The sequence below is a fragment of the Microtus ochrogaster genome, chromosome 4 (assembly GCF_000317375.1).
Source record: "Microtus ochrogaster isolate Prairie Vole_2 chromosome 4, MicOch1.0, whole genome shotgun sequence".
Taxonomy (NCBI): domain Eukaryota; kingdom Metazoa; phylum Chordata; class Mammalia; order Rodentia; family Cricetidae; genus Microtus; species Microtus ochrogaster.
In genome coordinates this window covers 51,877,264-51,942,651 of record NC_022011.1, presented here as the reverse complement: position 1 = coordinate 51,942,651, position 65,388 = coordinate 51,877,264, and the positions used below count along the sequence as shown (strand labels likewise).

At 54.3% G+C, this 65,388-nt stretch overlaps 7 protein-coding genes across 13 annotated transcripts in view; 3 read left to right on the top strand and 4 right to left on the bottom strand.

Annotated features, from left to right (window-relative positions):
• Abca2 (ATP binding cassette subfamily A member 2) overlaps positions 1-6,018 on the top strand; it is a 19,836-nt gene extending 13,818 nt beyond the window's left edge. For all 4 annotated transcript variants that reach the window (XM_005346303.2, XM_005346304.2, XM_005346302.2 and 1 more), the window contains 21 exons: positions 1-6; positions 89-408; positions 483-696; positions 784-889; positions 982-1,093; positions 1,186-1,246; positions 1,330-1,504; positions 1,585-1,700; positions 1,775-1,922; positions 1,993-2,116; positions 2,256-2,388; positions 2,473-2,590; positions 2,688-2,866; positions 3,208-3,349; positions 3,548-3,682; positions 3,844-3,947; positions 4,021-4,113; positions 4,332-4,434; positions 4,517-4,654; positions 4,732-4,932; positions 5,291-6,018. The exon at positions 1-6 is cut by the window's left edge and continues 97 nt beyond it. In XM_005346303.2, the coding sequence (XP_005346360.1) occupies positions 1-6; positions 89-408; positions 483-696; positions 784-889; positions 982-1,093; positions 1,186-1,246; positions 1,330-1,504; positions 1,585-1,700; positions 1,775-1,922; positions 1,993-2,116; positions 2,256-2,388; positions 2,473-2,590; positions 2,688-2,866; positions 3,208-3,349; positions 3,548-3,682; positions 3,844-3,947; positions 4,021-4,113; positions 4,332-4,434; positions 4,517-4,654; positions 4,732-4,932; positions 5,291-5,326 (2,764 nt within the window). In that variant the 3' untranslated portion in view covers positions 5,327-6,018. The remainder of the gene's footprint in view (positions 7-88; positions 409-482; positions 697-783; positions 890-981; positions 1,094-1,185; positions 1,247-1,329; positions 1,505-1,584; positions 1,701-1,774; positions 1,923-1,992; positions 2,117-2,255; positions 2,389-2,472; positions 2,591-2,687; positions 2,867-3,207; positions 3,350-3,547; positions 3,683-3,843; positions 3,948-4,020; positions 4,114-4,331; positions 4,435-4,516; positions 4,655-4,731; positions 4,933-5,290) is intronic.
• A 6,799-nt stretch (positions 6,019-12,817) lies between these two features.
• Positions 12,818-15,589, top strand: Clic3 (chloride intracellular channel 3). The gene is made up of 6 exons (XM_005346300.2): positions 12,818-13,753; positions 14,496-14,605; positions 14,684-14,809; positions 14,921-15,027; positions 15,108-15,283; positions 15,367-15,589. The coding sequence occupies exons 1-6, from the start codon at positions 13,718-13,720 to the stop codon at positions 15,523-15,525; spliced, it is 714 nt and encodes a 237-aa protein (XP_005346357.1). The 5' UTR covers positions 12,818-13,717; the 3' UTR covers positions 15,526-15,589.
• A 734-nt stretch (positions 15,590-16,323) lies between these two features.
• Positions 16,324-17,897, bottom strand: Paxx (PAXX, non-homologous end joining factor). Its single transcript, XM_005346299.2, has 7 exons — positions 17,636-17,897; positions 17,504-17,564; positions 17,292-17,341; positions 17,005-17,195; positions 16,850-16,912; positions 16,611-16,695; positions 16,324-16,538 (listed from the first exon to the last, which is right to left on the bottom strand). The coding sequence occupies exons 1-7, from the start codon at positions 17,770-17,772 to the stop codon at positions 16,499-16,501; spliced, it is 627 nt and encodes a 208-aa protein (XP_005346356.1). The 5' UTR covers positions 17,773-17,897; the 3' UTR covers positions 16,324-16,498.
• Positions 17,898-25,035: 7,138 nt separating this feature from the next.
• Ptgds (prostaglandin D2 synthase) lies at positions 25,036-28,528 on the bottom strand. The gene is made up of 7 exons (XM_005346297.2): positions 28,312-28,528; positions 27,423-27,562; positions 27,239-27,315; positions 26,442-26,558; positions 26,154-26,255; positions 25,610-25,670; positions 25,036-25,158 (listed from the first exon to the last, which is right to left on the bottom strand). The coding sequence occupies exons 1-6, from the start codon at positions 28,429-28,431 to the stop codon at positions 25,651-25,653; spliced, it is 576 nt and encodes a 191-aa protein (XP_005346354.1). The 5' UTR covers positions 28,432-28,528; the 3' UTR covers positions 25,036-25,158; positions 25,610-25,650.
• A 19,902-nt stretch (positions 28,529-48,430) lies between these two features.
• On the bottom strand, positions 48,431-50,390 carry Lcn12 (lipocalin 12). The gene is made up of 5 exons (XM_026778634.1): positions 50,261-50,390; positions 49,733-49,869; positions 48,971-49,045; positions 48,785-48,909; positions 48,431-48,663 (listed from the first exon to the last, which is right to left on the bottom strand). The coding sequence occupies exons 1-5, from the start codon at positions 50,372-50,374 to the stop codon at positions 48,431-48,433; spliced, it is 684 nt and encodes a 227-aa protein (XP_026634435.1). The 5' UTR covers positions 50,375-50,390.
• Positions 50,391-55,539: 5,149 nt separating this feature from the next.
• C8g (complement C8 gamma chain) lies at positions 55,540-57,508 on the bottom strand. Its single transcript, XM_005346296.2, has 7 exons — positions 57,072-57,508; positions 56,830-56,966; positions 56,570-56,640; positions 56,388-56,489; positions 56,041-56,142; positions 55,789-55,827; positions 55,540-55,707 (listed from the first exon to the last, which is right to left on the bottom strand). Exons 1-7 carry the CDS (start codon positions 57,207-57,209, stop codon positions 55,694-55,696), a joined length of 603 nt encoding a protein of 200 aa, XP_005346353.1. The 5' UTR covers positions 57,210-57,508; the 3' UTR covers positions 55,540-55,693.
• Positions 57,509-57,753: 245 nt separating this feature from the next.
• Fbxw5 (F-box and WD repeat domain containing 5) lies at positions 57,754-62,229 on the top strand. 4 transcript variants are annotated; one of them, XM_005346295.3, is made up of 9 exons: positions 57,754-57,822; positions 58,813-59,028; positions 59,185-59,342; positions 59,649-59,823; positions 59,907-60,055; positions 60,237-60,666; positions 60,980-61,127; positions 61,211-61,423; positions 61,504-62,229. In XM_005346295.3, the coding sequence occupies exons 2-9, from the start codon at positions 58,836-58,838 to the stop codon at positions 61,745-61,747; spliced, it is 1,710 nt and encodes a 569-aa protein (XP_005346352.1). In that variant the 5' UTR covers positions 57,754-57,822; positions 58,813-58,835; the 3' UTR covers positions 61,748-62,229. The 4 variants fall into 4 exon arrangements, with proteins under 4 accessions (XP_005346352.1, XP_026634575.1, XP_026634574.1 ...); XM_026778774.1 differs by lacking the exon at positions 57,754-57,822 and adding an exon at positions 57,836-57,963; XM_026778773.1 differs by lacking the exon at positions 57,754-57,822 and adding an exon at positions 57,973-58,523.
• Positions 62,230-65,388: the final 3,159 nt, after the last annotated feature.

The window sequence follows — 65,388 nt, the reverse complement described above, 5'->3', positions numbered from 1 at the left end:
GTACCGGTGAGGCCATGGGCTGGGGCTGTAGCACAGGGGAAAACAAGAGTTGAGACACAGAGCCTCTAACACACCTCTGTGCCCTTAGATTACGGCTGTCACCTGATGCTAGCCCCCAGCAGTTGGTGAGCACGTTTCGGCTACCCTCTGGTGTGGGTGCCACTTGTGTACTCAAGTCTCCTGCCAATGGCTCCCTGGGGCCCATGCTGAACCTTAGCAGTGGAGAGTCCCGCCTGCTGGCCGCACGGTTCTTCGACAGCATGTGCCTGGAGTCCTTCACACAGGGACTGCCGCTCTCCAACTTTGTGCCACCCCCACCCTCACCCGCCCCTTCCGACTCACCCGTGTCCCTGGATGAGGACTCACTCCAGGCCTGGAACACCTCCCTGCCGCCTACCAGCGGACCAGGTAGTATCTTGTGGAAGGCTGCTGGGGTCATGGCCATGAGGAACCCATCTCACTGTGCTGTGCTGTGCCCACAGAGACATGGACATCGGCCCCTTCTCTGCCACGCCTCGTGCGTGAGCCTGTCCGCTGTACCTGCTCTACACAGGGCACAGGCTTCTCTTGCCCCAGCAGTGTGGGTGGGCATCCGCCCCAGATGAGAGTAGTCACAGGCGACATCCTGACCGACATCACCGGCCACAATGTCTCTGAGTACCTGCTCTTCACATCTGACCGTTTCCGGCTACACCGGTGAGTTGGCCTGGTGTGGCTATGATCGAGGGGGTGGCTGGCTGATGGCTGCCTAGTCTCCTTGTCCCTCCATCTTGTCTCGTGCAGATATGGAGCCATTACCTTTGGCAATGTCCAGAAGTCCATCCCAGCCTCCTTTGGTGCCCGGGCCCCCCCTATGGTGCGGAAGATTGCAGTGCGAAGGGTGGCCCAGGTAAATTGCTGCCCTGGGTTCCATGGCACCTGGCCCTATGCACAGGGACTCTCAGGCTTGTGAGCTTCTCTGAGTTCCTTGCCATTCTCCAGGTGCTCTACAATAACAAGGGCTACCACAGCATGCCCACCTACCTCAACAGCCTCAACAATGCCATCTTGCGTGCAAACTTGCCCAAGAACAAGGGTAACCCAGCAGCCTATGGTGAGGAGAGTCAGGGTTGAGGGGATGGGGATGGGGTGCGGCTGAGCCAGAACGGTGCCTAGGCTAATGCTGCCCTCCCTTCCTGTGTGCAGGCATCACCGTCACCAACCACCCCATGAACAAGACCAGTGCTAGCCTCTCCCTGGATTACCTGTAAGCGAGGCAGACAGAGCTGGGGGAGGGGCAGGGCCCACTGAGGTCCTGACAACCCCCAAGAATTGCCGTTCCTCTTCTAGGCTGCAGGGCACAGATGTGGTCATTGCCATCTTTATCATCGTGGCCATGTCCTTCGTGCCAGCCAGTTTCGTGGTCTTCCTGGTGGCGGAAAAATCCACTAAGGCCAAGCACTTGCAGTTCGTCAGCGGGTGCAACCCTGTCATCTACTGGCTAGCCAACTACGTGTGGGACATGGTGTGCCCCCGCATGGTCCCTTCCCGCCCCTGTCTCCTGTCCCCTTACCCAGGTCTCACCATCTGCCTTTGCCGTTGTAGCTCAATTACCTGGTCCCGGCCACCTGCTGTGTCATCATCCTCTTTGTGTTTGACCTCCCGGCTTACACATCGCCCACCAACTTCCCAGCGGTGCTCTCCCTGTTCCTGCTCTATGGGTAAGCTGGGGAAGGGTGTGGAGCAGGCATGGGTGTGGTGGGGGCACCCTGTGACTACTGCTGTTTGCCCACAGGTGGTCCATCACACCCATCATGTACCCAGCCTCCTTCTGGTTTGAGGTCCCCAGCTCAGCCTACGTGTTCCTCATCGTCATCAACCTTTTCATCGGCATCACAGCCACTGTGGCCACCTTCCTTCTGCAGCTCTTTGAGCATGACAAGGTAAATGTGGGGTGGCTGATCCGCAGGGCATGGCCTGGGGTGGCAATACTGAGCTGTGTCTGGCCCCCAGGATCTGAAGGTTGTCAACAGCTACCTGAAAAGTTGCTTCCTCATCTTCCCCAACTACAACCTGGGCCATGGACTCATGGAGATGGCCTACAATGAGTACATCAACGAATACTATGCCAAGATTGGTGAGTCCTGCACTGGGAACAGTGGAGGCCTTCAGGGGGCCACAGGGTGGCATGCCTAGTCCTAGACCCAGCGAGTTCCAATGCTGGGGATGACTGGGCTCTTCTGAGGCTCTCAGGCCCTGAACCAGCTGTTCCACAGGCCAGTTTGACAAGATGAAGTCCCCATTTGAGTGGGACATTGTCACACGTGGACTGGTGGCCATGACAGTTGAGGGCTTCGTGGGATTCTTCCTCACAATCATGTGCCAGTATAACTTCCTGCGGCAGCCACAGTGAGTGGGGAGCATTGGGCAATGGCGGGATCCTTGGTAGGGGTGGGCGGATTGGCCAGGCCTTGCCCACTGTACTGCCCCTAGACGCCTGCCTGTGTCTACTAAACCTGTGGAGGATGACGTGGATGTGGCCAGTGAGCGGCAGAGAGTGCTCCGTGGGGATGCTGACAACGACATGGTCAAGATTGAGAACCTGACCAAGGTAAGCTCCGGGCTGGGGGAAAGTAGATGGGGAATGGGGCGGGGCCATGCCAGGCCAGAGCACCGTCCTTTGCTGAGGGGTAAGGCTCTTTGGGCAGGTGTACAAGTCTCGGAAGATTGGCCGTATCCTGGCAGTGGACCGCCTGTGCCTGGGTGTGCGCCCCGGAGAATGCTTTGGGCTCCTCGGTGTCAATGGAGCAGGGAAGACCAGCACCTTCAAGATGCTGACCGGTGACGAGAGCACGACAGGGGGCGAGGCCTTTGTCAATGGACACAGGTGGGGTCACTGTGCCCCTCAGACACACTGTAGGGAGGCATGGATGTGTGTGTGTGTGTGTGTCTGTGTGTGTGTGTGTCTGTGTGTGTCTGTGTGTCTGTGTGTCTGTGTGTCTGTGTCTGTGTCTGTGTAACTACTTCCAGGTACACAGCTGCAAGGTTAGGGGTTGAGTGGCCACCCATAGGCGCACAGCCAGGGGGTTGCATGGGTAACCCTGCCCCTCGGGTGCAAAGGCATGCGTGTGTGGGGGGGGGTGGGATGACCCTGTCTCCAGGGGAGGGGAAGGCAGGTGTAGGGTGGATACCTATACCTCCTGGGTATTGATCGCCCTCTGTCCCTAGTGTGCTCAAGGACCTGCTTCAGGTGCAGCAGAGCCTTGGCTACTGCCCACAGTTCGATGCCCTGTTTGACGAGCTCACAGCTCGGGAACACCTACAGCTGTACACACGGCTGCGTGGCATCCCCTGGAAGGATGAAGCAAAGGTAGGATGGGAGGAAAGTCGCTGGCGAGTGCAGTGGCGTGTCCGTGGTGGGTATGTGTGGGTGGTGAGTGCCGTGGCATGTCCGTGGTGGGTATGTGTGGGTGGTGGGTGCCGTGGCATGTCCGTGGTGGGTATGTGTAGCTGGTGGACCTATGCTGGTGGGTAAGGTGAAGCCCATATCTCATATTGGTCCCGCTAGGTGGTGAAGTGGGCCCTGGAGAAGCTGGAACTGACAAAGTATGCAGACAAGCCAGCTGGCACCTACAGTGGTGGCAACAAGCGGAAGCTATCCACAGCCATTGCTCTCATCGGGTACCCTGCCTTCATCTTCCTGGTAAGTCTGGGGGCGTTTGGGAGACAGCTACTCCATTTGGTCTTTCCGTGAGTTTGAGGGGAAGGTGCACCACCTTCCTCCGCTTCCTGGTGAGCCAAGCAGAGATGGGTAGAACCAGTCTAGGTGGGCTGCATCTCTGGATGAACTGACCCCTGCCCTAGGATGAGCCCACTACTGGCATGGACCCTAAGGCCAGGCGCTTCCTGTGGAACCTCATTCTGGACCTCATCAAGACAGGACGCTCAGTGGTGCTGACGTCACACAGGTGTGCCTCTCCCCGACCCCTCCGCGGTCCTTTGGCAGTCCCTCTGGTGCCAGCCTGTGCTGTCTGCCCACAGCATGGAGGAGTGTGAGGCTCTGTGCACGCGGCTGGCCATCATGGTGAACGGACGACTGCGCTGCCTGGGCAGCATCCAGCACCTCAAGAATAGGTGAGTCAGCCTGGGCTGCAGGAGACAGGGCGAGCTCTGCTGGGTGCACAGGGCTCCAGGGCTGCAGGAGACAGGGCAAGCTGTGCCGGGTGCACAGGGCTCCAGGGCTGCAGGAGACAGGACAAGTTCTGCTGGATGCACAGGGCTCCAGGGCTGCAGGAGACAGGGCGAGCTCTGCTGGGTGCACAGGGCCCCTGGTCACCCCTGTGTCCCACCAGGTTTGGGGATGGCTACATGATCACTGTGAGGACCAAAAGCAGCCAGAATGTGAAGGACGTGGTACGGTTCTTCAACCGGAACTTCCCAGAGGCCATGCTCAAGGTGGGTGTGGTCGGGTGAGGGGAGGGTGAGGGCAAGCCCCATTCCAGCAGCCGCTGACCTCCTTGGTCCCCTGATCTCCCAGGAACGGCATCACACTAAGGTGCAGTACCAGCTCAAGTCAGAGCACATCTCCCTGGCTCAGGTGTTCAGCAAGATGGAGCAGGTAGTGGGTGTGCTCGGCATTGAGGACTACTCTGTCAGCCAGACCACCCTGGACAATGTGAGTGCGCCGCGTGGGGTGGGGTGTGTCTTCCTGGATTGGCCTGTACCACATAGCCCACCACCACCTGTCCACAGGTGTTTGTGAACTTTGCCAAGAAGCAGAGTGACAACGTGGAGCAACAAGAGGCTGAACCCTCGACCTTGCCGTCCCCCCTTGGACTCCTCAGCCTGCTGAGGCCCCGCTCTACACCCACGGAGCTCCGGGCACTGGTGGCTGATGAGCCTGAGGACCTGGACACAGAGGATGAGGGCCTCATCAGCTTTGAGGAAGAGCGGGTGAGTGGTCAGCATCCTCCCAGCTGCACGCCTGCTCACACTGCCCAGAGACTGAGGCTAAGCGAGGGAACTGGCTGCAGTTTAGAGTCAGAACAGAGGGGGACTCGTATGCCGAGGGCTTGAGTGGACCCAGGGAAACCAGGGTGGGTAGAACCCAGAGCACACTGGCAGCTTTGAAGACCCCAGATCAGAGGTGGGGATTAAAGAAACCAGAGACTAGGGAGCAATCTAGACTGTGGCAAGAGGGCTAGACGCTGAAGCGTGCTTAGTGGGGAGAGAGTACTCGGAAGTGCCTATACCAGCCAGTGGTAAGGTCCAGTGTGAACATCCTCAGCCCCCACTGTCTGCTCTTCACCAGGCCCAGCTCTCCTTCAACACGGACACGCTCTGCTGACCATCAAGAACCAAGTCAGGGATGCACCTGTGGGGGGCAGAAGTCAGGCGGTGGCTGTCGTCACACACGCCAGGCCCTGGAAAGGCAGGTTCAGGACCAAAGGGCTCCCGCCCTCCTCCCAGCTACCACCATCCTTGCCTCGTCCTGCGGTCACTCTGGCCGCCCTCCCCGAATTGTGCCAAAGGCTGGCCTGGCCCTGGGCTGCACATACCCTCACCCTGCTTTGCCTTAAAGCCTTGGGTCTTGGCCCAGCCCCTTACCCCACCCGGCACCATCCACCTTCCCGGGGTGACATGGGCTGCCCCAGGCATCCTGTGACCCTTCTCTGCAGCGGCCCCGAGTCTACCCAGGCCAGCATCTTGCACAGATGTCTTTTCATGGACATCCCTGACTGCAGGAGGGGGCTGGGCAGCTTGCCTACTTACTTTGCTTTAAGAGCCTCCCTCGCTCTGCTGTTGTGAAGAAGGTAGGCCACCCACGGGAAGCCATGCGTGTGGTTGTCTCAGGCCTGGTGGAAGAGCAGGAATGGAGAAGCTGGGCTTGCTGGCCAGGCGAGGGGCCACTGCTCCCTCCCTGTCCCCCCAAGCTGCCTTTGCTCTCTCATCCAGCTTGGCCCTTCCCGCCACCCACCTGGGAGCGGGACCTTGTATATAGCGCACAGATGTTTGTTTTCAATAAATAAGCGAAAAAAGCCTGTGGCTGCCTGTGCATGTGGGAGCTGGGGGGAAGGCAGGCCCCTGGGGCCAGGGTATAGCCACCTAGTCTGACTGTACTAGGTGTGAAGGGAGGGGCTGCTACAAACAGGGAGATCCATCTTTATTCCCCAGCTCTCTGCACAGCCTAGCCGCCTGCTGGGTGGGTGGGTCCTCAGTGGGCTTATGGAGGCAGGCCTGTTCACCCAGCACTAGCGCTGTCCCATACCACCTTAGCTTCCCCCACAAGGTCTTGTGCCCACAGTGAGCCTGCTCTGGGCTAGCTCCACTTCTGAAAAGTGGAGAGGGTTTCCAGGAGATCTCCAGGAGTCTGGGTACATAAGAATTTCCCCAAGGTGGTGGACCTGTGCTAGTGGTTGTCTGGTAAGGTGGTCCATACCTCACATTGGCCCTGCCACGTGGTGAAGTTGGTCAGTGTACAGAAAGGCCCTAGGACACAGAGCTTAGGAAAACAAGATCTGGGGGAACAGAATACAGGAGAAACGGGGCTCGGGAACTCTGAGGCTAACTGGTGACGAGGCTCTGTGTATGCCAGGCGGGAGTGAGGGCACCAGGGTGAAGGGTTCTCAGACTCGCACTTCTGTCTTGTTCAGGGTCCCACCTTAGACTCTTCAGGTGCCCATGGGTTAGGGATAGAGGGCTGACTGGCACCGTGAGGGGGTGGAAAGGAGTGAAGGAGGAAGGGTGGGACAAGGTGCTGTGTCCCGTGGGCTACAAAAACTGCAAGCCCACTGCAGTCCCCAGAGACTGGGCCCAGAGCTGCTACCTAGTGGGTGGAGGTTTCCCTGGCCACAGAGGCCAGGCAGGAGCAGGAGGGTGAGCATGTTAAGGGCCAGAAGCGAGTGCTTGATAGTCTTACGGGGAAGCAGAATTCAGTGTCCAGCACCCATGTGGGTCGTTCATAACCATCTGTCATTACAGTTCCAGGGATCTGACTCCTTCTTCTGACTTCCAGATACCCACACACGTCGTATGTACACACAGACATATGTACATACACATAATTAAAAATTGATTCCAGGACTTTGGAGAGATGACTCAGCGGTTAGCACTTCCTGATCTTCCTTCCATAAGACCAGAGTTTAGTGCCCATCCCTCATGTCAGGTGGGCCACAACCAACTATAGCTCTAGAGGATCCTGTGTTCTCTTCTGGCCTCCTCAGACACATGTACATATCACACACACACACACACACACACAAACACACAGATCCTGAGGTTCAATCTGCAATATCATCAACACAACAGGAAGTGTGGCAGGCACCTGAGGATGATTACACACACACGCGCGCACACACACACACACACACACACACACACACACACACACAGATCCTGAATTCCAAAAGAAAATCCAGAGCCTGGTTCCCAGGAGCCAGTGAAGTGCACTAATTCCTGTCCTGAAGACAGGGCACGAATTTGGATGGACTGCTTTAAGCTTCTGAATTTGTGACAACCCTAAGGTGTACCCTACCATCTTATTTTTGAAGCTTCCAGAACAGTTGCTAGAAAAGAACAGTGTGCACCCTGGGTCCTCTGCACAAGCTCGTGATTTGGAACACTCTTTTGTTGTTGTTTTTTCAAGACAGGGTTTCCCTATGTAGCTTGGCTTTCCTGGGACTTGATCTGTAGGCCTGGCTGGCCTTGAACTCACAGAGCTCCACCTGCCTCTGCTTCCTGAGTGCTGGGATTAAAGGCATGCGTGTGCCACCATGCCTAACCTATGGTTGTTGGCACAATCTGTAAACACCATTCTTGTGCTAACCCATCAGAAAGTAAGTAGCAGCCCAGAAACTCGCAGCTGCCCCTCTCCCCCGAGTGCGAGGACTTCTCTCTGGGGACAAGGACAGTGCTGACACCCCAGTCTGAGGCATGCCCTATATAGCTATAACACTCCAGGACACAGGAAGCTGTGAGGCTACCACCTTCCCCACCTCAAGCCCAGTAGGCTGAGGAGCTGAGCAGGTCTAGAAGGAACAGAAGTATCAGGGTGGCCAGTGACTGGAAGCTTCTTCTGTAAGAGCAGCCGCAGCCACAGGCTGGAGGCCAGTCTGGGCAGCCATGTGTGTAGCCTGCAGGGCTGCAGGGCCATCACTATTACCCTGACCCTTACTTTGTCCCAGATCACCCATCAACCAGCCGAACAGTGACCCAGCGCCCGCCAACTCCGTGGTCACTGGAGGTGGCCTGGCCTGCAGTCAGGATACTGAGGGACTCGCTTTCTGCCATTTTCCATCTGATATTAGCGAAATACCAAGGTGAAGAAATGAGCTTCGTAGGACACAGTGTCAAACAGGAAAGAGCAGCGAGGTGGCCCAGCTTGCTCCCTGTGGCTGTCTGTGGTAAGCACCGCAACCAAAGAAAACTTAGGGACAAAAAGGTTTATTTCATCTGTTTGTCATTTTGGGAATCCAAGGTAGAAACCTGCAGGCAGGAACTGAAGTGGAGGCCATCGAGAAACACGGCTTCCTGGCTTGCTTTCCATGGTTTGCTCAGCCTGCTCTTTTATATGATCTAGGACCTGCCCAGGGATAGCACCACCCACAGTGGGCTGGGCACCCCCTCTTATATCAACCAGGAATCAAGAAAATGTCCCACAAATTTGCCTACAGGCCAGTCTAATGGAGGTGTTTTTTGAATTGAGGCTCCCTCTTCCTAGATGACCCTGGCTTTTGTTACTAACCAGCATATTAGGTTCGGTGGTGATACCTGTAGCCCCAGCACTCGGAGGAGGATGGGGGTTCAAGGAGGCTGTGGGCTGCAGAAGACCCTGTCCAAAATCCAAAACAGGAAAGAAAGAAAAGAAAATCTCCTGCCTCTAGGACCAGTTAGAGTTGTCTTTTCTGTCCTTTTCCTTTTTCTTGGTTTTCCTTGGTTTTCGAGACAGGGTTTCTCTGTAGCTTTGGAGCCTGTCCTGGAGCTTGCTCTGTAGACCAGGCTGGCCTTGAACTCACAGAGATCCTCCTGGGATTAAAGGTGCACCACCACTGCTCAGCTAGAGCTGTAGTTTCTTATGCTACAGGCATCTCTGACACAGTCTCTCACCTTTTTCTTCCTGCCCCTCAGCCAGGACAGGTTTGGTCAGTGCTGAGATCTGGGTGGATCTGATCATTTCCTGGGTCAGCTGCAGCTGGACGTCTCTGGGAGGAATAGTGTGGGCTGTGACACGCCCACAGCCAGGAGTCCTGGTGATGGTGGCAGATGATGACCTATTCTGGAGCATCCCACTGGGGGAGGGACCTCTCTCTCTCTCTCTCTCTCCCTCTCCCTCCCTCCTTCCCTCCCTCCCTCTCTCTCTGTTCTTAATTTTTATTTTTTATTTTCATGTGTATAGGTGTTTTGCCATGGGTATTGGGTCCCCTGGAACTGTAATCATCGACAGTTGTGAGCTGCCATGGGGGTCCTAGGAATTGAACCTCGGGGTCCTTTGGAAGAGCAGTCAGTGCTCTTAACAATTGAGCCATCTCTCCAGCCCCAAAAGTTCTATCTTTTTTTTTTTTTGAGACAGGGTTTCTCTGTATAGTCCTGTCTGTCCCAAAACTCTCTTTGTAGACCAGGCTGGCCTCAAACTCACAGAGATCCACCTGCCTCTGCCTCCCAAGTGCTGGGATTAAAGGTGTGCTTCACCACTGCCTGGCCAAAGAACCTTTCTCTTTCAGCAGAGACAATGAGGTTGCCCAGGGCTGGTGACCATTTCATTTTCTGTGTGTTAATTGGCATTCTCAGAGTCCCCTGTGCTTTAAAAATTGTGTCACTGTGGACCTATGCACTAACAATTGTGTGTGTGTGTGTGTGTGTGTGTGTGTGTGTGTGTGTGAGAGAGAGAGAGAGAGAGAGAGAGAGAGAGAGAGAGAGAGAGAGAGATGAATGTGTGTATGTTTAGGCCTATATGTGGCATGATTTTGGAGTTGAGAGAGAGGGAGAATATGAGTGTGTGTGTGTGTGTGTGTGTGTGTGTGTGTGTGTGTGTGTGTGTCTGGGCCTGCACATGCCATGATTTCGCAGTTGGTTCTCCTTCAACCAGCAGCTCCAGGGGTCAAAGGAGGGTTGTTAGGGTTGTGTTTGAATGCAAGTGCTTTTGACCACTAGTTCATCTCTTGGTGGCCATTACCTTTTGTTGTTGTTTGTTTTTGAGACAGGATCTTTGTGGGTAGCCCAGGCTGCCTGTTTCCTAAATTCTGGGATTATAGGCAGATACCACTGTGCCTGGCTTGGCCTAGCCTGTGCCCCTTTGTTCTGGTCTGACCTGCCTCTGCTTTCTGGACCATATACATACAGATCAGCCCTTCCTCTCTTCCCCTCTGGGCTTCTCTAGCAGCTCAGAGGGCTGGGGGCCCATGGAATTCTTCATAATTCTGGAGACCAGGAGTCTAAGACCAGAATTCTCTATGTGGGATCCTGGCCGGTCTCCCTGGTAAGATTACAGATCCTCCTCGTGAAGGCTTCACCCTTATACTCAGATCGGCTCTGATAAGCCCCACCTCCTAACCCTTTACCATGGCGATGAGGGTTTCAGCACATGAATTCTGGGGAGATGGTAGAGCCCTTTGGGGAGATCAAGGATCTTGGTACCACACCTAGGTATTTTCTACAGGAAGAACTCAAAAGTATCTGAGCACATCCCTACCGATACTCAAATGTACCCTAGCCCCTGCACCCTAACCCCTAGCAAGTTTGTGTCCTCTTCAATATAGAGCTGTTGGGGGCCAGGTATGGTGACACCTATAATCTCTGCACTTGAAAAGTGAAGATAGGAGGATCAGGAGTTCAAGGCCAGCCTGGGTTATATGAGACCCTATCTTTAAAAAAAAAAAGGTTAAAACTTTGTACAGCAACAGGATTTGTATAAGAGACAACCTTGATTGCATCAGGGAGTCAGGTACAGCAGAGAGACATGAGCCATGAACCAGTCTTGGGTCTAGCAGCACCTAGAAGGTGTTCTGTATGTAGTAGAGATTTCTGGGCAAGGTCCTATGGTCTGGTTAAGTCATGGGGTCAGTTAAGGTGGGTAGCATTACATCTTTTGGAAGGTAGGTACTGGTGGAGTTGGGATTGAAGGGCCCCACACATTGAGGAATTGCTCTACCTCTGAGCTAGCTGTACCCAACCCTTTTACTGTGTTTCTCTGTTTGAGGCAAAGCCTCACGCAGTCCCTCTGGCAGGATTTATCATCCTCCTGCCTCAGCATCACCAGGCCTGGCTGCTCTTCTCATTCCTTTAAAATGTTTACAATTGTTGGGCGCGGTGGCTCACGCCTTTATTCCCATCACTCAGGAGGCAGAAGCAGGTGGATTGGATCTACCTGGGTTCAAGACCAGCCTGGTCTACAAAGAGAGTTCCAGGACAGCCAGAGGTACACAGAGAAACCCTATCTCAAAAAAAAAAACAAATAAACATATATCTTAAAACAAAATAAATCAATAAACTATTTACAAGCCGCACAAGTGCACATGGTGTCTGGACAGAGCAAAAGTTGGCGTGTTCCTGTCGGAAGTTGCCGACAGATGTTTCCAGCTCAGCGTGGGCCAGCAGCGGCTCCTAAGCTCACGTGCTAACAATGCTCTTTGTCGGTTCTCTGTGTTTTCCTGTTGGTTTGCTGTGGTTGCCGTACAACGAGAAGAGAGACTGGGGTTAGGGCAGGCTGGCTCCACTAAAAGCCGGAGGAAAGATGTGTTTCAGGCCTTCCATGACTCCTGAACTTTGCTGGGCGGTCTTCTGTCATCCTCGGAGCACAGGTGTGTCATCCTGCCCTCCTCTGCCATTGTGTTCACAGGATGTTCTGTGAGCCTGCCTTTCTCTGTGTGTTCAAATCTCCCCTGTCCCCTTTACGATGCTGAAAAATCAAACCCCAGGCAGGCTCTCTACCACTGGGAAATACCTGAGCTACAACATTTCTCCTTTGAAAGGACATAGTAACATTGGATTAGAGCCTACTGGACGGTCTCATTTTCAATTTGTTTGTCTCATTAAGGACATTATAGGTCCTGGGGATTAAGATTCCAACACATGAAGCTTTGGGGGGGGGGAACACGACAACCCTGTAATACCAGGCTCTGTTGGCATGCATATGTGGGCCATCTCCTATCCCATTCCTTGTGAGGGACACAAGTGGTGTAGCGACGACCCCCGTGTCTGTGAGCATGAGAGCAGAGCAGTGATGACTCCTCCCACCCACGGCTGACACAGGACATGTCCACAGCTCTGCTCGTCACGGTAGAGCCTGCATCACTCTGCCCTGTTTCTTGAGATATGTTTGCTTCTTTTTCTCCACATCACCGCCCATGTTGTCTGTCCACTTCACTTTTTCTTGTGCATTTATAAAGGGCAGCTTTGCAGAAATAGGTAAACTCAGGGCACGTCCGGTGACCACTGGCAGTTGGGAAAGGTTTCAGGGGCTACTGTACTGTCTACAAAGGAGAGAAAACTACAAAGCAAAAAGCCGGCCATGTCAGTGAGAAGTCAAAATATGGCTCTAGGAGTTAAGGCGAGAGTCGGAGGAGAAATTGGCACAGAGTCAAGCCCCACGGATGTCAGAGCTACATTCTACCTGTCTGGGAGCTCCACTGAGGCCTGGGAAGTGACCAGACAGGGCTAAGGAAGGGGGGCACCTGGGACAGCTGAGGCACTGGCCAGAGGCAGGCATGAGAGCAGGTGAGGGAGCAGGAGCCACCTTGGCTACACTACCCAGCCTGGATGGCACCAACCTACCAGAGAGGGGGAAGCAATCACCAGGTCCTGGTCTTAGCCATGGGCAGAGGCAGTCCTCTGAGAACACGTTCTGAAGACCAAGTCTGGAGGGCTGGCTGCCTGATAGCAAACGCAGGCAGAGACACAAGGAGTGCAAGGCAAAGCGCCCTGTGGACCCCAGTGGGCTCGGAAAGCCTGAGGGAGCAGCAGGTGTGTGCCCGGTGGGGTTCAGATCACCCTGGCCTTTTCCTTCCCACGGAGGATCCCCAGCTCCTCTGCCAGCAGGTAGCTAACCCTTGCTGGTGCCATCTGAAGGTTAAGAGCAGGAAACCCACTCTGAGCCTGTGTGGACGGGATGGTGGCATGGAGTCCTCTGCCCAGCTGGGTTAAACACCAAAACCAGGTTTATCAGCCGGCCAGCCAGGAACATGCCAGGAATGTGGGCCCGCCCTGAGGGCAGAGGACCCTACCTAACTGGGCTTTGTTGGAGGGAGGAGGCATCTCTTCCTGAACGGCTTATCACACAGATGGGGAAACTGAGGCATTTCCCACTCATCCCTGCTCCCTGGCTTCCTGGGATAAGGACTGGACAATGGAGATGTACTTCAGAGGACAGATCAGTGTAGGGCAGCTCCAGTTCAGAGCTGTCCTTCCCAGGCTAGTAGTCCCCAGTGCTCCTGTCTCTCCTCTCCCGTCTGTATTCACCTCGCTGGCCCCATCACAATCACACTGAGGCTTCTGCTGTGAGTCAGCTTCCTATACTCACTGCCAGTCCTGAGACTCAGGCTCCCTGTGGTCACTGTTAAGCACGGACACCCTGCTCTTATACAGACAAACTGGCTCTGCCCTGACAACCTATCTGCTGCCTAGGTGGCTCTGTGGGGCGGGCCCACTGACTGTGGAGGGTGGAGCATCCAGGGAGACTTAAAGAGCTCCCAAGGCACACCCCTGTGTGTGCCCTGAGCTGCTGCCGGATGCCTCAACTCCTACCATGGCCGAAACCACCAAGCTCCAGCTGTTTGTGAAGGTTCTGGGCAGGCCGGGCTGGAGGGGGTGTTCTGTGTTCTTGTGTAGGCTAAGGGGTGGGTCTTCCTAGGGGTGTTGGGCTGAAGCTGCCCCACACAGAGCTGAACAGAGTCAGGCAGCCTGGGGGAGGAGTTTCCATATGGGAGGGGGATCAGATAGCCTGGGTCTCTAAACCTTGGCTCCTAGACCTGGCCCAGCCCTGGGAGAAAGCCCCATGGTGGGGAGCTGTCAATCCGGTAGCTTGCACCAGACATTTATCTAGAGATTCAAGTTCACGTGCCAGGAGGGGGTATTGCCGGATAGCTCCACTGGCTCTCAGGCCAGAGCTCAGATCTGAGTGCGGGCAGGTCCTGAGCTCCTCTTTGGCCACTTCCCTGAGCTGAGTTGTTAGCCTCAATACCTAGTTGTGTGGGTTAATCACCTAGAAGGCTCTCTGGCTCACCCCACCCTGTAGCCAGTCTCTGTGTCTGGAACTCTCTGGTGCTGGAAGAAAAGGTTGTGGCAGGACCCTAAGTTCAGGCCCTGTCCCTACCTGCCTCCAAGTTCCTGGCTTCCCCTGCTTTCCCCATACCAGGGCTCAGGTCAAGGGCCCTCTCTACACTCTTGTAGATGCCAGGCCCAACCAGGCCAGAGTCCTAGCGTGCCTCCAGAGCCAATGGCAGTGGGAGGCAGGTTCCCACCCAGTCAGGTGTCAGGATTCCTGGGTCTGCTCCCAGCCCAACACCCCTGCTCCACCCACCCAGGCCAGCGAAGACGGCGAGAGTGTGGGACACTGCCCTTCTTGTCAACGGCTCTTCATGGTCCTACTCCTCAAGGGTGTGCCCTTCACCCTCACCACAGTGGACACACGAAGGTGAGACACAGCCCTGGACCCCTCCCTGCCTTCTGCCCACCTCGGGCCAGGCACCTCCCTTCTGCCTGGTGTCCACAGGGCACTGGATGTGCTGAAGGACTTTGCGCCAGGCTCGCAGCTGCCCATCTTGCTCTATGATGGGGATGTCAAGACGGACACGCTGCAGATTGAGGAGTTTCTGGAGGCGACGCTGAGGCCACCTGAGTGAGCACCTGACGGGGCGGCAAAGCAAGGATGGGACTCCCTGGGGGACGCTTGGGAGAATGCTTAGGAAGGGTGGATCTGACTGGAGTTCTCAAACCACTGCCATTACAGCTTCCCTAGCCTGGCACCTAGGTACCGGGGGTCCAACACGGCAGGAAATGACATCTTCCACAAGTTTTCTGCCTTCATCAAGAACCCAGTGCCTACACAGGACAATGGTGAGACCCAGCCCAGCCCTGACAGGCAGGAGGGTTACCCAAGGCCAAGCTTAAGTCCTTACTGTGCCATTGCTCCCAAGCCCTGTGTCAGCAGCTGCTCCGGGCCCTGACCAAGCTGGACGCCTACCTGCGCACCCCACTAGACCATGAACTGGCACAGGAGCCACAGCTTCGTGAGTCCCGGCGCCGATTCCTGGATGGTGACCAATTCACACTGGCTGACTGCAGCCTGCTGCCCAAGCTGCACATTGTGGATGTGAGTGGGGCGCCAGCTGGTAGGTGTGGGGAGAAGGGCCGTCGCGTGAGGCCCTCCCTCATCACACTTTGTTGTACCCACAGACCGTGTGTGCACACTTCCGCCAGATGCCCATCCCCGAGGACCTGGGTGCTGTCCGCCGCTACCTGGACAGCGCGCTGCAGGAGAAGGAGTTCAAGTACACGTGTCCCCACAGTGCAGAGATCTTGGCAGCTTACCGGCCCGCTGTGCATCCCCGTTAGCCCCCCAACTCCATACACTCCTCTGCGGCCTATAAAGGCATCTGTGCCCCCAAGTAAGCGTGTCCTGAACATCCAAGTGGCCAGAGGCCCACAATTACACCTGCCCAACCCCACGGTGAGAAACACAGTTCAAGATGACAGCCTAAAATGACGGGGCAGGAGAGTCCGGCAGGCAAGGCGCAGCTCCTCCTCCTCCTCCGTGGTGCTGGCTCAAAGGCCTGGGGCCGGCAGAGATCTAGGGGACTGGATTAGTCTCCCAAACCAGTCAGGCCAGAGCTGGGCGGGGTGCCCTGGATGGCCAAGAAGGGTGGGGAGAAGAGCTAGCTCCATGGAGCTCAACCTCCGGGATCCCGGCCAGGTGGGTGGGGGCAGGCCTATATTCCTTAGCCCCACCACAGACTGCGGGTCAGGCCCATCTCTTCCTATGAGGGGCTTCTGCCATCTGATGCTCTGTGGGTGCCTTCCAAACATGCATCTTCCCCAAGACAAGCCCTCTGTGCATCTCTGTACACGACAGGTGTGACCTGCCCTGCGTGGGTGGAGCTTAGAAGCGTGGGGCGGCACTCCAAGCCGTAGGGAGTCCTAGCCCTACCAGGCAGGAACCTTTTCAGCTTCTGGGCTGGCCATGCAGAAACAACATAGACAGTCTAAGAAAGCTCTACCCTAGACCCAACCAGCAGAGCTTCCTGGGTGCACACAGCCTGATGCACCTGTTTGCACCCTGGGGCCCCACATCAAAAGGCCCTTCTCTGGCTTCCTTCCCAAGGCGGTTCCTCACCAGTAGAGTATGGCCTAGCATTTCTCCCCAAGAGAGCAGTTTATTTAACCAGGAAGGGATGAGAGGCGCTCCTGCCCAACAGTAAGACCAGTCGGTGGAAGTTAAGCAGTGGCTTTCTCTGGTTGGAGGGGGTCTTGGATCTACCCCTTTCCTTGTAGACAGGCTTCTGGCAAGGACACAGGTTCTGCTGTATCTTCAGGTCTCATCGAAGTCTACCCCACCAGCTGGCTTCTTACTAGAAGACAATGTAGGTAACGCACAGAGGAAAGGGAGGGGACCAGGGTAGGAAAGACACGAGGGCAGGTACCTTTTGAAGCCAGGGTTGATGAGAGACTCCCCTGGACACCGTCTCCTGACCCCAAGTCCAGAGCTGCCTCTCTGGTGATCAGGTTCTGCCAGAAAATCAGATCAGGGAAATCTTGAACCCCAAAGAACCCTGAGCAGAACTCTGTCCACTCTGAAAGATTCTCTCTAGAACATGAGGGGTCAGGGGAGGCAGTTCCAGAGAAAGCCCAGTCAACCTACCTGGCCAGGCCCGCCTCTTACCTGGTAAGAAGAACTGAAGGCCTGCTGGATGGGTGTTCTTCCTGGGACTAGTTTCTTCTGCAGCTGGGAGAAAGCATGGGCACCCGACTCAGTGCCACGAGGGTATGCGAAAGCAGGTCCCCGAGTAAGGGTTCAGGTGCCCACATACATCTTACCTGCCAGCCGCTTCTCTAGGTTGTACACACGCTCTGCCAGGCTGAGAGTCAAAGCCTGGAGCTTAGGCGCTGCCTCTGGGCTGGGCACCTTGGAGAGGTCAAAGGCTAGTGTGGAGGTGTCCCCAGAAAGGGTCATCGAGGCCCTATCCTCTTGCAGGCTTACAGTCACTGCTTGTTGCTGGCAAGCTGCCCTAAGTAGAGAGACGATGCGAGTGTGTTATGGACAGGACGTGTGTTAACCCTACCCCAAGTTCCTTACCCACATGGCCTCTCTAACTGGGACTCACCTGAACCGGGAAGGGATGTCCTCGGTCCCACTTAGGCCAAATCGGGTTTTCTACTGGGAACACGGAACTGTCACTACCTGCCCAGGACCCTGGACCCACAAGATGCTTCAAACTGCCCAACCCTGGAATACTATTAGGACCACAGGCAAAGGGGCAGGGCGTAAGGGGTGCTAGGCTCCCAGATGTCTCCCATCCCCAGCGCGGGTACGCACGAGCGTCGCCAGGCTGTCAGGCGAGAAGCAGGTGCTCCAGAGCTCCGCGGCGTCCGTCACACTGGGCGGGAGGGGCTGTCAGGCACGGCGCCCGCTGCGCTCCCGCACCCCACAGCCCTAGACCCCACTCACTAGAGGTTGAAGTCGCCGCTGTCCCCGTCTCCGCTGTCCTCCGACTCACAGTAGCACACGAAGCGGGGAGGGCCAGAGCCTGGCGGCAGAACGCACAGCGGCGGCGACAGCGGCGGCGACAGCGGCGGAGGGGCCATGGCCGCAAAGCGGTTTCGCTGCAGGAACCTAGCCAGCTGTGGACTGAGGGCGCCTGCGCAGAAGTACGGACTCGGCGATTCGCAAGCTCCGGAGTCCGCTCGGGGCGGAACTTCTGGTGTCGGGGGAGACGGAAGGACGAGGCAGCGGGGCGGGGCGGTACCTAAGGCTGCCAGTGTTGCTGGAGATCAGGCCCCGCGCGCAGGCCCGAGCTAAAGGGCGGGTCTTAGAGCGTGGGGCGGGGCTGGAGGCACCTGGAGGGCGGGTCTTAGAGCGGGGCCGGACTAGAGGGCGGGACTTAGAACTTTAGTAGGCTCCTTTTTTTTTTTTTTTTGGCTTTGGTTTGGTTTGTTTGTTTTTCGAGACAGAATTTTTCTGTGTAGCTTTGGAGCCTGTCCTGGAACTTGTTCTGAAGACCAGGCTGGTCTCGAACTTACAGAGATCTGTCTGCCTCTGCCTCCCGAATGCCTGTATTAAAGATGTGGGCCACCACCGACCGGCAGGGCCTCACTTCTTGTGCCTCCTTGCGACCCTGCTCACATCTGCCACTCTTCAATCCTGGTCCTCTTTCCTAAACATTCCCCGTGGACTGATCCCGGAGGCCTCCGGTCTGGTAGCCGCTTGTCCCTTCATGTCACTTTAGATACAAACACACCTTTTTTTTTTTTAATATTTATTTATTATGTATACAATATTCTGTCTGTGTGTATGCCTGCAGGCCAGAAGAGGGCACCAGACCCCATTACAGATGGTTGTGAGTCACCATGTGGTTACTGGGAATTGAACTCAGGACCTTTGGAAGAGCAGGCAATGCTCTTAACCTCTGAACCATCTCTCCAGCCCCAAACACACCTCTTTCCATGCTGAATTGTAACAAACCAAAATGCAAGAGTGAATGCAGTACGTTTGGTAGACAGTGCAAACAGTGAAGCCTCCCTACTCCATGCAATACCCTCCCATCATCTGAACTGCCCACCCCATCCCCCCCTCCCGTGCTACCTGCTGCCTTAGCTTTGAAGATGCTTTGATCAACACAAGATCTGTTGGAAGAAATGGATAATCAACAGGGCAACACTCGGGTTGCCTCAGAGTGCTGGTCAGAATCCACAACAGGGGCTGTAGGATATGAGCTGATGTTGTTTGAGCTGCTATGGGCAGAGGATGGAGGCCTGAATGGCGGAATGGGAACAGAAGCCTTCCCAAGGCTTTGTAAGAGGGCTGTCATGACCGTACAAGAGCCCCATGAGAGAGGCTAGTGACTTTGCGAACTGTGCTAGCATATTTGAAGAGTTCAGTCAGCCAAACACACTCCAGTTCCCACTGTTTTCTAGTCTGCTCAGTCTGCTGAAACTCCTGTCTCAGAGCCTTTGTGTGGGCTGTTTATGTCCCCAGAACTGTATACTAACTACCCTTAGCTCTTTGCTGAAACAGCATCTTTTGAAAGAGTGCTCCTGAGGCTCTTCTTAGAACATTTCAGCTCTGCCCAAGTCTCTATCCGTCTCTCCCATGTCATTACTTATCTTCCCTGCTTGTCCCTATGGTTTTAGGATTCTCTAGGACAGCCCTGATGTCTGCTTGCATTTCCTCCCTCAACTGACCCCTCCCAGAAGCTGCACCTAAAGTCTTGCTTCTGCTCACAGGAATATGGCAGAAGTGATGGCTGTCATTTCTCCCAACTGTATTGTATTGCTCACCACAACACAAGGCAGCTGGGGACGCCTTTGACTAGCAAAGGATGAGGCCGGCCAGTGCTAACGAGGGAGCTAGAAGGCAGAGCCATGCAGAGCCCTGTTCAGCCACAGGTCTGGGAGACAGCGCACTGCATCCCCTTCCACTAGAGGGCCTACATCAGACCCAGAGATAAGACAGCTTATTGTCCTAAACTGCTAAATTCGGCAGTGTTTTGATCTTCAGTCTCCTCTGAAGCCGCTGGCGTTTTGTGGTGGTGGTTGTGGGTTTTGTTTGTTTGTTTGTTTACCAATTTTGTGTCTTCAGTGCTTAGGCAGTGAACTAGGCCAACAGTGCATGGCAGTGGCCCTGACCACGCTAGGGGTGGAGGCAGGGTCACTTTTTGAACCAAGTAATATTTGTACTTTAATTTTTAAATTATATGTGTGTGTGTGTGTGCCTGTGTACATGTGAATGCAGGTACTCGTAGAATCCAAAAGAGGATGTCAGATTCAATGAAGCTGAAATTACAGGCAGTTGTGAGTTACCATATGGGTGCTGGGAACTGAATCCCGGTCCTTTGGAAGAGCAACGACCACTCGTAAGTATTGAACTATCTCTCTATCCCACTGAACCAAGGAATTTTGTTTTGTTTTGTTTTGATTTTGTTTGTTTTTCGAGACAGGGTTTCTCTGTAGCTTTGGAGCCTTTCCTGGAACTAGCTCTGTAGACCAGCCTGACTTTGAACTCCCAGAGATCCGCCTGCCTCTGCCTCCCAAGTGCTGGGATTAAAGGTGAGCGCCACAACCACCCGGCTACGAACCAAGAAATTTGAGACCAACTCCAGCAGCAGCATATCAAGACCCAACATGTCAAGAACACTCTGGGGCTGGAGAGGTGGCTCAGTGTTTAAGAGCATTGCCTGCTCTTCCAAAGGTCCTGAGTTCAATTCCCAGCAACCACATGGTGGCTCATAACCATCTGTAGTGAGATCTTGTTGCCTCTTCTGGCCTTCAGGCATACACACAGACAGAATATTGTATACATAATAAATAAATAAATATTTTTTTTAAAAAAGAACACTCTGGTTAGGTTGGGACCCATTGGCATCCAGGGATTTTAAACATTAAGGGCAAGATTTTACATAACTTATAATACTGTTATATGTAATTTGACATACTTTGTTTCTGGTTGAAGAACCGGCTGAGGGTTGCCCCTTGTGGCCATACTAGGGTGGTGCGGTATACGACAAGTGAACTAACTGCTAACAGCAGGGAACGATCTACTGGACTCCCAGGACCCAGGGCTCCTAACCCCAGAGGAAGGGTATGGTGTCCTTGAGGCTACAGAGGGCACCTTGCTTTTCCCTACTGTAGACCCTTTTTGGAGTCCATGGAGGTGAAGCCAAACTGGCTGGAGGAAGACATGACTTGTCCCTGTTGCTACATGGCCTATGAGATCTTCTGTCTCTCCTCTTGGCCTATGGCGAGGCTGAATGACCACAGACAGGACATTAATCAAGTGACATCTCTAGCTCAGGCAACATTTCTCAGTAAACACCACTGAGGTTGGGAACTCGGGGTTTTGGTGGGCTGACTGTACCTTGCCCAAGCCTTGCAGGCGCTGTGGGCATGGGTGCAGATGGGAGCAGGCTTTCCAATTTAGTAGGCCCTTCCCCACTGTCCAGACCCCAAGCCTTCATATTAGTGACAGGGCTCACCACTGAACAAGACCTGGAGACCAGAAGGTACTGGGGCGTTAAAGGGGTTGACTGACCACTGGAGTGCACACACAAAAGTGTGTGAATGTGTGTGTATGGGTATGTGTGTGTATGCATGTGTGTGCAGGCATGTGTGAGAGTGTGTGCGTGCGTGCATGTGTGTGCATGTGTGTGTGCACGCTTATTTTCTCTGTGACCTCTCATCGCAGTCAGCCCCAGCCCCAGTAAAGAAAAATAGTCTGGAAAGACAGGAATTTCTTTTTTGGACTGAAAAATTTCAAACCAACTAAAAAGCAGAAATAATAGCATAATGATCCCCGGATGGGAGAATTATCAACATTTTGACAAATTTACAATCATCGTTTTTAAAAATTTAATTTTATTAAATGTTGAAGAACATGTACATTACAGACAGCCCTCAAATTTTCCAGGACAATTTTGTCTTTTCAGAACAGCGGCGCTGTAGGGCACAGTGGTGCACACTAGTAAACCTAGTGAGAAAGACTGAAGCCAGAGGACCTCAGGCACCTGCTCAGCTCAGATAGACAACAGGGCCCTAGCACGTGCATGAAAGTTAAATAAACAGGACTACATTGTCCTGTATAAGCACAGCAGTACGGGGCTGGAGAGATGGCTCAGAGGTTAAGAGCATTGCCTGCTCTTCCAAAGGTCCTGAGTTCAATTCCCAGCAACCACATGGTGGCTCACAACCATCTGTAATGAGGTCTGGTGCCCTCTTCTGGCCTGCAGGCATACAGACAGACACAATATTGTATACATAATAAATAAATAAATAAATTTTTTTAAAAAAAAAAAGCACAGCAGTAGTACTCTTGCCTTTGTGTGTGTGTTGTATGTATCCAAGTGAACACACATGGAATATCATGTATGTGTGAATGAACATGTGTACACATGTAAACAGAGACCAGAGGTCAATACTGGGTGCCTTCCTCAATCATCGTCCTTGTTATTATTGTTTTACATGTTTATCTATTTTATCGTGTGTGGATGCATGTGTGCCATGGTGTGCATGTGGAGGGCAGAGGCAACTTGCGGGAGTTGGTTCTCTTCTTCCATCCTTGGGTCTCAGGAATCAAAGTCAGGTCGTGAGACAAGTCAGAAAATACTGTTACCATCTGAGACATCTCAACAGCCTTGTATTTGAGATACTTGAAGGTTGAATCTGTCTGCAGTGGCTCCCAAGGCACATATGCGGCAGGGTGGGTATGGCTTGTCACATGTAATTGCAATCCCAGGCCAGGAGCTTCTGGGCAGCTAAGCCAACAGTACTGCCCTTAGGTTGCGTGCTGGAGACTACAGGATCCAAGAAGGACCCTCAGGCCTGCTTGGGTCTTCCTCCTGCAGAACCAGGTTTCCCTGCACCCAACCCTGCAGGTACTGCCCTGAGGAAGTCAGCTCATGTGGTTGAGAGCCTCAGGTCAGTCCTTGCCTCTCATCACCCACTCTCTGCCTTCCCCTGTGAAACGCCGCTTCCGCCAGCTTCATCAGACATTTGCTGTGCTTGGGGACTATAGAGAGAGACCAGGAGCTCTTTGGGGAAAGACCCAGCTCATAGGCAGCACAGCAATGGGCCTCCCGGGTGTCTGAATCTCTGGCTGCAGAAGCAGCAGCAGGTGTAGCCATTCCCCAAGGATGACTGACGGTGAGGGTGAGGGTGTCGTGGGCTGGATGAACTGACTGGAGCTACGGTGACTGGGCCTTCCTGTCTGCTCCATACCAGAGACCACCCCCAATGCAGTCCTAGGTTGGGGTGGGGTTTGGGAGGGAACTCCAGAGGCACTCACCTATGTCAGTGTACCGGCACACTGATCTGTTGAGAAGGTCCCCTTCTCCATCTCAGCTACTAATAGTCTCCTGTGTGTCTCCCCTCCCCTGGCCTGGACAGACAAAGGGTGGCCTCTGGCACATCTGTCCTGCTTTGTCATCTGTAGGGTAACTCTGGCTTATGTCACCAGTCTGGGTCTTCAGTGTCCTGGCTCCTGCAGCCCTGAGCGGGTGTTCACCTGACACGGATGCAGGCCTCCTTGGGCTACCAGCTGATGAATCTTTTGTACCCTTCAGGAAACATCTGTAGGGTACGGACTGAGGGTAGGCAAGGAAGGTCTTGAGAGTAGATGGGCAGGAACAAAGATGGGTAGGGTTGTTGTCTAGGTAGCGAGGTGCCCTAAGTTGCGTACTCTAGGTCATGTACGCTGAAGACCGCCCTTCCCTAGGTAACTGCATTGTTACAAAGAAAGAACAAAAGCACATCTGCATATCCTGACCATCACATCTGTATATCCCGACCATCACATCCACACATCCTGACTACCACATCTGCACATCCCGACCACCACATCTGCACATCCTTACCACCACATCTGCACATCCCGACCACCACATCTGCACATCCTGATCATCACATCTGCACATCTCGACCACCACATCTGCACATCCTGATCATCACATCTGCATATCCCGACCACAACATCTGCACATCCTGATCATCACATCTGCATATCCCGACCATCACATCCACACATCCCGACCACCACATCTGCACATCCTGACTACCACATCTGCACATCTCGACCACCACATCTGCACATCCTGATCATCACATCTGCACATCTCGACCACCACATCTGCACATCCTGATCATCACATCTGCATATCCCGACCATCACATCTGCACATCCCGACCACCACATCTGCACATCCTGACTACCACATCTGCACATCCCGACCACCACATCTGCATATCCTGACCATCACATCTGCACATCCTGACCATCACATCTGCACATCCTGACCATCACATCTGCATATCCCGACCACCACATCTGCATATCCCAACCATCACATCCACACATCCTGACTACCACATCCGCACATCCTGACTACCACATCTGCACATCCCGACCACCACATCTGCACATCCTGACCACCACATCTGCACATTCCAACTACCACATCTGCACTTCCTGACCACCTGTTAGGATGGCATTGAGCTATCTTAACTTCAAAAGAACCAAACAATCACCTCTTGAGCTAGGACGTGCAACTATGCTTGTCAAATCTCCAAACTCTTCGATTGTCAGACAAGGTGGAAACAGGCCTGCATTTTTCGGTCTCCACAATTCCTTTTTATTAATTTTCACCTCCACAGGTGACCTAGCCCAGCCTAGGGACACTCCAAGGAGGTCAAGGAACAAGCTAACCAGCAGAGCCTACAGCACTGTGGAGGATCCTCAGGGCAGAAGAGCTGGGGTGGCTTCCTCTGAGTGGCTTTTGTGTCCCCAAGATGCCCTGAGGTGGCTGTCCTGTCCTAGGACACTGGGATAGACAACTGATTGACTTGCTCCTGACTCTACACTCCCTACCCCAGGGGGTCAGAATAGGCAGAGAGTCAGGCAGCCTCTCCTCAGCCAGCTCTATCCATGGGAAGCCCGGATACTCATCTAGTCCCTAGCAAACAAATGACTCCCTTTTGTCCCTCCAGCTTTATTGTCCAATCCAAAGGGTCTAAGCTTACACCTTGAAAGTTCATGGGATCTGAGGCTCCCTGGAGGCTTTTCTTGTTTGAATGGCTACTGTCAGGGCAGGGGTGAACACATGTCTAAGGGATTAGCTACTAAATGACTGACCTCCCCCAGCCCAGGCCTGCCTGTGGCTGGCAGCTCAAAGGGGCTGTGGCCAGAAGAGTTGGGGTATGTGGTGAGGTGGTGAGGTTGAGCAGGGCAGGGGCTGAGTCCAGCATATCCCTAATCAGAGCTGCAACAGGAACAGACACCCCGCTGGTTATCATATTGAGATATTTATAGGAGGGGCCAGGAGCAGCCCAGGGACCTGGAGGACACACAGACGAGAGACAAGATCTGATTTGCTTTGGACTTTATTCCTCAGTCAAGACAAGGCTGGAGGGTGTAGAGGCACTTTGGGGAGCCAGGGCTGGGATCTCAAGGGTGACAGAGCAAAGGAGTCCTGAGAGCCAGATCACCTGGACAGAAGAACAGAATCCATCAGGGACACAGGCATGTCCTTGTCCTCATGGGGCCCAAACTGTACTTCTGGCAAGGGCCTCCTTCTGGAGGATTCCTCCAGAGTCGATGGTCCCAAAACCTCAGTTTTGGCACAAGTGAAGAACCCTCTGACTTGGCATTTTCAACCCTGGCCATTCTCTTTCCTGATCTTGCCCATTCCGGTTCCTTGTAGCCTCCTTCTGTAGGATGAGCATCAGAGAGGAAGCTCCTCCTCATTCTGTTTGGAACTAGGCTCCCACACCCTTACCCTTTCTCCATGAGCCCTTGGCCATCAACCCTACCCTAGCCATTGGTATTGGAACTGTCATTTCTTCTGTCTCACCTGGACCTTGTTCTGCTTGGAGAGCTGCGTCCCCACTGCTCTGCGGTTATGTGTTGTGACGGTAAATGAACAAGAACAGCACTTACCGAGTGGAGCCTGCACAGTGACTGGCTTCTCTCATCTGTTTTTACTCTTGAATGCATTTATCTGCCAAGAAAGAAGCCCAGGGAAGCAGTCAGGGTCAGGCTTAGACCCATCGTCACCAGGGCTTTGTGTTTCTCCCGTGACTAGAAGAAGCCTCCCCCAAGGTTATGGAGAGTTCGTTTTTGCTGAGGCCCCAAACTTCAGACTCTATCCCATACCGGCTCCACAGTCTGTTCTTCAAAACATGAGGGATGGTCTCTTGCCATCGGCTCTTTCCAGTGACACCCCTAAACCTCTATCTGGGGGATTGGCAGACAGAGGTGCTAGGTACCCACCAGGAAAGGGGTTCCCAGTAAAGGGGGCTGCAGGCAGAGGTGATGATGTTGGGACAGACTGACACCTGTTTATTTCCTTACAGTCCCCTGGGCTAGTAGGTGGTAGGGCAAGGCCAAGCTCTGCCCAGTCTCCCCTCACCCTGTGGCAATCAAAGGATCTCCAGCACTAATCCGACTATAATTCCCTCCCCCGCATCTTGGCCTCACTCACCCGGTGGGGGTAGGAAAACAATGTCCTCCTCTGTGAGGCCCAGGGCCTTGCTAAAGGTGGTGAATTTCTCCTTCACCTTGTCCTTTACAGTCTGGGTTCGGCCTGGTAGATAAAGAAGGGGCCAGCCTCAGGAGACAGAAAAGCCTCCATTCTGCCCCTTCAGCTGTGTTGTGGGGACCACCCGTTTGGTATGCTCCCCGAGGATCAGTTCTTGGTCTTCCTCCGGCCTCATGCCAAGCCTCTAAGGGGCCTCCCCTGTGTGGGGGCCTGGTGGGGTATGATACCTACTGTAGAGGGTGGCCATGCGGAAGTCCTGGCCTGGGCCCTTGGTGCCCCTGCTGAACAGCAGCGCGTACTCATCATAGTTGGTTTCCACCACGGAGACGGAGTGGATGCTGCCCCAGTCTGGGAACCCAAGAGAAGACTCCGGTTGGGATACATGTCTCCCACAACTCTGTCCTCCTCTATGGAAGGGGTGACCTCTGAAGGCTTCACTGTAGGAAGGGTCTCAGGCCTGTGGCTCCCAGGACATGTCCTCCCACCATCTCTTTGACTGCCTCCCTTGTCCCTCCCTAGGTGGCCACCTGCCAGTTTCTGGCTTTGTGCCTGCACAGTCCAGGAACACTGTCCCCAAACTACAAGCCTTGGGGACAAGGCAGAAAACACTTAGGCTCAGAAAATCTGGGTTTCAATACAGCCAGAAGGAGAAGGAAATAGGGTTCTTGCTGGGAGCCATAGCTCAGGTGAGGGCTGGAGAGAGGTCCATGGGTAGGGACTGTTGAAGCGTGGGTAGGATTTGCTGCCATTTGGGCAGCAGAGAACTGGAAAATTCCATTTGGGCAGGAAAGGGGCCTGGGAGGACCATGGGTAGGCTTCAGGGAGGACATGGTCCCCAGAGAGAGGTCTGTGTGTCCCCAACACCTACGCCTGCCCTGTGTGCCTAAGGCAGATTCACAGCCAGGTCTGTCCTTGGATGACTGACCCTGGTGGTGTGACCATTATCCCCACAGTTTTCAGATAGGGGGTTGTCCAACCTGCCGGCAAGGACCTCAGAATTGACTGAGATCAGGAAGCGGCTCACTCACGGGGGCTGTTGTAGTTGTATTGCCCGGGAACTGCTGAAGCCTGCAGCACCATGATCTTGGTTTCACACTGGTTCTTCCTGTGGGCAGATCACCATTGAAGGAAGGAAACAAGCCCCAGGATGTCCCTAGACAATGATGTGGGGGCTTTGGGGTCCCAGAAACTTGCCACACCCCATTCTCTCACCTGAGGAAGGTAGAGGTGAGGTTGAGGCCTCCGTCTGTGGAGGGAGCTACCACCGTCTTGCACATAAACAGTACCGGTTTCTTCTCCCGGAACCAGCTTGAATTGGAGGCCAGCCCTGCACTGTACCAGCGCCCCAGGAACTGCAACCAGTGGATGCCTAGGTTGGCAACGCTCCATGCCCTTCATGAGCAGACCCTGTGGGCTTCTGGTTCTTCCTCCTCCGACTTGCCCCCTGCACTGGTCCTGGTAGCATACCTACCCTGGACTATGCTCATCCACACTGCTCCCTCTCTAACAGGCCTGGTCCATTGTCCCATCGAGGAGGTGGGTAGCAAAGACCCTCCCCTCTTCCCCAGAAGGTTGATATCCTCATCCCAGCCCCCTAGGGGGTGGAGTGGGAATCAGAGCAGGCCACATTCCTGGAGGAGTCAGATGGACTAACCAGACAGAGTACCAGCAGGGTCCCAGCCAGCGCCAGTGCATGAGCATACATAGCTAGCAGTGCCCAGCACATCCAGGGGCTCACTGGACAGTCAGTGCTAGCCAGTGCGCAGTCGTTCTGGGACTCGGATGTGGTGACCTGTGCTTGGGCATGTCCCAGGTGTCTTGGGCTTATAGGGGGATTGTGTTTGAAAACTACGAACACCGTGTGGCTCACGTGTGCCAGTGTCCTCGGAGGAGAGATTGGATTGGATGATGTGGCTTAGGAGGGTTTCTTTTCAGGCCTAGGTAACCGGCCAGCCTCCCCTCTCCCTCAGCTGGCTCAGGCCTCAGCGCATCTGAGAGCATGGAGGAACAATCACGTTCTTTTGTGGGACAAAGCCTGTCACGGAAAGTGCTCATTGACCTGAGGGTTCTGCTGTCTTGGGATGGGGTAGGGGAACCTCACCTTGTCTTCTTGAAAGTTGGGCTGCACCGAACCATGGCTCTCACCCTCAGCTCGAGTCTGTGGGAATCCCAAGAGCCCCAGCAGGACCAGCCCCATCCACAGCATGTGAAGAGCAGCCATTTGCCTGGAGTGGAGCAGGTGTCTGGGCCCGAGGCCAGCAATGTGGGCAGAGCAAGGAAGACCGTGGGCAGAAGGAGCAGAGGGCACTGTGGAGACCCCTATTTATGAGCCAGGCTTGGCCTCCACCCAAGGCCCAAGGCCAGCCCACTGGAGGCTCGTGATGCTGGCGTGAGGGAGGGAGGCTGCCCCGGCTGCAGCCTCATCAGCAACAGGGCTGGTTATGTAAGAGGTTCCAGCTGAGCCCCGCACCTCAGTGGAGAAAGGGTAGGTCATGACCGGGAGAGGACTCTGCATGCTCCCACTCCCCACCCTAGTCCCAGAGACAGAACTGGCCCAGACCTGGCTCCACTCCTGTCAAGGCCCACATACCTCAGCAGCGGATGGCCCTGGAGGTTACCTTGGTGCTGCCCTGCTGCTGGGAAACTAGTCACTTCCCACCTGGGGCTGGGACCTGCCCCTCACAAGCCCTACCTGTCATCTCCTCCAAGTCCCATGATCCCATCGGGGAACACAAAGCACCGTTTGTGCCTTGAACTTTTGGTCCTGAAAGGCCAGGAGCCCAGGTGGCCATGAGAAACCCTCACCAAGTAAAGAAACTCAATCTACCCTGCAGCAAATTTAAGAAGCAGCCACAAGGACAGCCTCCACCATGGCCATCCTGTTGGGGTTCTCCTGATGGTCCTTTCCTTTAGGGCGAGGGAACAGTTGGGACCAGGTAGAGTGGTGGGCTTCAAGCTGCTGAGAGAACAGGGTGGTTGCAGTCTGGCTTCTTCCTGGCTTCCATGGCCTTGTCTCTGGATGGGAAGCCAATGGCCGTGGAAGAGAAGGCTGGCATGTACTGCCCTCATCCCCTTCCCTGTGGCCCAGGAGTTTTTGGTTCTGAGGTACAGGATTATTTAGCATTCACATCTGAGTGGGCAGCTGGGCGGTGGTGGTGCATGCCTTTAATCCCAGCACTACGGAGGCAGAGGCAGGCGGATCTCTGTAAATTTGAGGCCAGCCTGGTCTACAGCAGATCTGGGAGTTCTCTCCAGAGGGGCTGAGGATGGGGACATGAAGAACTCGGGTAGAACGCCTGGGTGCATCAACCCGTGTGTACGTGGGGGGGGGGCGGTCCTGCAGATGGAACGAAGGCCCCCCCCAAAGGAGAGTAATCTTGAAGTATTTCCAAGGGTGGGACCTTCTTATGGTTTGAATCTGAAATGCCCCCATCAGGCTCATGTTTTAAAGGTTTATTCCTCCACTGGTGGCAGGCGCTATTTGGGGATCTGTAGGCCCTCAGGAGGTGTGATTGAGCTGGTGGAAGTGGGTCACAAGAGAAGGGCCTTTGAAGGTCCCTGCTCCTGCTGTTTCTCCTCTCTGTCATTCCTGGTGCCATGCCTCAAAATAAACCTTGTTCCTGCCCAGACACTGTGGTTTTAGTGATAACAAAGTAACTATAACACAGGCCTCTTGGAAGGACACCATGGCTCTCAGGTTGACACAGGGACGGTTCTACCTACAAAGTCAGCCCTGCCTGGTGAGGTAAGAAGTGCCCCACTTCCAAGCCAGTAAAGGCCTCTCTTTGACCAAGTGCTCCTGTGTGCCGCTTCCGGGAAGACCTCTTCCTGGGCCAGCCCAGGACCCCCTTGCTCTGCAGTCATCCACAGCACTGCTCAGCTGGACTGATCCTCTGGAAACTGGGGCACAGTGCTGATCCCAGGGGAACAGGATTGGAAGTGTGTGAGGAGGGACAGTACCAGGCTCTGTGCCCGGGTCACACCAGGTATGGTCCTGGGCCGCCTCTGAAGGGGACAAGATTCTGATGCCCACAGCCTTACCAACCCCCACCACAGTAGGAAGCCTCTCCCCTACCTGGCTTCTTGTCCCTGAAGTGCCTTGTGCCAGTCTGCCCAGAGTCACAAGGAGTGGGATACCTATGGCCCTTTCAAGTCCTCTTCAGGCCCTGTCTCCTACCTGTGAATTCCTGGTCTCATCACCGCCTGCCCCCTGTACTACCTTCTCAGGAAAAGCCTGACCATACCTCCAGGAAACCTTTCAGGAACCTTAGCGGGGTTTTGAATGTACTGGGGTTCCCTCCTCCCTGCTCTCACCATCCAATTTTGAGGACCATAGTGTTCATTTTCATTAGTGTCCTAGCACACGAATGCCCAGCGTTCCAGAACTCAGCCAGCACTGTGGAGGAGTCCCCGAGTCCCCCAGCTTTAGCCTCAACATGCTACTAGGTGCCAGCCCTGTCACTGAGGTCTTTTCTTCTAAGTTCTATTTTAAGAATAATTTATTTAACTTTATTCTATGTGCGTTGGTGTGAAGGTATCAGATTCCCTGGAACTGGAGTTACAGATGGCTGTAAGCTGCTGGGAATTGAACCTGAGTCCTCTGAAAAGCAGCCAGTGCTCTTAACCAGCCAGCTCTCCAGCCCCCTTCTTCTAAGTTCTTATCAGGTTGAGGGCATCCTACTTCCTATGAACTGAGGGCAACTGAGTGTAGAGCTTAGGGTCACCCAGCATCCCCTCCTTCTGAACATGCTGTCTCCTTGGGTGGCTCAGAGCCAGGAGTAGATGAATGAAAAGGACACAGAGGCCTTCCTGGGTCTGACAAAGACACGGTCTCCCAGGTCAGTGTGCCTCAGTTTCCCCATCTGTGCAAAAGGAGTGGAGGTATTCTTACCTCGCAGGAGATCTTGGGAAGTTTGTTAAATGTGGGCCTACCAGATCATGGGAACTTGTTTTGCCGTAAGTAAGAGCCTCTGTTGGGTTGAGGTGGGGCCTTGGACCCGCTGCCTCTCCACAGCCTGGCTCTGACCCAGACTTTCCTCTCATCCTTACCTAGTGTCATAGAAACTGGGCTGCAGGAGGACTCTGAGCTATGGAGGGATTCAAGTGGACTGGCCTGGAAGCCCCTTCCCCACCTGGTCTCTAGCCAGCCCCTTCTCCAGGCCACTCCGAGTCACCAGTGAGCCCCTGAATCAAAACATGAAGTGTAGATGGGCCTGCTGGCCTGGGGGACAGGGGGTGAGACCTAGCTCTGAGCCCGGGGGAGGGGAAAGGCCGGAGGGAGAGTCCCAGCCTCTCTGCAGGCAGTCAGAACCCTGGGTGGGAGGCCAGCTTCCTGACATCCCCAGAGATAGCTTATCCTCAAGGCCTGGTCGGACCTGAGCTGGCTGAGTGACTTGGCTGAGTGACAGCGTGGTGGAGGGACTCCCTGAGTCCCCAGCTTTAGCACGGGACTCACCAGGGCCACATGACTCCCACCTGCTGCTTGAGCATAGCCGCTCTGTGTTAGAAGCGTGGGGAGAGGGAACTCTAGCCCTCCACCTTCTCAGGCCTTCCGGGTCTCACAGCCCTTCCCAGAAAGGCCCCTCAAAGGGCTGTAATGAAGAGTGCCATTGCCCTAGGCCTCTGAGAAGCTGCTGAGTAGAATATTTTGGTCTCTGTTAACCTTGGTGTAGTACCCTAGTCTGTGACGTGAGCAGACTAGAGCCTGTGTGGAGGTCACAGTCCGGCTCAGGGACTCCATGTAAAGGGCCGTGCCCATTAACGGAGCTGTGGAGGCAGCTCGCTGGGCTGTCTCTGAATTTCCATCCAAGGCCACCACCTGCTCTTCTCCTGGCTGGTTTCTGTAGCTGTTGGGTTCACCTCTGTTGATTTTGGACATGGCTGCATCTCCCTGCCCACACTTCTAGGGTTGCTACGCTTTCCCAGCTCCGTAGGGTGGGGAAGCAGGATCAAAGAGAAGCAGGCAGGAGGGTTGGGATAAGATCAGCATCTGGATTTGAGTCTCTTGTGCATATGTCAGCCAGGTCCCAGAAGAGCCCTGGGATGAATAGGCCAACCGCTGCTCAGAAAATTGGGTCTGGGCAGGCAGCTGCTGGCCACCAAAGAATCTGTTGCGGTCACCTCTACCCGCTCTACTCTTGCAAGGGGCTGCCCAGGGAGCAGTTGAGCTGCCAGAGGGCCTGGCCTGGTCTCAGCAGCTACATGCCCATACACTCCAACTATCAGTGTTGGGGTAATGGAGAGGATGGTGCTACAGATCGCCAAGGCCTGCTCTGGCTTCCAGAAGCAGCCAGCAGACATCAGTCAGAGATTGAAGATCAGAGGGAGGATGGGCTAAACGAGGCAAGTCTAGGAAGGCTACAGTATCGTCAGTGGTGTTCGTGGGGGAGCTTGCTGTGTCCCTGTAGGGCCAGGCAGAGTGGAGAATGCTGTTAGAGCCAGGCTGGGTCTCCTGGGCCAGGCTGGCTGGCAAGGGCTCCTGCATCTCCTGGCTCCTATCTGTGGGTTCACAACAGCCGTAGGACCTGGATTTTTTTTTCACTTTGAGACAGGATCTCACTGTATTTCCTCAGCTGATCTGAAACTTTCTCTGTAGATCAGACTGGCCTTGAACTCACAGATATCTACCTCCAGAGTACTAGAACTAAAGGAGTACCTGGATCTTAATCGAAGTGCAGCCCTGAGGCAGGGTCCTGCCTTTCACTCTGGGATCTAAGATGACCCAGGAAACTGGTCCACAGCCTCTGAACAAGGCCATAGTGGTACCTAGAACTGAGCGTTTGATTACATCTCTGAGGCATTGTGCTTGGTTCACAGCTCCATCTGGAATCTGGGCTTCAGCACCCCAGGAGGACCCTAGGGTCACACCATGTCCCTGCTCCCCAGGCTGGAGTCAGGTGCTGTGTAAGTACAAGCCTGTCTGTCCCTCTGAGACCAAAAAGGGGAGACAGGTCAATGAAGAAGACCAAACAGGGACATCACAGCCCCCAAATCAGAGACTCCAGCTTTTCCACACCGTGGTACACAGAGGTAGTAGCGCTGAGAGCCCAGCCAGCCTGGCTCACATTTCTCCTGTCAGCAATCATGGACAGCCGGCCCGTTCCTTTGTGACAGGTGTTTATTTGTGCTGGGAGCAGATGAGAGAGAATGCCTGTGAGGAGATGCACAAGCCCAGCTGGGACGCGGCTGGGACGCGGTGAGGGCTGAGTCTGCCATGGCCAGCCAGTCCTGGCGGCGGTCTTCTGGCCTAAGGGAGAGAGGGAAGAAAGAGAAGCAGGGAAATGGGAGAGAAACTGGAGCCAGTGGGACCTGGGCAGCGACAGATCCCAGAAAGGCGGGTCTAAGAGGAGCTAGTGGGGTTCAGGGAGAGAAGCTGGAGGCACAGGAAGGGCAAGAGGGCAAAGGGTGGGGTCTCAACGCCTGCCTCCCCCTCCTCCATGGCCTCTACATCTCTACCAGCCATGCTCACAGTTTCCTCAGGACCCTGGGTCATATTCCTCTATGGGAACAATGTTGGTTAGGGAGCCCGGGGTCCTAAGGACACATTTGCATGACCTCTGACCTCCAAATCCCCTTTCCTACTCAGCCTGGGCTTGGTTTAGTAACTTCAGATGGAGGAAGAAGGGCAACCTAGACCAGGGAACACGGAAACTTCACAGGAGGCACATTTCAGGCAACAGCGTCTAGCATGGGCCCCCCACATTTTCATGCACCCTGATTCTGGCACAGCTGTGAAGCCAAGACTTTGACTTCACGTTTACTATAATGTCCCTTCTGGAGCCAATTCCATGTCTCCTTTTCAATTCTCCAACACACACCGTGTAGCCTACTGAGTAGTTGCCAGTGTCAGGCTTGGAGGAGGGTCTGTCTAGTATACCCCCCTCGCACATCCCCCAAGACTCCCCCTAGGCTCCACCTGCCAGGTGTTGTACCTGTGAAGGCCTGGACCATCCATCCCTGAGCTTTCTCTGGCTTCATAATGAGACAAGCATTTTCTCCAACAGCACTGAGGACCTCCCCCACCCTCGCCCCCAGGATCCTCTACTCTCAAGGTCACCTCCTAGTCGTCTGTGTAGCCCAGTGCCCATCCCATTATTCTTGGCTCAGTTTCAGTCAAGAAGCTGGCATGGTCCTGAAGGATTCCCACTGTCCCAGCAGGCTTAATGCCCCCCCCCCATCAGAATCCAGCTCCTTCCTCCTCCCTGCATCAGGATGAAAGACGAGCACTGGGGGGGGGGGGACGACCCTCTGTTTACAATCAACTCCCTAGGGGCCTTGAGAAGGATCCTTCTTCCCACTAAGGGGATGATGCCTCACCTAGTAGGACTCCTCTGCTGAGCCATCTTCTACCCAGGTCCTTAACCAGCAGCATGGCCTGGAATCTCCCCCTGGGCCCGTGGTCCTTACATGGAGGACCATGGCAACACTCTTGGGACCCTCTACCAGGTCCACCTTATAATTTTCTGACCCTAATTTTGGGGTGGGGACTCTGCTGGTGGCAGGGGACGGCTGCTGACAGTCCCACTCGGTATGACACCAGAACAGTTGGTTGACTCAGAGCTGTTTGGGGCTTTGCCTGGGGCCTTGCCTGGGGCTCTGCATAGGAAGTACTCACCGTCCCAGATTCTGACAAGGCCCTGGCCTAGCTGACCCTCAGAGACAGCGGTTCATAGGGTGGGATCCTGGGGAGAATGGAAAAAGAGAGAGGAGCTGGACTTTGAGGGGGGTGTAGGATGTGTTTGGAAGGAGGGGGCTTTGAGGTTTTTCTAGAAGGGTCCTGCTCTGCACACTTTCCAAGACAGGTCATCCCTCATGGCAGCCTGGACTTCCCAGAGCTCCCACTGGTACCTCAGTTGAAGTCACTGTGCCATCTGATCCTGCCCTCTGCCCTATCTTAGGCTAGGGCACCTTCCTGGATTCAAGCCTTCACTGTCCCCTAGACCTCCTCGGTCCCCTGCTGACTCTGTCTCTAAACCACAGGGCACAGGACAAAGCAGGTGCATGTATTTGGAGTTCACTGAAGGCAGACCAGTCCCCATCACTGTGGGGGTCTTCCCCACTCGCCTGTCTATGATGTCACCACCAGCTACAACACTTCCCTCATGTGGCAGGGATCTTAGTCTCACTCAGGTGAGACTAAGGACAACGTGTCTGTCCCTGAGCTTAGAGGTTGTCACCCATATCTGGAATGGGGCCCCATCTTCCCTCCTGAAGGTGACCCACCAAGCAGAGGTAGACCACTCTCCCTGGAACTGTGGGACTAGTGACAGAGAGGGCCAGCCCTCTCCCATCAGATGTGGTCCCAAGCTATGTCTGCACCGGCGATGCTGGATCTAGCAGAGACCACTTGACTCTCAAAGCCTCGGCTACCCCACATGCACAAAGAGAGCTGTCCCCACCTGGAGGGTCCCAAGGGCCACGGGAGAATGTGGAGTCTGTGTAGGGTTGCCATTGGGCTCAGCTCCCCGTTCCTTGCTCCTGCCCATGCGAACTGGGCCTGCCCGGCCTGGATTCCCAGTCACCCTGTCCTTCCCCAGGCTGGGCAGGAGACAGATCTTGTGGAAAGGCAAGAGGGGGCCTGGGACTTGAGGGAGCCCCCGATGCCTTCCTGGGCCTTGGGCCTGGGTCTGCATCATCCCCAGCAAGACGAGACCTATCCACAGAATCTCCATGTGGAGGCTGATCCTAGGCAGTGGAGATCTGGGTAGCAGTGGCCTGGCCGATTCAGGAGGGGTTGGGTTTAGTCTGTCACTGAGCGCGCACTGGTCCTGTCTCAAAGCAGTGAGCTCAAGAGGGGAAAGAATACGCCCCTTTGGCTTCCTCACGGTTCGAGCCTCCTCGCTCCAAGGCAGCACTCTAGCCCACAAACACCTCCCCAGCACTTCCTGCCCCATTGCCCACTTCCTATGCTCTCGGAGCCCCGTGTCGCACATGACAACTAGCACAGAGCTCAAATCCAGGCAAGATGACAGCAGATACCTGTTGGGATCCACTGTGTGCCCGGCATAAGTGGCCGCCCCAGAATCCACCCACGCTTGTCTTGCTCTGTTGGGCACAAGCTCTGAATCGACTCCCACCCCCTGCCTGGGAGCAGATTGAGCTGTTCTTTGGGCTAGGCAAAGAGGGACAGAGTGTGCTGTGCCAGAGCTGGCCCAGGGCCACCTACTCAGGCCACAAGGCCGCTCTGGGCCATGGCCATTCACGGGGCTGCTGCCTCCTCTGCAGCTTTTCTCCCACTCCTGACCTCATCCTTGGGTGGAGCCCTCCGCTGGCCCTGATACCACCAGCCTCTGGCTGTGGTGGCACCTGAGGACCACAGTAGCCTCCTCTTGACTACTTCACCATTTTCTGGGAGAGAGGTGGTTGCTAGAAATCCAACATCACCCTGGAGATGGGCAGTGCCATGGGAGGCCTTGCTGACCAGCTTAGATGCTTCCTAGGGACCATGCAAATTTGGTGGCACAGATCCTGGAGGCCCAAAGTCCTTTCTAGTGATGCTCGCAGTAGAGACAGGACACACGCTAGGGGACCTAGGTGCTGCTCTCCTCATCAGGACCTAGGCCACTTCTGTTCCTTTTCCTGTCTCTACCAGGGTTGACTTTCTGGAGTACAGGCCTCTTCCTTGCCTCTGGATGCCCCAGTCCCCTCACTTCCCAGAACCTTTTCTCAAGGGACTTGGGATCGTTTCAGGAAGCCTGTGTCACAGGCTCGAGCTGGAGGCTTCTGCTCTGTTCCCCCAGGTAGGGGTCTGGTATCCAGCAAGCAACGTAGCTGGATGGGGCAGGAGAGGGCTGGCTCTCCTTCCTTCCAATATATTCCACAAATCTCTTTCTTATGTGGCTAAGGTTCTGCATAGACCTCCATATGTAATCCAGGAAGCTACACTGGAAACCCAAGGAAAGAGGTGGCCACCCACAAGGTAACCTGGAAAGAAGGTCCCTCAGGTGTCCCTTGTTTCAAGGCCAGAATGGGCCCTGGAAGCTGGCTTCAGGGAGGTGTCTGCCTCCTTGCTGTCACAGGCGCCAAGAGGAACCTTGGCAACTCTCAACCCTGGGCACATCATGAAAGGGCAAAACAAGGCCCAACACAGATCGACAACATGAACTATACAAAGTTCTGTAGCCAGTCAAACGAAAAGGAATACTAAGCGAGAAGACTCTGATGTGGGATGCTCAGAGACCAGGAAGCCCTGAGACTTGGTGAAGCGAAAATGGACACACAATAACCCATGTGCTGGCTGGAGACGGTCTTTAAAGGGAAATGATCAAGCTGGGAGTCCTGATACAGACTTGTAATCCCAGCCCTCAGAAGGCTGAGGCAGGAGGATCTTAAGCCCAAGGCCAGCCTAGGCTACACAGTGTATACACACACACACACACACACACACACACACACACTTAAGAATAAATATATCAGGGCTGGAGAGATGGCTCAGTGGTTAAGAGCATTGTGTGCTCTTCCAAAGGACCCGAGTTCGATTCCCAGCAACCACATGGTGGCTCACAACCATCTGTCATGAGGTCTGGTGTCCTCTTCTGGCCTACAGACATATATGCAAACAGAATAGTGTGTCCATAATAAATAAATAAATAAATATTTTAAAAAAAAAGAATAAATATATCAGGGCTGGGAAGATAGTTGAGGCAGTAAAGGTTCCGGCTTGGGAGTAGCGGTATTTGCTTCCGGTTCCAGTGCCAGGAAGGTGGAGACGGGTACTTCAGCCTTCTCATCAAGTTCCAGGCCAGAAACAACAATGACAAACCCACAGACACAGCCACGGGTGGATAGCTCCTGAGGCTGCCCTTGGACCGCGTGTGTGTCTGTGCACACAATGCAGACACTGGATACAAATGTGTAGACATGTTCTGATCTTTAAACAGTTTTAGGTTTGCGCCTGTTATAGTGCGCAGTGCCAGTGCAGCGCTGGCACAATTAGGGAGGCTGCGCCAAGCAACGCCGACTATCAAGATGCTGAGTCATGTAAAGTTCGTGTCTTAATCAAAATTCTACCTCACTTGGTGGAGTGCTTGTCTGGCATGTGGCCCTGGAGTCCATCCAAAACAAAAACCAAAAGCAAAATTTCCTAGCCCATTTAAGTGTCTGATCCAGACCCCACACTACATTTGGCTTCTTGATCCTTGGGCTCCTCTGGGCTGGGGCAACTCTTCCAATTATTTCTTCTTTCTCACCTCGATGGTACTGGGCAGTGCTGGTCAAGGGTTTTGCAGAAGTCCCCCTACTGGGGATTGCTGATGCTTTCCTCGTGGCTGGGTGGTGCTTTAGTAGGTAGGCCTTGGAGCTTGTTGTCAAGGACTGTCCTCCAGGCCTACCGGTAGCTCTTCGGCTCACAGAAGATTGTCAAAGCTGGCCTTGTTGATCGTGTTGATCGTTGGCTTTTCATCAGCAAAGAGGGGATGGAGAGGGTCATCAGACCCTTACTTAAGTGTCAAGCCACCCCTCCTAACCACCTGTATACAATTCTTCCCTCACTGTCCATGGTTCCCAGGTCTCTGAGCAGGGCAAGACTGGAGGAAGGGAAACACATCTGAGCAGCTAGGAGAAACTATTTCTTATGCTGGGTGCAGACTTTCCAGTTTGGCTGCTTTGGATTCACACTCCTGTCAGTAACCCTCACTCCGGCTCCGCCAGAAAGCCCAATAAACTCATTGGTTTCCCGGGAGTGGGGTGAGGTGAGGGAACCAGGAATGATGGGACCTTAGGGGGCAGCTGCTGCTTAGTCTCCCCCTACTCTGATTCCTGGTGAGAATTCTTTCAGCAGAGGTGAAGTGGCTTCTCAGAACAATTACAGCAGTGTCGCACCTGGTCAAGGAACGCACGCTGGGTCCTCCCATGTAAGGTCACCCTCGTTTCTCATTGTCCTCTGGAAGGCCTTCGGTGTGGGCAGCCTGAGTTTCAAATGAGGTTGGCACAGCCTTACTGGATGCCAGCATCTTCATAGTGTTGCCTTTTCCACATGCTAACTTATCTATATCAGGGTGGACTCAAGGTCGGTATTTGTTCTTTGGGCTGTAACTTTGCCCTTCCTTATTCATTGTGTAGCCTAAATTGTTTCAATATTGGCCAGAGGGAATGCCTTAATGACCACCATTGGGGAAGAAAGCAGAAAGACAAGGCGTGCAAGTGGCCGAAAGCACAGGGAGATTCAGACTGCCTCTACTCTGGCAGTGTCACAGTCCCTGTGACCTGACTCCATCTTCGTGGGATTGGGCATTATAGGATTCTTTAAATTTTTGATAAGTTATAATACATGTGTGCATCCAGGAAACCATCACCACAATAGTGAGAGAGTGAGCTTAGTGGTCTGAATGAAAATGGCCCCCGTAGATTCACAAGGAATGCCAATATTGGAGGTGTGGCCTGTTGAAGCAGATGTGGCCTTGTTGGAGGAAATGTGTCACAGGGGGTGGACTTTGAGAAGCTCAAGCCAGGCCCAGTGTCACACTCTCTCTCCTCCTGCTGCCTGCTGATCTGGATGTAGAACTCTCAGCTACTTCTCCAGCACCATGTCTACCTGTGTGTCACCATGATAACAATGGACCAAACCTCTGAACCTGTAAGTCAGCCCCAATTAAATGTTTTCATTTACAAGAGCTACTGTGGTCATGATATCTGTTCGCAGCAACAACTAAGACAGTGAGTGTGATTACCATTTCATGAAGATTCCTTATCAGGAGCCAGAGTCAGGCGGATCTCTGTGAGTTCGAGGCCAGCCTTGTCTACAGAGTGGGTTCCAGGACAGGCTCCAAAGCTACAGAGAAACCCTGTCTCGAAACAAACAAATAAATTCTTGAGCTGGGACGGTTGAGATGACTCAGTGGTTAATAGAATTTGTGGCTCTTCCAGGGGACCTGAATTTGATCCCCAGCACCATATCAGGTGGCACATGACTGCCTGTAGCTGTAGATCCAGGAGATCTAACAGGGCCTCTGTGGACACTTAAATAAAAGATAAAAAATAAATAGTATTTTAAAAGATTCCTTGGGGGCTGGAGAGATGGCTCAGCAGTTAAGAGCATCGCCTGCTCTTCCAAAGGTCCTGAGTTCAATTCCCAGCAACCACATGGTGGCTCACAATCATCTGTAATGAGGTCTGGTGCCCTCTTCTGGCCTTCAGGCATACACACAGAAAGAATATTGTATACATAATAAATAAATAAATATAAAAAAAAAAGATTCCTTGGGGTTTGAGAGATGACTAGGCAGTGAAGAGCACGGGTTGCTCATCCGGAGGACCTCTGTCTAATCACCAGCACCTACAGAGCAGCTCACGATTCACTACAACTCCAGTTCCGGAATCCAATCCCTTTTCTGGCTTCTGAAGACACCAGGCAAGCAAGTAGTGCACAGATATACATGCAAGCCAAACACCTATATGCATAACAATTTTTTTTTTTTTGGTTTTTCGAGACAGGGTTTCTCTGTGGTTTTGGAGCCTGTCCTGGAACTAGCTCTTGTAGACCAGGCTGGTCTCGAACTCACAGAGATCCGCCTGTCTCTGCCTCCCGAGTGCCGGGATTAAAGGCGTGCACCACCACCACCCGGCTTGCATAACAATTTTTTAAAGATTCCTTAGGCTCTCTTATGGATTCCTCCCTCCCACCTCCTTCCGCTAACCCCCCCAACCACAAAAGTGTTTGGTCCCTACAGACACGCTGGTGCTCTCCATGAGAAAAACCACACTACACATTCCGATTAGCTTGCTGCTTACACTCAGCTCCATGAACTAAAGTGCCAGCAGTTCATGGCATCTGGCCCCAGGGTGTTACCTTGTGCCACCTTCCGCAGCCGATCGCCCCTCATCAACCAACTGCCATGGGTATTAGTTGCGGTTTGGGGCCATCCATACCAAGCTGTCAGGAACGTCGAAGCCCACGTCGTGGAAGGGCCACATGCTTACTTCAGTCATTGGAAAACCCAGTGGAGAAGCGGAGAGGCACAATTGGGTTCCTGGTCCACAGGAGGCCACAAGAGACTCAGATCATTTTCCTGTAGTAAAGACTTAGGTGAAGTTGTCACAGCTTGGGGATCTCCCATCTGATGCTGACCCAGGCCCATGCTTAAGGCTCACATCATAAGAAGGGCCCACCCCTCCGAGCCACCCTCATGAGGGGTGTGAACCTCATGCCCATCTCACTGTCCAGGTGGCTACAGCTAGTTGAGATGACATCCAGGGGCTGTCATCAAACCAGAGCTGAGGCAGCTGGAATTCCCCACCGTGACCTGACTTTGTGGCACCCAAGTACCTCTTCTTGCTCTCTCCCCCGAGGGCAGCCACTTCTAGATCATCCTCACTATCTCCCTGAATAGCCCAGTGCTCCATCTCCCAGCTCAGGTCCCAGGTCTCAGTGGCACTTGATGGGTCTGCCCCCAGGATGTGGGAGGATCTGGGTCCGGATCAGGCTTCTCCAGAGGAGCCCCCAGACCTAGCATGGGATTATGCAACTGAAATCTCAGCTCCCACCACAGCCTGCACACCTTTGGCGCCCCCACCTGGTCATCCTCTTACTCACCTAGAGGTTCCTATGGACGCTGAAAGAAACACACACCTAGACCCTGATGCTGCTGCTCTTTCTCCATCCTCTGTTTGAGCCCAGAAGCCAACCCCCTCCTCACTCCTGTTTCCTAGGCCCTGACTGTGGCTGCACCATCTCTCTGACCCCCCTGCCCAGTCTCTTAACCCAGTTGTCTCTCCTGCGGGTGACAAGTAGCAGACAGTGGGGCAGTTCCCCTGAGGAGTTGTTTGAGTAGCAGTTTGAGTCACAGTGGTGACAAACCACAGGTAGGCAGTCCTGGGGCTATCAGCCTGGGGGACCTCAAGGTCAATGCCCTCCATGAGGCCATCCTCCCTGGTCACCAGGCTTGGCTCCAGCTGAGCACCAAGTTTGCCCAGGCCAGGCCCTAACTCAGAAGTCCTCTCATCTGGTAGCCCAGGATCAGTCTTAGCTTTGAGCATCTGACATGAAGTTCCTCTAGACCACAGCAGTGGCGACCCGGCAGGGGTTGAAATGCATCAGAGAGATCCTCCCTGACCAGCCCTCTGATCACAGGCAAGCCCTTAGCCAAGCTGACGGAACACATTGTCTGATCCTGATAGTCCCCAGTGATTTAACACTCTGCACCTACCCACTCAGATAATGGCAGGGTTGGCTCTGGCCCCAATCCAAGAGCTGAAGACAGACCCAAGGGGCCAAGGGGAAACCCTCAGCTAGGGACTAGATTGTCTTCCCAGGAGGGGCTGCTGATGTTGCCTGCCCTATTCCCCCTCAGAAGGGGAGCCCATCTCATGAGCAGGTCCTGTCCCCCATCCTCCCAACCCTCCTCTCTGGCCTGCTTCAGCCTGCCTGGCCCCGTGTTCTTCCAAGCCTGAGCCCCCTCCTCTGCTTCTCTACCCAAACTTCCAGCTTCCCAGCGTTTCCTATCTGATGGTACCTGCTGAAGCATGAAGGACCCCTGCCCAGTCTAGGGGGAGGAAGGGCTGTCCCTGCCGTTGGTTAAGTTAGGGACCTACTTCCCTACTTCCTCCACTGGCTCCCACCCCATAAATGAACAGCCCAAAGGGCTAGGATTAGATCACCAAGCCACCCATTTTAAGCATGGTAGAGATACGTCTCGTATACACAGAGGCCTGGGTGTGAGATGGCTTAAAACTCTTTATCCTTCCCTACAGACCAAGAAGGGCAGAGGGACCCTTAGATCGTGCCAGCAGTACGTGTGTCCTGATCCTGTGGGTGTCCCCAGGGAGCTTCACAGGGTGGGACACGTGTGATAACTCAAGAGGAACGCGGTGGGGGCAGGGCAAGGGTAGTACTGGGAAAAGCAGTATCCCCCCGGGAAGGGGTAGCCGAGGGCCTGTGGGTCTTAGGACCCAGCAGGGAGGGATAATGTAGAAGCGTCCTCAGGGAGGGCCGCTCTGTAGTGCCTGTGGTCAGGTCTCTCACATGCCCGGGTCTCCTGACTTGCTGCTCACTTCCACCTCCAGGAACCTGCAGACTCAGCCCTGGAGCCCAGCAGGTCCAGGTGGCAATGGGAGGGGCCGCTCACAGGTCTGGTACTCATCCAGCTGACCCCATTTTCCTTCCAGCAAACCGCAGGCTCAGCCCTGAAGCCCAGCAGGCTGGTCCAGGCCCAGCAGGCCCAGGTGGTGGTGGAAGGCGCTGCTTAGAGGCCAAAGTAAAGAGACTTATCTGGCCACTCGGCAGGGCCTACGGGCCGGGTGTGCTTTCCCAGGGAGAACTAGGCAGCTGTATGTGTCGCAGGGTCTAGAGGTGAAGCCTAGAAGGAGCCCACCCTTATTTGGGGAGCAGCGCTCAAGCCCCACATCTAGCCGAGGATTTCAGTTGAAACAAAAATGTTCCAACACCCACACTGACCCATGTGTGTTAACCTCCGACCCCCATGCTGATCTTGCAGTACCCCCTGCCCTCTGACCAGTACTTGCCGCCTGGTACACCCCGCCTCTTGCACACTGACCCTCCCCCCCCCCCGCATGACTTTGGCTACATCCTAGCCCCTGCACGCTCACCTGTACTGACCCCTGGAAGCCTGAGAGAAACAGAAGGGGAGAGAGTTTCCCTCTTGCATCTCACAAACATGGGCCCTCCATACTGGGATGGGAGTGGGCCTCTGCTTTGCCTGTGTCCTCACAGCCATGATTAGGAAGGGTGTGGAGGGCCCAGTGGGGAGGAACAAGCAGGCTGAGGTATCAAGCCAACATGCACTCTGCACAACATTGCTCCAATCTTCCAAGACTGCACAGACAAGTGCAGGGGGCTCTGGCCGTGACACCTCCATCTTACCAGAGGCTGTCCTGGAGATACATGGGGCGGTTCCCTGACAGCAGTGATAGAGAGCCTGGCTGCTCTGTTTTTAGAGCGGGGGGTGGGGGGAGGATGGTTAAATGTTGTCTCCCCACTGCTGGATTCCAGGAGTTGGGGAGCCAACTGGTGTGGGAAGACCCCCACACACCCAATCACCTACTCATGAGAGTTTGTTTCCTGTCTGGTCAGCCAGCTTTCCCTGAGTACACAGGGGTGCGAAGACCCCATATGACTGTTTGGGGTCTTCATACCGCTGGGCTGACCAGCAGAAAGAGGGGTTACTGTCTTGGCTAGAGGGAGTCGTCTCTCATCTCTGAGAGGAAGTTGAGTTTCTGCTTCAGAATAGGAGAGGGTGCTCCCTGGTAACTGGGGGTCCCCGGGGCGCCTTTTGTACTTCCATACCTACTAGTGAAGGTTATGGGACACCAGCAACCCAAATTTAAGGTCAGCAAAGGTGAAGTCTTCTGGAAATGAGGACCTTACAAGGGGTTAAGGAGTAACTCCGTACCGAGCACATGCCTAGTCACGTGTGAGGCCCTGAGGCCCTGGCTCCAGCCTCAGCACAAAGCAGGGCTGCTGGGCTCCAGCTGGGCCAGGGGACTTGTGAACTAACTTAGAGGCTGGCCTGCAGCCTCCCTTCTCCCCAAAATGCTGAGTGGAGCTGAGTTTGAGAGGAAAATAATGTAAAATGAAGGTTACAAAGACGAGGCCAGCAGTTCCTGTGGCTTCCGCGTGCCATCCGTTGTGCCCAGCCTTACGCATTGTCTCCTGATGTGGAATCAGTTGGGGATACAGGCCAATGCATGAACCCCCCAACTGCGTGAGGGATCACTGCCTCTCTCTGCAGTTAAAGGTCTTTGGCTGTTCAAATGTGTGCCTCAGAGGGAGGTGGTTAGAGAGCCGTGCAACACACACACACACACACACACACGCACACACCGCTCAGGGCTCTGTCTGTGGCGGTGGTACCAGGCTGTGGCCCTTCGTGACAGATATGCTGTTGTTGTGACCACCCTTCTTCTTCTCTCCTTCATCTTTCTTCACCTCCCTACTTCTCCAGATTCCCATCCTCATTATGTCTAAGTTCTGTCACCTCCTCCTTCGGCTTCTCAGGGGCTTCTTCCTCTGTTCTTTGTCCGATCTATGGCCAAAGGCTAGGCTAGTCCACCTGCTATGGAAGACCCTCATTCTTTAGTTTACACAAAAGGATATTTTTAAGGAGACATCCTGGACTGGGCTGCTGCGCTAGGAGATGAGAGCTGCCTAGCGGAGCCTGCGTGAGGATTTTAAAGTTTGGTTTTGTTTGTCTGTTTTTAATACTTCTGAGGTAAGTAGCATATTGTTGTAAGCAGCTGTTTTCCTAACAAATCATGGTGGAATCTATCTATTTTTAAAGCATTTTCTCCACATGATTCCTACAAAAGGAAGTGTGAAAACCACGGATGCAAATGGTATTGCAATAGAGTCAGGTCTTTGGAGGGTCAGACCTTTTGCTAGTGCATGTGTTGGAGAAGATCCTGCTGCCTCAGTATCTAATACGGAAAGAGCAGCCTCACCGCGGCTTCAAGGATGTGCAGCCACAAAGGGGAATTCTCTGTGTCAGGAGCCAGAGCCGTCTTGGAGCTCTGTGGCCATGTATCCCGTGGACTCGGTTCTAGGATGAGAACATAAGCACCCACGCTGCTCTTACGTCTGGACTCAGCACCCTCTGCCACTGCATCCCAGCGAGGTCAGGCTCTAGTGGGTTGGAACCCAGCATGGACACATGGGTGGCTCTTCTGACACCTGTCCCTGATGTCACATGATGGTCAGACTCCCTTCCCTACAAGGAGAGCTTGGTTGATAGAAATGGGGGCTAAGCCTGCTCTAGTGTTTGGTGTGCCTTTCTCATTTCGACGACAGAGTGGACACAAAGCAGCTTAACTGAGGAGATGGTTACCGCAGGAGCACATCCATTACAGTGAGGAAGAACTACAGCAGGAACCTGAGGCAGCTGATCGCACTGTATCCCCAGTAGGATGGCCTGGGGTGGTGGATGATGGTGCTCAGCTCACTCTCTCCTTCCTGAGTGATCGTCTGAGATCCTGGCTATCCATTCATGGACCTATCCACCTACAAACCCATTCATTTACCCATCTACCATCCTGCAGTTACCGGTCGACTGACCAGTCACACAATAGGACAGATGTCTGTCATGTTCCCCGTGAAGGGTGTCATCTTGGATATATCTGGGACACAATTTTGGATAAAAGAGACCTTGTCTCCCTTGTAGAGTTTGATCTGGGAGGTCAGATGCACAACTGAATGCTGAATAGTACCCCTAGGCTCTACATGTGGTATTCCCTGAGACTAGAAGGGGGGTTGGTCTTATAGGTATTATCAGGAAAGGCTTCAGGTCTGTTTCTGCCATGGCCCAGCCCTGTTCCAGAAGCTTGGCTTCTGTACAACTTGCTCAATAGGAAGGAAGTGGGCATGGGGCCATACACCCCTGCCCAGGGGATGGGGAAGGTCTACCATCAGCGAGATTCTGCACACTTGCACCCCACAAGCCTGGAGCCACCCTCCCGAGCAGTGGGCTATCTCTGTGTGCTATTTGCTCTCTTTCAAGGCCACAGATTTTGCAGCCATCTCCACGGATGGCTTTGGGCCATTGCCTGCTCTGTTTGTCTACTGGGGCTGAGAAAGGCTTAGATGAGGGTGGGGCCACGCAGCTGCTGTGGACTGGGGAAGGTGCACATTGTGCTAACAACCTCTTTCAGGGGTGCGTTTGGAGCTGGAGTGCTTAGATTCCCACTGCTTTGGACCCTGTATGCATCTCTATTTTTTTTAAAAGATTTTATTTATTATATATACAATATTCTGTCTCCATGTATGACCACATGCCAGAAGAGGGCACCAGATCTCATTACAGATTGTTGTGAGCCACCATGTGGTTGCTGGGAATTGAACTCAGGACCTCTGGAAGAGCAGCCAGTGCTCTTAACCACTAAGCCATCTCTCCAGCCCTTCTCTCTCTCTCTTTTTTTTTTTTTTTTTTGTATTTTTATTTTTAAACAGCCGTCAGGCCTAGCAATGTTCGTCTCCACATCCCAGAGGAAGAAGGCATACCCTGTTCCTTCCCCAGCCTGAGGCATCGGCTTCCTTCTGCTCTGGAGCTCTGACTGTTCCTGCCTGCCATCCGACCCAGCGCTCCAGGGGCATGCCCTGAGCCTACTACAGCCTACAGTGGTCGCCCCAGGGCTCTGCTAGGTAGAGGTAGGTACGGCCTGTGATCTGAGACAGCTGGCCAGCAAGGGAGGAGTGGGAGGAGTCTAGTTGTGGGGGCTGAGAAGCCAGTTTGGGGTGGCTCTGAGCACGATCATCATTGCCCTGCAGGGTCAGAGCCTCTGTTCTTGCTTCTCACCCACCCCACGGTCACAATGGTCACATCCTGGAGTCATGGGCAACGTGTTTATTTGTGTTGAGAGCAGAAGCAGGGCGAGGCTCTACGGCAGGAACCCTTGCCTTCTTCAGCAGACATTTGGATCAGGTGTCCAGCCTGACGGGGTGGGGAGGGACAGTGTTGGGATGGTGGATAAAGAAGAGGAGCGGGGGAGAGACTTGAGACTTGGGAGGAACAGAAGGCAAGCAGATTGGAGTTGGGCTAGAAGATGAGACCAGGAGAGGTTCCAGGGAAAGGGCTAGGAGGCATGCTCCTCAGAGTACACCTCTGTCACCAGTCTGGGCTCCCCCAGAAGCCCCTGCTGTGGCCCTACCTGACCCCCGCAGGGTCCTAGACTTGGGGTGGATCTGCTGGTACGGGACAGTGAGTGTTAAGGTTAACGCAAACACGTACGTGATCCCATACGCGCGCCGTATGGAATGTGACCCAAGCGTAGTGCCACAGACCTGAAATACCAGCACCCGGGAGAATAAAGCAAGAGAATCGTGATTGCCACACCAGCCTGGGCTATACCTCAAGACCTATCTCAAAATGACAAGGGTATGTGTGTGTGAGCATGTGCCTGTCTGCATGATTGTAGGCACGTGCTTGGTGTGCAAATGTGACTAGGCAGGTATGCATGGAGAGGCATGATGGGGAAGGTCCTTGGACAGGGCGGGAGTTGAGGGGATCCTAATCCATCCTTGAGAGGAGTGAGGCTGAAGACAGGGCTCAGCCCTGAAGCCCCTTGGCCTTGGGCTCCCGGAGACTTTCCTACCAGAAAGAGGCTGACCAAATTCAAGGACTTCCCTGGATGAATTCCAGTCTCCTGTGAGCAGGGAACTATCCTCCCAGGACAGAACCAGGGCCAGGAGGGGGCAGCCTGGGACTGTGACACAGGGTTGGGAGGAAGTGGCCTGGGATTCAGATAAGAGCGTGAGCCATGAGCACCTCCCTGCTGATTCAGGCTGAACTCTGTAGCAAGCTCTTGCCCCCTGAGGATAGGCACTGGACTTGTGAAGGCTGGGGAAGGTGCCACCATCGTCCCCAGATCCCATCCCCCTTCCCATCATCCAATGCTGCAAACCCATTACCGGTCACATCAGGGAAGATGAAGTTGTTCTTTGTGAGGTTCTGGGTTCTGGCCAGGCAGACAAACCTGTCTATTGGCTTATGAGGAAGCTTCCATTTTCTACCTGTGGCCAGAGGAGCACAGCACGGCTCTCAGCGCTTGGTGGTGGTGAGGCATTTGCCCCCAAGCCATCCCCCAACCCAGACAGCGCCACCCTGACCAGGCTTCCGCAAGCGGGGGCTCACCCAGAAGGTTGACTCTGATGATGGTCAGGCTGCTTGTTTGTCTGAGGGACAGTACCAGGGCGAAGTTGGTGTAGTCTGTCTCGATGACCTGTACGTCTTCTCTGTCTGCTCCAGTCCCTGACCCCGAGGAACACATGTGAGGTCCCCAAGGCAGCTGTGCCCTCCCCACTCATGCCTCGCTCACCTTTGTTCTCCACGGTGAACTGCCCAGGCTTGGTTGTTGGGATCAGAGCATAGAACCAAGCATCACAGCGCTTGCCCCTGTGGGAGGGGGAGGCAAGGACAGGAGCGGGGGTGGGCAGAGGGTTAAGGGAGCCAGCCAGGCCCACTCTGGTGTAACACACACACACAAAATCAGCTATTTATTTGAAGAGGCCTACACCCCAGGACGCAGAGGGCAGGAGCCCTCCCGACTCCCCAGCCTCAGCTCTGGAGTCCTTTCGGTTGCTCTTCCCTTCGGAGAAGCCCGGCTCGATGCCATAAGAGAAACTCCTGCTCCACCCAGCACTGGTCCTCAAATCCTGAGGGGCTCGTCATGCCAAAAAGAAAGCTTCTGGGGATCAGGAGCTAGCCTCCTCTGGCACCCAATCCAACAATCTCCAGAAAGGGCCACAAACAGACTTCAAGTAGGGGCTTCTTGCCACTGTTAAGACTTTCGAAGTGGAACCTACCCAGGAGAGCTAGACAGGACAGAGAGAACCAAGACAGAGAGAGGTCCCTGAACACACAAGAACACTGAAAACCCATTAGCCCTCCGTCTCCAGAGTACCTCCCCTGATGCCTCTCCTCTGACAGCCAGCCCTTCACTGGGTTGGCCTTTAGCAATGGTCATGAAGCAGGCTGTGCTAGACATGGTCGCTAGATGTCACAGTGTGGCTGGGCCATGCAAGGTTCCTGGGACACGCCCCAAGTCCTTCACTGCTGGGACAGGAAAGACACCCCACTCACCGGGTCATGGTGTTGGTCACCTGAAAATAGCTGTTGTTTTTCAGCTCGAACAATGCGATGTAGGGGTTGAGCAGGGTCCGGTGCTCTCTCTTGTAGGTGTTGCCCGCCAGACCGAGGACAAACCATTCCCCCTGAAACTGCATGGCTGGCGATAGGCATAGCTAGCCATCTCCCGCCCTACCCTGGGCAGCACACAGTCAGCCAGGACCCTCCTCATCAACAACACTGGGAGAACCCTGCAGCTGCTTTTAAGCTAGCAGGTAGAGGGTGACCTTCGTCAGTAGCCAGGTGGTCTTCCCAAATCTCCATTTGTGTTCTTTCACAGAGGGACTGATTAGTGCCAACACAGACAGTAAGATGGAGCTAGGCCCTTTTCTGGGGGAGGTCATGGGCTCACTCTGGAACTCCGGGTTCAGGTTCCACCCTGGCCTCCCAGTGCAGTGCCTATGGGCCTGCATACACCCTCCCTCCAAAAGCTGGGACCCTAGCCAGCTGCAACCTGCGTCTTTTCCTTTGAAAGCCCTGTACCTGGTCATTGTGGAAGCTAGTCAGCTCGGGAAAGCCTTGAAGCTTGCTTGGAATTTGGCCCTCCAGGATTTGGGGAAGGGTGAGAGTCAGCCACAGAGCCCACCAAGGGCCCATCCCAGCAGTGACCAGGCTCCAGAGGGACAAGGCCTGACTGAGGAATGATATTGGTGAAAGTTGCACAGAAACCCGTTTCTTCATGGCCACCTGGCCAATGCTCCTCTCCGGGAAGTGCGGCAGGGCCAGGTGGGTGTGGAGGGAGGGCAGGGCTGACCTAGGCTATTGTAGTCCTCAGACCCTAAACACCTGCCAGGGTCTCCTGGGTCCCAGCCAAGGAAAAGAAAGCCTGCTGGGTCCAGCTGGGGCCATCTTGTGACTCCAGACACCTGCTCTCAGTGTCCCCACAAGCGGGTCAGAAGTCCGCCCACGTCCACCCTATTTGTTCTTCATGCCAAAGGACACCTTGTTCTAGGCAGGGGGCATGTCTGGTCCTGGTTTCCACAGCTTCTTACCCATGGTCTGGCCCGAGAGCCCCCAGGCAACTCCATAGCCCTCTCACGTGCTGAAAGCAGTGTAGCATAAACACTGTTCCCTGTTGGAACACAGAGCTGGTCAGAGAGAGAGGGAAAGGCCTCGGAACACCCGGGCCAGGTAGGACATGCTGGGGGTATTCCAAAGGGACCTTCCATGCAGAGGGGTGGAGCGGGTGGAGCCGGGGGGGGGGGACCATTTGGGAGCGGGGCTCTTATGAGAGCAGGTACAGTGGGGACAGGACCTTTCGGAGTCTCCTTCTCTGAGAGCGGGACTCTATAGTAGAGACCCATGGGAGCGAGGTCCCATGGGAATGGAGCTCTGGGGGCGCGGGTCCCTAAGGAAGTGGGGTCCCATAGATGCAAGGTGCTACGGAGCAGGAACCTGGGTAGGATCCTGCTCGAGGCTGTGAGAGGTAGGTGCCGTGCTCTCCCTGGTCACAGGGTGGTGACCCAAGAGCTGTGCAAACTTGGTGTAGGTGGTTCCTGACTGAGCTTCCAGAAGGAGGTGCAGAGCCACCTCAGCCTGTTCCCTGGGCTCTTTTCTGCAGGACAGGACACTGAGAAGACTTGGGGAACAGAGCAAGGACAGACCAGGTCTCCAGGCTGGGCCCAAGCAGGGCCCTTGGTGGACCAGGCCTTCCCAGGTCTGCTGAAACTTCACAGAGGGGACTTGTCCTCAGGAGATAGCCCCATGGTGACATAGGGCCCCACGAAGTGGCTCTTTTTTAGGTCTTGGAGGCTGTTGTAGCCATTTCACTCCGTTCCCCTTTCTTTTTTTTTTTTTTTTTTTTTTTTTTTTTTTTTTCAAGACAGGGTTTCTCTGTGGTTTTGTTTGGAGCCTGTCCTGGAACTAGCTCTTGTAGACCAGGCTGGTCTCGAACTCAGAGATCCACCTGCCTCTGCCTCCGAGTGTTGGGATTAAAGGCGTGCGCCACCACCGCCCGGCCGTTCCCCTTTCAAGAGTATGCTGGAATGAAGGGCAGGAAGCTCCTCCCACTTTGATTGGTGGAGCCTCCAACCAATGCCCAGTGGGCCACCCTAGATTTACAGCAACAGAAACAAAACTGTCCTGTCATCCTGGGACTGAAGCGGATCTGGGATCCTGTGTGGTCTTCTGAAACTGACCATGGCCTTCTACAAGACCAGAATTGGAGGGAGGGGGCAAGCGATGACACAGAACACCACGCAAAGCTTGGAGGAGCAGACAGCTCAGAGTGGAGAACATCCCACTCACAATCCCTGCCTTCCAGGGCCCTTCTGCTTCTTCTGCCCTGTGCCTCCTCCCCATCCAAGACCCCTCCCTGGCTCCCTTGCAGGCTTCTACCTGCCCACTTCTCCCGTTACCCTCCTCAGCCACCTCCATCTTTCCTTCTGACAGTGACAGCCAGGGCAAACCACCTCTGTCTGCCCTGTGTCTCCTCTCTGGGAAGACTCCTGAGTGCTGTCCTCTGTTCACTTCCCTTGCCCCATAATTCTTTCCCAGGACACTGTCATGAGTGGCAGGAGGCCCCCCGAGTGTAAACCATCTTCATATGCAGGGGACCACCTGTCCATAGGGCATCTGGGTGGACAGCAAGGGCAGGCGCACTACTGCTTGCTCCTGCCTGTTGAGAAGGGGTACAGCCCCTCACCTCCAGGCAAGGCAAAGACAGGCCACCTGTTCTGTAGCCCCAGGTCAAGGCCTCTAATCCTGTGGTCTCAGGCAAGATGGCCAGTTACATATTGGTGTCTCCAGATTTTTAAAGTTATTTTTTTCCTTAGATATTATACATTGCCTGTTAGAATTCAAAGGTTATATACAGATTATATATAACATTTGTGTATGAATATGTGTATGTATTGTATATGTGCACGTTTACATGTGGTGTACAAGCAAACCGAGCAAGATGGCACTGGGTGTCCTTTCTGCCTTCTTCCATTGAGAGAGGGTTCTCACTGAACCTGGAGTTATGCTGGAATGCAGCAAGCTTCCTAATCCTCTTGTCGGTGTCCCCACCCTCTGGTGCTGGGGTTAACGGTAGGACTGGCCATGCTGGAATTTTTATACTGCACACGTCTGCATGGTTGTGCAGTAAGCATTCTTATTCACTAGTCCATCTCTCCAGCCCCTGTAAGAAATATTTTAGGGCTGGAGAGGTGGCTCAGAGGTTAAGAGCACTGGTTGCTCTTCCAGAGGTCCTGAGTATTCAATAAGAAATATTTTAGGGCTGGAGAGATGGCTCAGAGGTTAAGAGCACTGGCTGCTCTTACAGAGATCCTAAGTTCAATTCCCAGCAACTACATGGTGCCTCACAACTGTCTATAATGGGATCTGGTGCCCTCTTCTGGCCTGCAGACATATGTACAGGCAGAACACTATACACTATTTATATAAAATAAATAAATCTTTTTTTTAATTTTATGGTTTATTTAACTTTATTTTATGTGCATTGGTGTGAAGGTGTCAGATCCCCTGCAACTGGATCTTCAGACAGTTGTGAGCTGCCATGTGGGTGCTGGGAATTGAACCCGGATCCTCTGGAAGAGCAGTCAGTACTCTTAACCACTGAGCCATCTCTCCAGCCCCAATAAATCTTTTTTTTTAAAAAAAAAAAAAGAGGAAGCCAGGCGGTGGTGGTGCACTCCTTTAATCCCAGCACTCGGGAGGCAGAGGCAGGCAGATCTCTGTGAGTTCGAGACCAGCCTGGTCTACAAGAGCTAGTTCCAGGACAGGCTCCAAAACCACAGAGAAACCCTGTCTCGAAAAACCAAAAAAAAAAAAAAAAAAAGAGGAAATAGTTTAAAATAAAGAAGATATTCATGGGCCAGTGAGACGTTTCAGCAGGTAGAGATACTTGTCTCTCTAGTCCTGACATTCTGAGTTTGGTCCCCAGACTCTACTAAAGGTGAAGGAGAGAACTAAGTCCTGCCAGTTGCCCTCTGACCACCATAAGCAACCCCTAACCCATGTCAGGCACACACATACACACATACACACACACACACACTATTTTACCTACAATTTTCAAATTTAACTGCAGCTCTTAAAACACTTTAATGAATCTAAAATATGTGCCAATTCTAGAGCCATCTCCTCGGGTTGGCACAAAAGCTAATGGCTGCATGGTCCAGGCTCAGCCTGTTCATCCCCACAGGACAACAAGGCAGAGATCAGAGGGCTGGCCCTTGGCCGTGGGAGCTCAAGCCTTTCATCACTTTCTGTTAGGGAACGCAAGGCATGAAGGAAAAGGTGTTCCTGGGGCCAGGGCAGTGAGACCAATGCCAGGCCCCACAAGGCCAGTGTGCTCCTGTGAACTTTGTTTTTTGTGGATAGGACAGTCTCCTGAAATTCCTCCTTCCAAGGCCCCTGCTGGGGCTGAAGAGATGGCTCAGAGGTTAAGAGCACTGGCTGCTCTTCCAGAGGTTCTGAGTTCGATTCCCAGCAACCACATGATGGCTCACAACCATCTGTAATGAGATCTGGTGCCCTCTTCTGGCCTGCAGACATATATACAGATAGAACACTGTATTAATTAATTAATTAATTAGTTAATTAATTAATTAATTAAAAAAGGCAAGGCCCCTGGTGGTCCACTCTCCCTCCAGTCTATTTTCCTGCCCTGCCCAGAGACCCCAGGTGATAGAGCTTCCTCTGGGGCAGCTGTGGCTCAAGGGCCACCCCTATAACTATAGCTCCCATTCCTCCAAAATGGGCCAGCAGACAAGACTTCACCTGACTTTGCTCTAGGAATCATACAGCAGTCTTGCTAGTACGATAGCTCACTTGGAGTGTCCTGGGGCTGCTAGAGGGGAGGACATGGCCGGCTGGGGAGCCAAAGGGCTAGCCCACCTTTGTCTCCCTGTCAGTAATAGATGGCTGAGCCTTGCTCCCAGGAGCACGGACTTGCCTACTTTGTGTCCCCAGGGCCTGGGGCACCTCAGAAATGTTTACCAAATGAGTGCTGGAAGTCATCATACCACCACCAGCAAGGCAAGGTCTGAGGCAAAAGCAGATGCAAGCCTAGCAGTGTCTGGGATGATGCCCAGTTCCCCGAACTCCAGCCCCTGCCTTCAGAGCCAAGCAAACCATCCCAGGGCTGGAAAGAACAATGCTCCTGTCTAGAAAGGCCCAACTCCTTCCTTATGGGGATATGCACAACTTAGCTCCCTATGGCTGGTAACCCTGACAACAGTAGGGGCTGCTGGGGGGACAGCTGTATCAGGGGTTCGACCCACATGATAAGAGCCCCATGCTCACCCCTAACTGGTCCCATATGAAGAAGGTTGTCTGTTCCTTGTTCCTGGGGTACAGCTTTCCACTCTATGTGCCCCAACTGCTCCCTTAAAGCCGCCCTGAATTTTTCCTGGCAAGTATCCTTGGACCTATAGCTCTTTAGCCTCCAGGGTCAAGGGTCAGGAGGGGCCCAGAGGACTTGGGAAGCCTGTGTCCCTCTCCAGAGAAGGTACCCTAGGCAGGGCCTTGAGTCCATCCCCCCCCCCACACACACACACACACATACCATGGGGACTAAGCAAGCACCATAGGCTGTGATGGGGGAGCGAGGGAAGGAAAGCACCGCAGAGCAGAGTAAGCCTTCACTGTAGAAGGGAAGCAGGCTCAGGGAGGGAGCAGGGACTCTTGCTTCTGGGTAGAAGGAGCAGTTTCCAGCCCCACCTCTCCAGGGCAGAACCATCCAATAGCCAGGGGGCAAGTTGCCTTCCCTTCCCACCTCAGCCTGGTAGAATTCCAGTCCAAGTTGACAGAAAAGACCCAGAGCCACAGCTGATGTTTACTGAAAAGCCCCCAGGACAACAGAGCTGTGTGAAGGTATGCAGGACAGACAGGAGACTCCAGGAGCACGTTCAGGGTGCTCAGAACTCTCGGAGAGCAGTCCAATGTCCACAGCTTCTCCACCACATGGCCTCATCTCCGCATCTCTGCAGCAGACACAGGGCTTAGTGGGGAAGAAAAGACAATGACCTCAGCCCCCTGCTCTGCCCTGCTGGCACGACACTCACCATTCAGGGTGTGGAACTGGTCCGCAGTTTCGCAGAAACCTAGGGGTGCAGGCAGTAGTCAGGGAGGGCAGGATGTTGGCCAGGAGGGTGACTGGGCTGGAGATACTCACATACTTGGGAGGGTGACTGGGCTGGGGACACTCACATACTCGGGAGGGTGACTGGGCTGGGGACACTCACTGTACTTGGGAGGGTGATTGGGCTGGGGACACTCACTGTACTTGGGAGGGTGACTGGGCTGGGGACACTCACCGTACTTGGGGAAGTAAAAGACCTGGTGTTCTGTCAAGTTGGCTCCTCTGACTCGCTGCTCAAACACATTCAGGGCAGAATCACTCACCGGGAGTGAGCGGACTGTGGGACACACAGAGTTCCTGTGGTTTAACGGGGCAAGGTACCCAGGACACAACCAGGTCAGCTGTCTGTCCCTGCCCCTTCTAATCTCCATACCAGCCTGTGTGTAGCTGCTCCTTCTAGGGTGCCTGCTACTGAGAGTATTGCGATAGAAAGGGAATGGGGATCTGTGTGTCCATCTGGTGTCACCCAACCCACCAGGATGGCCCTTCGAGGTCACGTGTGGATGCTGAACTAGCACGCACCATACAGCTTCACAGACAGCCTCCTTGCCTGCTCCAGATACAGGACGGCAAAGTTCTGGTAGTCGGTCTCAGCAACAACCACAGGCACTGGCCCACGGGTCCCTGGGGCAGAGGCAGAACCATAGCAACAGCACAATCAGCTCCTCAGCCCCCGCCTCCATTGCTTGATGACCCTGCCTCACCTTGGAGCAAGAAGCGGCCAGGGACCCCGGTGTCTCCAAAGCGTTGGCGTATCTGCCAACAGATTCCATCTCTAGGGAGGGGAAGAAGGTATCATGACATAAAGAAGCACCCAAGGCTCTAGGAACTCCAATCCAGATAGGGCTGTATGGGGATACCTACCCAGGTCATAGAGGAGTTAGGGGTGAGGTTTAGGGTCAAGAGGACAGAGTAAGGGGGGGCTCAAGGGCTGGGATGAGGTGGATGTTGCAGCTAGACTCACAGCTTTCGGAAGGTGCTGACAGCCATAGCTGCACCCTGGGGAGTTGTGTGCAATGTGGTGGCCTCAGCCCGGTGGCCCTGCTCCTGAAGAAAGCGGCATGCAGAGCCCACAGCCACAAGGAGCCATGTCCCTGCAAACTGGGAGTGAATTGGGAGGGCTCAGGACTGACTGAGGGAATGGGCACCCTGGGTCAATCCTGCCGACTGTTCCTTTACCTGCTCCCACTCACTCCCAGCTTTTACCTGCTCAACATTGAAATTCGCCTGGGCCTGGATGGTGCTGATAGGGGATGGAGCCCTAGAGGGCTTCCGAGCCCTTTGGCCCAGCGAAATGGCTGTCAAGAGCAGGGTGAAGAACAACACAGCCCTAGGGGACAGCATGGCAGCCCAGTCAGGGACAGAAGGCGACAGGACGGGGAGGCACTGTCCCAGGTCAGAGTCCACTGTCCAGTGCCACAGGAAGCACAGCCCAGGAAGTCCACATCTGTCTTCCGTTTACTGAACCCCTACCCCAAGCTAGGTTTATCCTAGAACCTGGCCTACACAGGGGGTTGGCATTGCACCCCAAGTGCAAAGTCTGCGTTGACTTCTGCACCCCGATTTCTACTTGAGGTCAGTGCTCAACACTCTGCACGCCAGTAACTGCTCTTATCCCCACAGCCAACAACAACGTGCTCGTTAAGTTACTTGTTCAAAGCCTTAGCGCAGAGAGGCCGAGTCTCGAACCTGTCCAGCTGGGCGGGGCTCGCTACTGCCGCCCTTTCGAGCAGCCAGGAACAAGTACTGCTCTACGAGCAAGAGCGCGGGAGCACGAGCGCGCGCAGGCGCATGAAGAAACGCCGGCCCCGACTCAGAGCCCAAGGCGCAGGCGCAAGAAAAGCGGCCATCGATGCCTCGGGGCTCGGGGCGTCGAGTCTGGCTCCTCGGGAAAGACGCGGAGGCGGGGGCTAAAGCGGCGGAAGCGGGGCGCAGCGCAGCGGGCGGAGGCGCCGCGGTGAGTCCCGGCTTTGGCCCTGCAGTGGTCACCTGTGTCATCTGCCCTGCCCCTCGACACCGGCCTTGTGCCCCATTACTCCCAGTCCTGCCGTCGTCAGGCTTGTGCCACTTTCGGTGTCCCCTTACCCCCGGCACTGGCGTGAGTTTATTTTCTCAGGCCTTGTCCCGGTCATGGGCCTCGCCCTGCCTTGCCCTACCTTCACTGGCCTTGTCCACTGTCACCAACTTTTTCCTGGCAATGGCTACACATGTACAGCCTTTGGTGTCACCATATCTGGCCAGGGATGGTCTTGGCAGGCTGTCACCCTCCCAGTCCGCCCGGCAGTGTCAGAAGGCAAATGAAGGACCCGCTGCCCAGTCTAGCTAGGCAGCGAGTCTGATCCCTCTGATCCCTGCCGTCTGCTCCGACAGTCAGAAACCCTACCCACCCTTACCACCCTCCTGGCCAGGCTCTCTCCTGAGTCCACAAAGCAGGGGCCCCTGGCCAGGAGGAGCCCCTTCTCAGAAGAAAGTCAGCCCTAGCTTGAAGTCTTGGGGCAGCAAGGTCAAAGACAGGGGTCGGGTGTCCATCTCTTGGTCTTGACTGCTAGAACTTGGGCCTGCCAGTTTGGGCAGCCCAGACTTGTTTGCCTGCCTTGGCACTCAGATGTCTTCCTGGGCTCAGGAGTATGGGGAGTGTCAGAGACCCCCACCTGGAAGGTATGAAGATGGGGGCCACCTCCCACTCTTGAGGGGGTGCACTAGGCCTAGTGGTACTGAGATGTTCACCATCTGGTCCAGCCAGTCCTTTGGTGCCCCTGGAGGATGTGAGGCTGGGGGCTTTAAGAAGGGTGGCGTGGAACAGTGCTGCTAAGCCCTCCTCTTCCCCTGCACATGTCCAGTGCAGTGGAATTCTCGGATGGGCAGTTGGTGCGGCTGCCATGTCTGGCACTCCCTAGGGTTGGGAGTGAGGAGGCCTGGGCTCAGAGCGGCCACTGGTGGCTTTCAGGACCGTCTGGGCAGAATGTCACGATGGACGAGGGGGGCATGCCCCTGCTCCCCGACAGCCTTATCTACCAGATCTTCCTGAGCCTGGGCCCTGCAGATGTGCTGGCCGCTGGGCTGGTGTGCCGCCAATGGCAGGCTGTATCCCGGGACGAGTTCTTATGGAGGGAGCAGTTCTACCGATACTACCAGGTGGCTCGAGATGTGCCCCGCCACCCAGGTCAGTACCCGCACACAACCTGCTAGCCTCAGAGCAAGGGCTCGGGGCTCAGGGACTGCAGCCCTGGGCCGCATTGCTGGGAGGCCATGCCGTCAGCGCTTGGTCTGTCCTAGCAAGGGAGGCTTGCATGTAGGATTGACACTGCATTGCCCACAGCGGCCACGTCCTGGTATGAGGAGTTCCGACGGCTCTACGACATGGTACCCTGTGTGGAGGTGCAGACACTGAAGGAGCACACCGACCAGGTCCTGCACCTCAGCTTCTCCCACTCGGGGTACCAGTTTGCTTCCTGCTCCAAGGACTGCACAGTGAAGGTGAGAGCACCTGTCAGGCAGCAGAACTCAATGGGAAGAGAAGCCAGTGCTGAGACAAGCAGAGAGGGCCAGACGGGCCCTGGAGGCCTGATCTGGACCACACAAGACCCCCAGTTAAGAACAGCTCTAACCTCTAGCTCTGGGGGCCAGCCCTCTGCATTGACAGGGTATGATAAGAGGGGGTGGTAAGGGGCTAGGACGAGATTCTTGCCCAGGAGGACTCAACACCTCAGTGAGAAGAGTCAGAACTTCCAGTACTGCCAGCGTAGACTGGCCAGGTAATTACCACGCGGCCCTCTGTTGCAGATCTGGAACAACGACCTAAGCATCTCTCTGCTGCACAGCGCAGATATGAGGCCGTACAACTGGAGCTACACCCAGTTCTCTCAGTTCAATCAAGATGACTCGCTGCTGCTGGCCTCAGGGGTGTTCCTGGGGCCGCACAACTCCTCCTCAGGCGAGATAGCTGTCATCAGCCTAGGTAAGTGTGGCCCTTGGGTTGGGCTGCCTGCCCCGTCGTGCCCTGCCTGCTGGCAGTATGCCCAGTTGTGGCCTTCCTCCCAGACTCCTTCGCCCTGCTGTCCCGTGTGCGAAACAAGCCCTATGATGTGTTTGGCTGCTGGCTCACAGAAACCAGCCTCATTTCGGGGAACCTGCACCGCATTGGAGATATCACCTCCTGTTCAGTGCTGTGGCTCAACAATGCCTTCCAGGTTCAGACTGGGGCAGGGACAGGCTGGGCAGACAGATGGGGTAGGGCAGGGAAATAGAGAGGAAGGTGCGGGCAGGGCTGGATGTGGAAGAGCAGACGCAGGGCCCAGGGTAGGCTGCTCTCCAGGCCTGGCTCTCTGGCCAGCACCCACCTGTTGCGGGCCTTGCCTTGTGTCCCTGTAGGATGTGGAGTCAGAGAATGTCAATGTGGTAAAGCGGCTCTTTAAGATCCAGAACCTCAACGCTAGCACCATCCGCACGGTGATGGTGGCAGACTGCAGCCGCTTTGATAGCCCGGACCTCCTGCTGGATGCTGGGGACCAGGCTGGGCTCCCCTGCCGAGTCTTCGACCTAGGTGGGGATAGTGAAGAAGAGCCCCCTGGCCCGGGTTTACACACCTCTGGTTCTGGCCGCGTCAAGGAAGGTTTGCGGCGCATGTTGGATAGCGTGTTGGATGGACACGCACAGCTATCAGACTGTGCACTGGAGGCCAAGGTGGCTGAGCTGCTGGCCCAGGGCCACACCAAGCCCCCAGAGTGTAGCGATGCTGACACCAGGAACAAGTACCTCATCTTCACCACTGGCTGCCTCACCTATTCACCCCATCAGATCGGTAATGGTGGGCCGGGCAGAGCTGGGCCTGGGAGGGTCAGAACCACGGTGGTGCTCCCCAGACCAGCAAGTTCATAAGCACAGCTTGGATCACGCATTGGGATCTAACTCTGGCTTTGACGCATTCGATTCTGTGTAAGAGTGGTGAAAACCCAGGCAGGGGATTGGTTGGCAAGTGACCAGGTGGGCAGCCATGCTTGAGTGTTCAGTGTCGGCAGTGTGTGTGGACCACGAGGGCTGTTCTCGAACTGGGAGTGCTCTGGTGGTGCTGGCCCTCCAGGCTCTGGATGACCCTTGCCCTGGTCTCCATGCAGGCATCAAACAGATCCTGCCACACCAGATGACTACAGCAGGGCCTGTGCTGGGTGAGGGCCGGGGCTCCGATGCCTTCTTTGATGCACTGGACCATGTCATTGACGTGCACGGGCACATCATTGGCATGGGCCTGTCTCCTGATAACAGGTGGGCCTGGTGTGCAGGGCGGGACACCACAGACGGCCCAGATCTAATAGCATGCTTGTACCTAACGTGTGTCCCTTGCTCAGGTACCTGTATGTGAATAGCCGCGCCTGGCCTCCTGGCTCAGTGGTAGCTGACCCCATGCAGCCACCGCCCATTGCAGAGGAGATTGACCTGCTGGTGTTTGACCTCAAGACCATGCGGGAGGTGAAGCGGGCTCTGCGAGCGCACCGTGCCTACACGCCCAATGACGAGTGCTTCTTCATCTTCTTGGATGTCAGCAGGGATTTTGTGGCCAGGTGTGGGCTCAGGTGGGCCCCTGGGCTTGGGTACGGGCTTCTGCTGGTGGGTGTGGGCTCATCCAGATGCTATCCCACAGTGGGGCTGAAGATCGGCATGGTTATATCTGGGACCGCCACTACAACATCTGCCTAGCCAAGCTGCGGCATGAAGACGTGGTCAACTCGGTGGCTTTTAGCCCCCAGGAGCAGGAGCTTTTGTTGACAGCCAGCGATGATGCCACCATCAAAGCCTGGCGCTCACCACGCACTGTTCGTGTCCTCCAGGCCCCACGCCCACGCCCACGTCCCTTCTTCTCCTGGTTTGCCAGCCATAGGCGCTGAAGGCTTCAGTGACTTGAGCCATTGGGACCCACTGGGGAAAATGATACCCTGTGGTTCTTTACTGCACTGGGGCAGAGTAGCTCATAGCAGTCATGCCTTAGGAGGGGACAGCCTGACCCCAACACTCACATGCACCTGCTCACTTAGCCGTCAGGCTCGGCACTAGGGTAGTAGCCCTTGTTGGCAGCACCAGAGATCCCATGTCAGCCTCTTGGCCAGTGCAAGTAAGTCCTGCTCTTCACTTGCCTTCTTCCCTGGGCTGGCAGCTCCACAGCTCCAGGCTGACCACTACCTGGATACCTTTCACACTCAGCAAAACCCACACCCTTGGCTATCCTGGTGTACCCTGGGTGACAGGCCATAGGCTCTGGCCTCTGATAATTTGGCTTGTGCTACTGATTGAGCGGCCTGCAGTGACCATGGGCGCTACATGTCGCACTTATCAACTGTTTGGGTTGATGAATAAACAGTTGGCAACAGCACCTGCCATCTAGTCTGTTCATAGGGAGGGGCCCCAGGCTGTGCCGCCTCAGGGGTCCTCCAGGAGGCGGAAGAGGAAATGCTGGTTCAAGTTTGTATCTCTGGACTTGAGGGATGCCCATGGGATGCCCGTCTGTGACTGGCTCAGGAGACGGCGGGCTATAACAACCAGTACATCAGAGAGAGCTCCCAGAGCGGGGCATCCTGGCTCCTCGGGACTGAGGCAGGAGGATAGGAGCTAAAAGTCTGTCTGGGCTAGAGAACAAGTTCAGGGTTGATCTATGCAACTTGGTTAGTCCCTGGCTTAGAAAAGTAAATGAAAGCTGGGGGTTGGGGCTTAGTGGTAATAGTGCCCGCCTATCATGGGTTCAATTCCCCAAAAATACAAACTCCTAGAATGTGTGAGGACCCAAGGTGCAGAAGGGTAGCCCTAGGCCATCCTGGAGCTCCCATCATCTGCCCTATCCAATTAAGGGTTCTGTGTGTGATGGTGGCAGCTGGAAAGAGTTGGGGCTTTGACAGGGCCAGCTTCCAGAGTGACCCAAATAAGAGCTGGGTGAGTAGCCTGTTAAACTGGGATCTCATTTGAAAGCTGCCCTGCTACAAAGAACAGAGAAAACTTATCCAGGGGACTGAGTGAACAGGGCAAGTGTCCTCCCAGGTCCAAACCAGCAGGTGAGCAGACTGCTTCCCATCCGTCTGGTGGGAATCACACTGGCTGCATCAAGAGGACTAGGGCAGAACACCAGGTGCAGATGGTGTCTCGTCTGTGGCCTGTTGCTGAAGCTGGAGGGCAAGATGCAGCAAGTGTCCACCAGCCTGAGCAGCAGCGCCAAGGGGCAGGAGGCAGCCTCCGCTAGAAAGCATCCACAGAGCCTTCGAGGAAGGCGAGGATGAAGCAGCTGTGTAGAGGCTGGGCTGGGCTGGGCTTCCTCCCTAGCACAAAGGCAACAGTACAGATCCATGCTACGTGAGAGGAGCTCACACTAGAAGTGCAGAGCCCAAGGCCAGCACACCCTCACAACTGCCTGCGGAGGACTTTGGATTTGTCTGATTTAAAGTCAAAAGAAAGCAGCCATCATCTATGAAACAGAAACAGCACAGTAGAAAACAAAACGGAGAAATGTAAAACTGAGCTGTGGGAAATAGCAGTACAGTTCAGCCTTTTAAATGTTGGGCTTCACTTGTCAAGCAGACCAAGCATCATGGAAGGCAGAACGGGATAAAGAGGTAGAGATGGCACGGGGCAGGCAGGAGAGCTCAGTCAGTAAGGGAGCCTGCCACCAAGCCTCTGACTCTGCTCCTCGGGACCCACACGTTAGAAGGAAAGAACCGACTCCTACAAGTTGTCCTCTGACCTCCATATGCCTACTGTGGTCTGTGTGCCCCCATATGTACAAGTAAAAAGTTTTCAAAGAAGGGAGACAACCATCTGTGCCTCCAGCAGCAGTGGTGAGAGATTCAGTGTTCAACTTGGCACACTGCACACATTCGTGTGAAACTGAAGCCCAGCAGGGACACAGAGAAGCCTGTCACTTAGGGAAACAGTCTGGTTCTACAAACAGAACTGGGCTCGGGCTCCAGCTCCACAGATATGACTGCAGCTGACTCCAGCACAACAACTGAGAACCTGGAGATGTGTGGGGTGGGAGGCAGCCTGTCCGCAGGCAGTGTTGACTCTGAACAGCATGCAGGACCTGACTCCATGCAGCTAGAGCCTGGAATGAGCACCAGGACTCACTGGGCAGATCTACACACTGAGGGAGTGAGCACATGGAGTGCCCCGCACTTGCTGGGTCTCCTTTGGCCACTCTAGTGGTGGGAGACAGTCCCAAGAAGGCGGGGCACTGTGCGACTGTTCTCCGTCCACTGTCTTGACACAGAGACCCTGCTGTGCTTCAGCCGAGGAAGGTCAGGGCAGCGAGGTGACGAGAACCCCAAATATCTGGCTAAATGGCCAAATGAGGGGCCTAAAGGGGAAGCTCAGGATAGCACAAAGAAGAAATTTTAACATCTGCTGGCAGACTTTAAGTACAGACACAATAGACACTGTGAGAATTCTACATTTTGAATTAAAGTTCAAAGTAACAACCCCAAGCAGATCACTGAAAATGTAAATGCATATCTAATGTTTTCTTGACTTTGTGGGCACCAGGCAGCACTTTTGGGGGCCAGAGGACACCTTACAGGAGTGGGTTTTCTCCCACCGTGTGGGTTCTGGGGGTTAGACTCGGGTCCTCAGGCTTGGCAGCAAGCACCTTGCTGAATGAACCTTCTCAGTGTCTCTAATGTGTATTCTTTCTTTAGAACACCAAAACTGCTATACAAAGAGAATTAGCAGAACTCTAGAGTGTTCAAACAGGCAAACCAGTGGAACACAAGAAATAAGCATGATAAGCATGATAAAAATGATATTAAAAAAGAACTTAAGACAAAAACAAGGAATCATTATGTAGCCCAGGCTGGCCTCACACTTTAGATCCTTCTGCTGAGGTCTCCTGAGAGATGGGTTGGTAGGTGTGAACCACCATATACTGAATAAAAGCTTTCATCCAATTCTGCTGTGAGACCTGGCAGCAAGTCCACAGCACAGCTAGGTTAGAGAACAGACAAATGTCACCCCAGAACCCAGGTGACAAGAGTTGCCTCCCTAGAGCCATCAAAGTCAGCACACAGGAAAAGCAGCAGTGTCCGGAACGGCTCTCTGTGGAGAAGGGAACTTTAGCAAGAGCCTCAGATGGAGAAAAAATAGAGCAGCCTAGTGACAGCCAGCGTCCCAGACAGAGCTGCTGCTGCTGCACAGAGGGCTCCAGAAGGCACAAGTAACAGGGTCCATGGCTCTGGAGGTCAACAGGGCCAAGAGGATTTCCCTTTCTTGGCTCCTGGTGACTTGAACCAATCTCTTTTTTTTTTTTTTTTTTCGAGACAGGGTTTCTCTGTGGCTTTGGAGCCTGTCCTGGAACTAGCTCTGTAGACCAGGCTGGTCTCGAACTCACAGAGATCCACCTGCCTCTGCCTCCCGAGTTCTGGGATTAAAGGCGTGCGCCACCATCGCCCGGCTTGAACCAATCTCTTTTTGTTTTTTTGAGACAGGGTTTCTCTGTGTAATAGCCCTAGCTGTCCTGAAACTAGCTCTTCTAGACCAGGCTGGCCTTGAATTC

Excerpts from the sequence above, each read along its gene's own strand:
- Paxx (XM_005346299.2), bottom strand. The coding sequence starts at position 17,772 with ATGGCCCCTCCGCCGCTGTCGCCGCCGCTGTCGCCGCCGCTGTGCGTT. Across the intron at positions 17,565-17,635 it reads AGCGGCGACTTCAACCTCTA|TGTGACGGACGCCGCGGAGC; the intron begins GTGAGTGGGGTC and ends CCTCCCGCCCAG. Across the intron at positions 17,342-17,503 it reads CTGACAGCCTGGCGACGCTC|AAAACCCGATTTGGCCTAAG; the intron begins GTGCGTACCCGC and ends TGTTCCCAGTAG.
- Clic3 (XM_005346300.2), top strand. The coding sequence starts at position 13,718 with ATGGCCGAAACCACCAAGCTCCAGCTGTTTGTGAAG. Across the intron at positions 14,606-14,683 it reads ACCACAGTGGACACACGAAG|GGCACTGGATGTGCTGAAGG; the intron begins GTGAGACACAGC and ends TGGTGTCCACAG. Across the intron at positions 15,028-15,107 it reads AGTGCCTACACAGGACAATG|CCCTGTGTCAGCAGCTGCTC; the intron begins GTGAGACCCAGC and ends ATTGCTCCCAAG.
- Fbxw5 (XM_026778773.1), top strand. The coding sequence starts at position 58,493 with ATGGGGAGTGTCAGAGACCCCCACCTGGAAG. Across the intron at positions 59,029-59,184 it reads AGATGTGCCCCGCCACCCAG|CGGCCACGTCCTGGTATGAG; the intron begins GTCAGTACCCGC and ends CATTGCCCACAG. Across the intron at positions 60,056-60,236 it reads GGCTCAACAATGCCTTCCAG|GATGTGGAGTCAGAGAATGT; the intron begins GTTCAGACTGGG and ends GTGTCCCTGTAG.
- Ptgds (XM_005346297.2), bottom strand. The coding sequence starts at position 28,431 with ATGGCTGCTCTTCACATGCTGTGGATGGGGCTGGTCCTGCTGGGGCTC. Across the intron at positions 27,563-28,311 it reads CCAACTTTCAAGAAGACAAG|TTCCTGGGGCGCTGGTACAG; the intron begins GTGAGGTTCCCC and ends CACTGGTTGCAG. Across the intron at positions 27,316-27,422 it reads CTCACCTCTACCTTCCTCAG|GAAGAACCAGTGTGAAACCA; the intron begins GTGAGAGAATGG and ends ATCTGCCCACAG.
- Lcn12 (XM_026778634.1), bottom strand. The coding sequence starts at position 50,374 with ATGGGCCCTTGGTGGGCTCTGTGGCTGACTCTCACCCTTCCCCAAATC. Across the intron at positions 49,046-49,732 it reads GTGACCAACACCATGACCCG|GGGCAAGCGCTGTGATGCTT; the intron begins GTGAGTGGGGTG and ends CCCCTCCCACAG. Across the intron at positions 48,910-48,970 it reads CAGTTCACCGTGGAGAACAA|GGGGTCAGGGACTGGAGCAG; the intron begins AGGTGAGCGAGG and ends CATGTGTTCCTC.
- C8g (XM_005346296.2), bottom strand. The coding sequence starts at position 57,209 with ATGCTGTCCCCTAGGGCTGTGTTGTTCTTCACCCTGCTCTTGACAGCC. Across the intron at positions 56,967-57,071 it reads CGAATTTCAATGTTGAGCAG|TTTGCAGGGACATGGCTCCT; the intron begins GTAAAAGCTGGG and ends ATTCACTCCCAG. Across the intron at positions 56,490-56,569 it reads TGGCCGCTTCTTGCTCCAAG|GGACCCGTGGGCCAGTGCCT; the intron begins GTGAGGCAGGGT and ends CCTCTGCCCCAG.